Raw genomic sequence first — 72,089 nt, 5'->3', positions numbered from 1 at the left:
AGTTTTCCAAATTACATTTGATGATTGGATAAGAATAGATAAATCATTACTACATGAAAAATATCTGGAACTTAATTTTTTATGATCCTTTCTTTATAAAAACTTCTTTCCTTGATACATGCATTATCTTCATTACTTCATTTTTCATTTGCTCTCTTAAAAGGTCCAGATCTCAAGATCTGTCTAATATACATCACTTCCCCTTTGTCAAATTCTACTCAGGTAAGGCACAATGCATGCAGCACCCAGAAAATTCTCCTTTGTCTAAGAACTTTCCTTAAATATGGCTAAATTAGAATTCTTTAATTGCAAGTTACAGATACTCAATTTGAACTCACTCATACGAAATGGCTGGTTTCAGTGTTTCCAATGCTGTCGGGTCTTCCCTCAGTCTCTGTTTCATGTTGGCTGCCTCTTTCTATGCATCAGTTTCATGATCATTTATATTAGCTTTGTCTGAGTTTATATTCTAACAGCCCTGGGCCAGAATAGAAAAAGAATTTTCTTCTCTACTTTCCATTTGGAAAAACAAAAACAAAAACAAAAACAAAAACCTCCCAGAGAAGGACTCTGATTGGGCATTCATGGGTCTTTTCTTCTCCTTTGACCAATCTCCAAACCTATGTCAAGGGGGTGGGACCCATTAGCAAAAGAGAATCTTGGATGCTAAGCAAACAAAATCTGTGATCCGAAATCAAAGTAAAGCTTGGCTATTCTCCCAGTGACTTCATTTTCCTTTATTAAGAATTCTTTAGTAATCTGATGGTAGCAGAGCAGGGTTTCTCAACATCAGCTCTACTGACATCATGAGACAGATCGTTCTTTGTTGTAGGGGCTGCCCTATGCACTCTAGGATGTTGAGCGGCAATCCCAGTTCTCTCTACCCTCTGGATGCCAGTAGTAGTATTCCATCTCCAAGTTGTAACTATCAAAAATACCTACAGACATTGCCAAGTGTCTCCTGGGACGTAAAATTGCTTCCAATTGAAAGCCACTGAAATAGAGGAAGATGAGATGGGAAAACAGAGGGCATGTTCCCAGAATTTATTATCAATGTGGACATCTTGGGGGATGGAGGAGAGGATAAGGGAAAGACATGGAGTAACAGAGTGAAGGAAGGAGGGAAGAACTGAGATTGTAATGCTTCCAGCACCTCCTATATCATTTTCCCATTAGCCCCTTGCCACCAATTAATATATCATATTATCTGGCTGTCACCTTGGAAGAAGAGCTAGGGTCCCAGAGCATATGAAATAGAATGAGGTATGTAAATACTTCAGCCTGGGAGTGAGAGGGGAGGAGGGACTAAGGATTCATCTCCTTAATGGAGGAGTAGATAGTGGTAATTCAGCATCAGTGACTCTAACCTGGGGTTGCTGGATCATGTTTCTTGTGTCTACTCCAGTTGTTATCCATATTCACAAGAGTAATCTCTTGCAATTTAGAATTTTCATTAGGTTTTTTCAGACTCAATCTTATTTGATTGTCCCCCAGAAACCTTGTGAAATGGGCAAGGAAAGATCTTGTAATGCCTATTTACAGATGAGGAAGCTGATATCCATCATGTAGGAAGCTGAGGCACTATCATATGGGCATTAAAAATGTGAGGTCTTTTATACAGATAAAGCAGGCTTTGATTCTTAGCGACATAACTTACTAGTTGTTTTATCTTGTCAAGTTACTTAACCTCTCATCAGTAAAATGGAATCAATGCCTAGGGAATATAGGTTGTCATGAAAATTAAATTGGCTAATGTAGGTCAAGTATCTATTATGGTACCTAGCACTTAGCAAGCATATAATAAAGGGTAGCAAATACTATTATCCTAATTATCAATAGTATTACTGAAATTCTAATAAAAATTTAAAGTAAGTGATTTAACCAGTCTCACCACCCATAAATGATGGTTTAGATCCTTAAATTCAACTTTTGATGATTCAGTATCATTTTACTATTCTGTAATGACTAATATAGAGTAAGGGGATGAAGACTGAGTATCCACAAGGTGACTGGTACTTTACATAATCTTACTGAATATCCTTGTAATATTGAGAATCATCAATGGTCAAATTTCACAGATGAAAAAAAATCTGAGACAGAGAAGTAACTTGCCCAATGTCACTTTGGTTGAGGGTGGGGGTAGATTATCAGTTTTGTATTATGAAGCCCTCTCACTCATTATTTTGCAATTCTAATGACTGGTTGAGGGTAGGGTGGCAACACAACTGTCCATGAAGGTCTAAGGGAGTAGAACTTATAAGAAAGTTTTTCCTCACTGAAAACAAAAATAAAGATTCCCAGGAGGAGAAATGACCCTACTTTTGTGCAATATGCACAGAATAGCTGCCACCATCTTGTGAGTACAGAAAAAAGCAAACTGGAGAGGAAAACAGAAACATCAAAGATAACAGAGCATAAGAAGACAGAAAAAATCTGAGCCCTTGATCATATGACTCAACCAATCACTGATTTAACAGTCCTGAGTGCATCTCTCAGGACTTGTTTCCATGTGAGAAAATAAATTTTCTTTTTGTTTCATCCTTTTGAATCAGGTTTTCTGTTACTTGCAGCCAAATGCATCCTGAGAGAATCAATCATAATTCCTTTACTACTGCTATTACAATTCATTGTACATTTACAACATTGCAAATACTGTACTAAGCTTCTTGGATTTGAAATTTCATTTGATATTTCATGCAACAAATTATAAAGTAGATACTATTATTAACTCTATTTTACAGGTATGTAATAGAGTGGAATAAAGAAAACTAACATTTGTAGGTTGACAATACATAACCTCTTGGGACATTGGGGAGATGGCTCAGAGTGCAGATTCTTGAGTCAGACTATCTTTGTTGAAATACAACTTTATCACTTATTGGTCATGTGATCTTGAACAATTACTTTCCAAGTATTCTCTTTGAGCTTGTTTCTTCATCCTTAAAATGGACAAGATAACTACATTTATCTCAAAATGATATTAGGATGAAATAAGGTTCATTCAGTCAACAAATATTGTGTGCATGATTTAATGTTTAAAAAAATATATATGTTTGGTCTTTGCCCCATTCCCAGCACATAGCTCCTAAAACCCTTGGAATCTCCTAAGTATTGAGAGTGAATGAGGTGTCTTTGTTATGTTAATGAGGTGGCTTTTGGATCTAGCCTAATGGTGGAGGCAGGTTTGCCCACCAGAACCAACCATGTGATTCAGGATTGGAATTTTCAGTCCTCCCCCTCCCACACTCCCACCAACATCTTTGGGGAAGAGAGACAGGCTGGAGATTGAGTTCAGTCAACAATGGCCAATGATTTAATCAATCATATCCATGTATATTACTCAGCCATTAGAAACGACAAATACCCACCATTTGCTTCGACGTGGATGGAACTGGAGAGTATTATGCTGAGTGAAATAAGTCAATCGGAGAAGGACAAACATTATATGGTCTCATTCATTTGGGGAATATAAAAAATAGTGAAAGGGAATAAAGGGGAAAGGAGAAAAAATGAGTGGGAAATATCAGAAAGGGAGACAGAACATGAAAGACTCCTAACTCTGGAAACGAACAAGGGGTGGTGGAAAGGGAGGTGGGCGGGGGGTTGGGGTGACTGGGTGATGGGCACTGAGGGGGGGCACTTGATGGGATGAGCACTGGGTATTATGCTATATGTTGGCAAATTGAACTCCAATAAAAAAAATTTATCCATGTAATAAAGCCTCCATAAAAACCCAACTGATGAAGGGATTCAGAGAACTTCTGGATTAGCAAGCATGCAGAAGTACTGAGCTCAAAGGGGACAGGAAAACTCCATGCAACTTTCTTCATACCTCACCCTAGGTATCCTTTCCATCTGGCTGTTCCTGAGTCATACCTCTTTATAATAAACCAGTAATCTAATAAGTGAAATGTTTCTCTGAGTTTTGTAGCCACTCTAACAAATTAATGGAACCTGAGGAAAGGTTTTTGGGAACCTCTGATTTATAGCCAGTCAGCAAGAAGCACACATAGCAATCTGGGTTTGTGACTGGCATCTGAAGTGATTGGGAAGGCAGTCCTATAATCTGGGAATCTGATGCTATCTCCAGGTACCTGGTGTCAGAATTGAATTGAAGGACACCCAGCTGGTATTGGACACTTGCTTGGTGTAGGAAAACACACACACACACACACACACACACTGAAATTCACATCTGAGTAGTAATACACTCTTGTCACCAAAAATCTATGTTGCTGATGGTTGCAGTTCAGTCATCTCTCCATTAATTGAAATGGGCATAAACTGACCTCAAGCATTTGGGCAATCAAGGCTCTGAAGTTCCAAACTCTCTAATTCCAAAACATAACATGAACTAGTAGCTACAGTAGGAAATTTGGGGTCAGACAGAGCTGGCCTGGAATCCTTTGTATCTAGGTGATTTTAAGCATAATACCTAACTCTTAGGACCTCAGTATAATGGTTCTAGAGTCAGACTACCTGGATTCAAATCTTGGGTCTTCCACCTACTGGCTTTGTAGATAATATTTTTTAACAATAGATAATTTTTTTAAACTCTCTGAAGCTGTTTCTTCATCTGTAAAATGTGAAAGATAGCCTTACTTACTTGTTAAAATGGTGGAGATTAAATCATAAAGGTCATATATTCAGTGATTAGTCATTGAGAACTTTCTATATGCCTATCAGTTCTGGTGGTGACAAGACAGACAAGATCCCTGCTCTCATGGAACCTGCATTGGAATGAGAGGGAAGAGGTGATACACAGATAATTTTAAAAAATAACATGAAGCAGTGGTCAAACTACCGCTGCTTTGGACACAGAAGGGAAGGTTTGAGCAGAAAGTTGAATGAATGCTGAGTGGGAGGAATAGCAAATGCAAGAGCCCCAAGGCAAAACAGAGTTTGGCATGATTGTGAAAGAAAATAAAAGGCCAGTGTGTCAGGACATACAAAGCAAATTGCACAGGTAGTCGAGGGCTAGATCCTGGAATGCTTCTTTACACTTATTGGTATTTTGGATCTTACTCAATTTGAGAAGAAAAGACATTTGTGGAGGTTTTTAAACAGAACAGTTTACCAGAGTGCCATCTATTCTAAAATTCATACCTGGGATTTGTTTTAACCAGGTATGGTAAGATACACAGACATGGACATGACTATCATAAAGGAAGAAGTTTATACTCCCAGAGCCCTAGAAACAGAAGGTGTGTCTGTCATGCAGGGACATGTGAGGAAACACCAGAATAAGTCAGGAGACAGAGGTAGGAGAGAACAGAGCATGACCCAGAGCCTGTATGGGAATTCACAGGAAGGAATATAAGTGAGGCAAGGTGGCTACAGTGAATAACTTTGGATTGGATAGTTTGCATAATTTCAACAGATTCTGGGCTTTAAGGGTAGTCCCTAGTCGTTTAGTGTCTGGCCCTGGAGTGACATAGGGGGAACATTGGCTCAGTATGTGAAGAGTCTGATAGAGGAGATGTTTAGGGGTGTGGGCTCGGGATTAGTTGGTTTGCCTATCAACGGGGTGCCTGAAGGGACTTGTTTGTCATCTCTAGGAATTAACTAGCCCTGAGAGGGATAGTCACTTTAGAATCAAAGCCCCAAATGTCAGAATATCAAGAATACACAAAATAAGAAAATACAGCCAATATGCTATCACATAACAAGCCTCCCATAATTGATATCAGCATTACCTCTAAGACGAAAATTTCTGATAAATAATTATAAAATCTATGCAAAGAACTAAAAATGTAGGAAGTCATCAAAAGTTTAATTTCTAATAAAAATGGTGAGAGTGGACATCCTCGTCTTATTCCTAACATGAGGGGGAAAGCTCAGGAACAAGATGAGGATGTGCACCCTTATCACATTTATCCAACATAGTAGTGGAAGTCCTAAGCACAGCAATCAGACAACAAAAAGAAATAAAAGGAATCTGAATTGGTAAAAAAAAAAAAGAAGAAGAAGAAGAAGTAAAACTTTCACTATTTGCAGATGATGTGATTCTATTAATAAATAACCTGAAAGACTCCACCAAAAAACTGATAGAACTGATAAATGGGGGTACCTGGATGGTTCAGTCAGATAAGTGTCTGCCTTTGGCTCAGGTTATGAACCCAGGGTCTTGGGATTAAGCCCCATGTTGGGCTCTCTGCTCAGCAGGGAGTCTGCTTCTCCTTCTCCCTCTGCTTGTCGCTCCCCCTGCGTGTGCACTCTCTCTCTCTCTCTTTCTCTCTCTCTCTGTCAAATAAAAATCTTTAAAAAAAAAAAAGAACTGATAAACAAGAGTAGTAAAGTCACCAGATATAAAACCAAAGTACAGAAATCTGTTGCATTTCTATATACCAATAACGAAGTAGCAGAAAGAGAAATTAAGGAATTCATCCCATTTACAATTGCACTAAAACCCATGAAACCTAGGAATAAATCAACCAAAGAAATGAAAGACCTGTACTCTGAAAACTATAGAACACTGATGAAAGAAATTGAAGATGACACAGAGAAATGGAAAGACATTCCATGCTCATGGACTGGAAAGAACAAGTATTGTTAAAACGTCTATGCTCCTCAAAGTGATCTACAAGTTAATAAATAAATACCAAAAGCATTTTTTTATGGAACTAGAATAAGCAATCCTAAAATTTGTATGGAGCCACAAAAGACACTGAATAGCCAAAGCAATCTTGAAAAAGCAAAACAAAGCTGGAGGCATCACAATTCTGGACTTTAAGTTATATTACAAAACTGTAGTAATCAAAACAGTATGGTACTGGCACAAAAATAGACACATAGATCAATAGAACAGAAAATCCAGAAATAAACCCATAATTATATGATAAGTTAATCTTCAACAAACCAGGAAAGAATATCCAAGGGGAAAAGACAGTCTCATCAACAAATTCTGTTCGGAAAAGTGGACAACATGCAAAAGAATGAAACCAGGCCACTTTCTTACACTACACAGAAAAGTAAGCTCAAAATGGATTAAAGACCTAAATGTGACACCTGAAACCATAAAAATCCTAGAAGAGAACACAGGCAGTAACTTCTTTGATATCAGCTGTAGCAATAGTTCTCTAGATATGTCTCCTGAGGCAAGGGAAACAAAAGCAAAAATAAACTATTGGGATTATATCAAAATAACATGCCTCTGCACAGCAAAGGAAATAATCAACAAAACTAAAAGGCAACCTACAGAATGGGAGAAGATATTTGCAAATGACATATCCAATAAAAGGCTAGTATCCGAAATACATAAAGAACTTAATAAAACTCATATACCTAAAGAACAAATAATCCAATTTCAAAATGGGCAAAAAACATAAATAGACATTTCTCCAAAGAAGATATACAGATGACTAACACATGAAAAGATGCTCCACATCACCCATTATCAGGGGAATGCAAATCAAAACCACAATGAGATATCACCTCAAACCTGTCAGAATGGCTAAACTCAACAACATAAGAAACAACAGGTGTTGGCAAGGATGTAGAGAAAAGGGAACCCTTTTTCACTATTGGTGGGAAAGCAAACTGGTTCAGCCACTGGGGAAAACAGTATAGAGGTTCTTCAAAAGTTAAAAATAGAACTATCTTATGATTCAGCAATTGTACTATGGGGTATCTACCCAAACAATAAAAGAATACTAATTTAAAAAAAAACAATAATTGAAAGAGATATGTGCACCCCTATGTTTATTGTAGCCTTATTTACAATAGCCAAGATATGGCAGCAGCCTAAGTGTCCATCACTTGATGAATGGATAAAGAAGATGTGGTATAAAAATACAGTGGAATATTATACGGCCATAAAAAAGAATGATATCCTGCCATTTGCAATGATGTAGATGAAGCTATAACTGTAAGCAAAATAATTCAGTCAAAGAAAGACAAATATCGTATGATTTAACTCATATGTGGAATTTAAGAAAACAAACAAGCAAAAAGAAAAAAATAAGAGAGAGAGAGAGAGGGAGACAAATCAAGAAAGAGGCTCTTAATTATAGAGAACAAACTGATAGTTACCAGAGGGGAGGTAGGGGGAATAGGTGAAATAGGTGATGGGGATTAAGGAATGTACTTGCTGGGCACCTGGGTGGCTCAGTTGGTTGAAAATCTGACTCTTGATTTTGGCTCAAGTCATGATCTCACAGTGGAAGGGGGACCCCAACATGGGACTCCATGCTCTTTGGGGAGTCTGCTTGAGATTCTCCCCCTCCTTACCTCTGCCCCTTTCCCCAGTGCTCCTCTCTCAAACAAAGAATTTTTTTTTTTTTTAAGGAGTACCCTTATCATGATGAGCTCAGGGTGATGAATGGAACTGTTGAATCATTATATTGTACACCTGACACTAATACAACACTGTAGGTTAACCAACTGGAATTAAAATTAAAACTTAGAATAAGAAAATAATATGGAGCACCTCGGTGGTTCAGTCAGTTAAGCATCCAACTCCTGATTCTGGCTCAGGTCATGATCTCAGGGTCCTGGGATCCAGCCCCACATCAGGCTAAGTGCTCAGGGCAGAGTCTGTTTGTCCCTCTTCCTCTGTTCCGCAGGCACCTCCCCATCATTCTCTCTCTCTCTCTCTCTCTCTCATTAACTAATTAATTAATTAATTATATTTTAAAATAATAAAGTAATAAAAAGAAATAGAGCAAACTATTTTTTTAAGTTTTATTTCTTTTCCCTTCCTGCTGTAACATATTATGACCTCTAATGCTACATTTAGACCAGAAAATATCCTATCCTACATGGGTTCTGACCTACCTTTTAAACTGAGAACAAACTTCCCCTCCACCCTCCAAAAACCAAACCAGCCCTGATAAGTGATTTAAAAAACAAACAAACAAAAAAAGGCCTATTCATCACTGGAAATGTTGCCCACCAAGCTCCCAGCAGTCACTTAAAAAGCAGCAATGACAAAAAAAAAAAAAAAAAAAAGGCAGCAATGACAAAGGATGAGGGGAAAAGGGTAAACATGTTACAGGTATCCTATGGGCCAAGCACTGTATAAGGCACATACATCATTGCAGTGTTTCTCTGAATATAGTCACAGAGATGCTATGTCTGAATGTTGTGCACCCCCTCATACACCAGATTCATATGTTGAAATCCTAACCCCCAAAGATAATGCTGTTAAGAGGAGGGGCCTTTGGGATGTAGTGAGGTCATGAGGGTGGAGCCTCATGAATGAGTTTAGTGCCCTGATAAGAAGGGCCCCACGTAGCTCCCTAACCACTTCCACCAGATGAGGATTCAGTGAGAAGGCTCTGGCCATGAATGAGGAAGTAACCTTCTATCAGCTACACGCTGAATCTGCTGCCCCCCCCCCCAATCTTGAACTTGCCAGCCTCCAGAATTATGAGAAATAAATTTATGTGGTTTATAAGCTCTGACGTATTCTGTTAGAGCAGCCTGAACAGACTAAGACAAGAGACCATGAAGAATATAATTTTAAGGGTTCCTAGACCCAGTATTAAATAACATTGAATCACATGGTGAGCAGTTTGTCCCTTTCTCATCTTTCTAATTACATCAAGGGAAAGTCTCAAGTGGGTGCTAGCATGCCTTTAACACCTCTCTACCACTTGCTAATCTCTCCTTTCAACAAAGAATGAACAACCTTAGACTCAGAGCCTTGGCAGGCTACAGTACTAGCTAGAATTTTAATGACATTCATTTTTTTCTTTTTTACCCCATGATTCTTTAAATGGTTTCCTTTTTTTATAGAACAGGAGAAACTAGTCTGCTTCTACATGATAAAAATTAATTTTAAAATAAATTTTAAATATCTAATTAAAGAGCAATATCATGTTAATAATAGTACAAGTGGCAAAAATCAAGCACATGGTATTCAAATGGTGAGGTTTCAGGAAGTACTGCATTATTTCTTTTATCCTAATAGCAACCTTATGAGGTAGATGCTATTTTTATCCCTAGTTTACATGTTGGAACCTAGGATGCAGACGGGAAAAGTGACCCAAACAAAGTCACATAGGCCTCTTCAACCCAGCTCTACAAAATTTGAAATCTCAGGATACCTGGGTGGCTCAGTGGTTGAGCGTCTGCCTAGGCTCAGGGCGTGATCCTAGAGACCTGGGATCGAGTCCCACATCAGGCTCCCTTCATGGAGCCTGCTTCTCCCTCTGCCTGTGTCTCTGCCTCTCTCTCTCTCTCTCTCATGAATAAATAAATAAAATCTTTCTAAAAAATTGAAATCTCACCATGCTGACTGATCATGATTTTTTTTTTCCAGAATCAGAAGTTGTCAACCCGGGAAAGCTTCCTATGCATCTCTTAAGGCTCCAGTGACTGCCGGCTTTAGAAATTGGCTTCCAGTTATAGGGCTGACCTCACGTGCAAGCTTTGGGCAAGCACTAAATTCTCTCTCCAAGCCCTCCCACAGCATCAGTTCTAGAGAGGCAGAGTGGTACCAGAACCTGATGTTGCATTGTAAATTAGTGTCTTAGATCAGAAATGTGGAATCCCCAGATGACAGTGCTGTTCCAGAGAAGACAGCCTTTGGTGCAGGTACTCAGGACATTCTGAAACTTTCCTGAGCAGCACAGTTCATCTCTCTGCCCCCACCTAGTCTGGCCCAGCCACTTAGATTGCCTACCTGCTGGCCTTTCTAGCAGTTCTGCTTCTGTCTTAGTTGCTGCTTGGCAGAACTGGCCTTATCTGTACATTGATGAGTCATGCTTTCTGTACATTTCAATGTTTTATCCCTGCGGGGAAGATTCTGGTAAGTACCTTCACTCTCGCTGCTCTTAATACCCCATGCCTCCCTCCTAGGACTATTTCTGAGGCTCTTAAAGAAAATTGAACTTTTCAGCAGTTGGAATGCAGTGATGAAAAAAAGAAAAGAAAAAGAAAAGAAAGGCTCCAGAATGAGGGGAATGTTCTCGTGTTAACCTAGCATGAAAGAATATTCAAACATTCTCTCATCTTCCAGTTTGACAACTTGAGTTATCAGTTCTAGGTGTTATAGAGTATGAGAATTCTTGGCCTCTGAAATTATACAAATCAGTGGAAAATGATATTTGGTAACTTTTGACTCACACAACACATAGAGATGATGTCAACAAGTTACTTTTAATGTCTCTTCTGGAGCCAGTTTTCAATTATGCAGGGAGTGGCAGGAGACTACAAGTTACCAAAGTTGCCTTTGTGCTCCAGCTGTGATACAGTGTGTGACCATGGGCACCTCACTTAACTTCCCTGGACCTCAATTCTCTCATCCGTAAAACGCAAGAATTGGATAGAATCATCTCTGTGGGTATCACAATTCTCAAACACTAGGTAATCGTGTGGGCACTTTGCTCTCTCCAGGCCATGGATTTCCCATGTGTAAAATGAGCTCATTAAGCTCTGACCACTTCACACAGGTAATGATGAGGACTAAAATAAACTGGTGTGCACAGCTATATTTGTTAAAAGTAAAGTTCTATCAATTTTGAAGTGTTACTGTAATGACAACAAAGATCACTGGCTGATCAATGCACATGCTTGAGTTGCTAGCAACAGAATCTTCTCCAATTTAAACAAAAGATTTTTTTAAAGATTTTGTTTATTTATTTTTGAGAGAAAGATATTCAGAGACACAGGCAGAGGGAGAAGCAGGCTCCATGCTGGGAGCCCAACGTGGGACTCGATCCCGGGTCCCCAGGATCACACCCCGGGCCGAAGGCCGGCACCAAACCACTGAGCCACCCGGGCTTCCCGATTTTTTTTTTTTTTTTTTTTTTGAGACGTACTCCTCACCTCTCTACGCAGCCTTAATCTAGACTATCTTAATGGTCTTTTTTTATTTTTTAAAAATTGTAACATTTAACTTGACATCTCCCCTTTTAACAAAATTTCAAGTGTGTAATACAATCCTGTTAACTATAGACATGATGTTAAAGGTAAAGATTTCAAGAACTTATTCATCTTGCATAACTGAATCTTTATTTCCCTTAAGCAGTACTTTCCAATCCTCCTCCCCTAGCCCCCTGGCAATTGCCATTCTACTCTCTGCTTCCATGAGTTTGGCTAATTTAGATATTTCATGTTAAGTGGAATCACATAGTATTTCTTGTTCTGTGGCTGTCTTATCTCAGTATATATGTCCTCATGGTTTATCCACATTGTCACATATGGCAGGATTCCCTTCTTTTCTAAGGCTAAATAATATTCCACCGTATGTATATACTATATTTTTTTTATCCATTCACTCATCAATAGACATTTAGGCTGTGACCACATCTTGGTGATTATGAATAATGCTACTGTGAGCATGGGAGTGAGGAGATACTCGAGGGCTCACTGGGAAACAGGATGCTGTAGATCTGAGGCCTGGCAGGAAACAAGAACCACAGCAATGGCCCCAGAGCAACTGAGTCCTGATGGGCCTGCCTTGAGGAGACAAATGAAATCTTGCCCCAGTTTCACTCATTCAAGATTCTGAGCCCCAGAAAACAGAATCTACTGGTCAAGCTCGGAATGCCCACCCTCTTATCCCTGACAGTCCTTAGTCCTGAGTCAGAGGATCTGGCCCCTTCTGCTTCTTCTGCTTCTTTTTCTTCTTCTTTTTTTTTTTTTAGAGTAGAAATTCATTCTTTTTTTATTTTATTTTTTATTTTTATAAATTTATTTTTTATTGGTGTTCAATTTGCCAACATATAGCATAACACCCAGTGCTCATCCCATCAAGTGCCCCGCTCAGTGCCCGTCACCCAGTCACCCCCACTCCCCCACACCTCCCTTTCTATCACCCCTAGTTCGTTTCCCAGAGTTAGGAGTCTCTCATGTTCGGTCTCCCTTTCTGATATTTCTCACTCATTTTTCTCCTTTCCCCTTTACCTTCTGCTTCTGTAAATGAGCGGCAAGCACCTGAATTTACCCTCTTTCTGAGACCACACCAGGCAGAGAGGATCACTCTCCAAAAGGAAATCAGAACCTGCTGGGAAGGAGAACATTCTGTACAGCTCCTGAATATGAAATAACTATCGCCCAGAGTTTACTTAAGTGCTTATCACAACATGTCACCCACTGATACAACTGTTTTTGTTCTTGTTTTTTTTTTTTTTTTTTTTTTTTTTTTACTTTTTGCCATTACATATTTCTCTACCTGATAGGAGACAGGTAGTTTGGTGAAAGGAGTTTTCTTTCCTCCATCTCCTGTCTCTCTTTTCTTCTCCCCTCTGCCACTCCACCCACTTTTTCTCTCCCTCTCCTCCTCTTTTCTCTCTCTCCACCAACTCACTCCTGTCAGGTAAGGTGACAGAAGCAAAGTGAGTCTGAAAGGATACTCATGAGTCTTCTAGGTCTCTCTGAACCAGAGGGAAAAGACTGCTTTCCTCATGCTTCAACCTCACGGTCAATTACTCCTCTTTCAAACTGCCATACAGGTGCACCTGAGAAAGACACATATACAACACGCACATGTGTGTGCATGCATGTGTGCACAGATACAAACACACCAATGCATATACACATGTACACACATGTATACACACACACACATGCATGCACACACTGCTCTCACCCTCACCTCTGTCTTGCTCTCAGGCAAAGGCTCTGTTTCCTTCACCTCATCCTCAGTCATTCTTTGCCTCTTGATGAAATTTGCCCACATACAACTTGGACCCTATCTTCCCCCACTGGACTGCAGAGGAGAGAGAAGCATGCAACTATGAAAATAGTCCCTTCCTGATCTGTGCAATCCGTGACCACCTCAACAGGTCAGTGGCAAGCAACAAAAGACTTTATACCAATTCTGCAACAACTGACATGCCTCTCAAAAAACTGTCATGAATGGTTGTTACAAGGAGCGCTGGTGTGGATGGATTCTCAGCAGCTCAACAAGATGTCCTCAACCACAAGCCACGCATGTGGAGTAAAACAAACACAGCAGAGAAACGCAATGCTACAGTTCTTATTGGAAAGCAAACAAGAGCCTGCAGACAAAGACAAACTGGTCAAATCTCTAGCAAAGCTGGCCAAGGTCAGTGGAGAACCAGGAGCATCAGGGGAAATGTCAGGTACTATTTTGACAGCCTAATAGCAGAGAAGGAATTGTCTTCTGCAACAACTTCCAAGACTGAATTTGTAAAGCACTGCACCATCACCAGAAGGGGTTGGTTTTGACAACAGCTTGTAATAACCTACGTGCCCAAGACACAGTACACAAGATAATTTTTCCTATATTTTACTGCGAGAATTTTCAAGGATACATTGAAAACTGAAAAAATTTTACTCATTTACCCATGACCTAGATTCTACTATTAACATCTCTTTGGGTTAACATATAACTATTCATTCTTCTATCTACCCATCAATCCATTTGATTTTTGATACACTTCACAGTTAGTGGCATGCAATAGTACACTTCACCCCAGAGCTTTAGCACACATGTCACAAGTAAGAGTTCAGTATTTTTTTATGGTGCGTATAAAAGATATTTTTGACATAAAAAATAGAACATAGAGGTTAAGGAGAGGGAGGGATGAATGGATGAGGCACAGAGGATTTTTAGGGCAGTGAAAATACTCTTTATGTTCCTGTAAGGGTGGATACATGTTCTTACGCATTTGTCCAAACCCACAGAATGTACAACTCCAAAAGTGAACCCTCATGTAAACTAGGGACTGGGTGATAATGATCCATCAGTACAGGTTCATCCATTATGACAACAGTACCACTCTGCTGGGTGATAGTGATGATGAGGGGGGTCTAAACAGTCTATACATGTGTGGGAGCAGAGGTTATATGAGAAATCTCTATACCTTCTACTCAATTTTGCTCTGAACCTAAAAATGCTCTAAAAAATAAAGTATATTTTTTCTTTCTTTTTTTTATAAATAAAGTCTTTTAACTGGATAACTGAAAATGAAATAAAATATATGACCTGTCTCTAACAGAGGATTAGCAAACTGGCATCCCACAGGCTGAACTCAGCTTGCAGACATGTGTTGGCTTTGCCTGCCCAGCATCTATTCTCATTCCTCCTGTTACAGGGTCTCACATTTCCTTTGAATAAATGGCCCACTTCCTCTCATAGTCCATGTGGTTTGGGAAGAACTGACCCTATGACTGGGACCATGAGCCCCACCTGACTGATCTATGCAGTTCTGGTTGCTACAGAAATCCAATTCAAATGGTGAGTTGAGATGGGCACATGGGTCCAGTTGGTGCATCGAAAGCCTTTTCCAGGACTCATGCTGAAATTCCCTCTCAACTCAGATTACTAATCCAATAGGATAAATACAGGGATGCTGGTGTCCATCTTTTTTATATTTTAAGAAGCTGCTTAAGAATGCAGCTAATCCAAAGCAAAGTGAGCCCATAGGTAGAAAGCAGCAAATAATTTTTGCTCCTGGATCCAGCCAGGCCTAAAGTCCAGCAAACTTCTGTATTTTTCAGTTATAAGGTTAACATATTCCTTTTTAAAAACTAAATGTTTGAGCCCTTTGCTGTCAAATTTCAATAAAAAGAGTCCTGGTGAATATAGTTACTATGGATTCACACCCAAGTCTGGGTTCAAAGCCTCGACTGTTAACAGGTACACTACATACACTGCACTTAAGTTCTGAACTGAAGACTCAAAGAGGAGGGAAACTTACCATCCCCAGGAGGTGATCTAAATCCAGGAAGTACAGGTGACAATTAATGCTTGAGTAGGGGACACAATTTGGTAAGTGATTGCAAAGATGGGTGTCAGTGTCAGGGAGCTAGAGGGGACTTGGTAAAGCTTGGAGGAGGAGGTGACCCTTAAGAGGGACCTTGTAGGGGCACCTGGTGGCTTAGTGGTTGAGTGTCTGTCTTCAGCTCAGGTTATGATGCTGGGGTCCTGGTATCGAGTCCTGCATTGGGCTTCCCTCAGGGAGTCTGCTTCTCCCTCTGCCTATATTTCTGCCTCTCTGTGTGTGTCTTTCATGAATAAATAAAATCTTTAAGAAAAAAAAATAGAGATTGAGGCCTTGTAGTGTGAGGAGAAACCAGAGGACAAGTTACACTTTTATGGGAAGTAGGGGCACAGAGTGGATCATCAGAGTGGTCCTAGGGAGCTCCAAGCCCCTTTAACCAACCTTCCCATCCAAACCAACCTCAGTCACAATCCCTGTGTGTGTCTGTCTCTCTATCAATCTGACTATTCATCCATCCTCTCTGTGACTCTCTCCATATCTCTGTCTCTCTTTTTCTTTTCCTGTCTCTGTGTATCTGTCTGTGTCGCTCTTTCCCTCTCCTTCTTTGTCCTCCCTCCCATCATGCACTCACTCTCCTAGCTTCTGGGATGCAGTCCACTCAATCATCAATACCACTCTAGTCCAAGCCACCATCATTTCTCACATGTCCAACTTGACAGCCTCATAACTTGTCTTCCCACCATCATTCTTGCTTCTCCATCAATCCTCCACCTCCTTGACAAAGCAAATGTTTTAAAATGCCAATCTAATCATGGCATTCCCCTGCTTAAAACCAGGGATAAAGATCAAGCTCCTTGACACAGCCTACAAGGCTCTTCCCATTCTCTAGCCACATCCAGCTCCATGTACCACCATCACCCTCACTCACTGCACCACAGCCTCCCTGGTCTCCTAGTTCTTCAAAGAATCCTTCTCTATTCAACCCCAGGGTCTTTGCATTTGCTCTTTCCTCTGACCTGGGATGCTCCCCTCACCCTCAGCCCCACATCCCTTTACCTAATTAACCCTTACTCATCCTTCTCTTCTCATCTCATATTCAAATATCTCTTCCTCAGAGAAGCCTTCCCTGATTGCCAGACCACATAAGATCCCACTCAGATTCTCTCATTCCTTTGACTTTTTCTTGACAGCACTCATCCCAGTTTAGAATTGTGCATGTGTGTGTGTGTGTGTGTATCAGATGGATTGATTTGTGCCTATGTCTTGCACTTAAGATTCAGAAAATCAGAGACCATGTCAATTTCTTTAAAAAACTATATATGCAGAACTCAGTACAGTGGCTAGAAAACACTTCCAGTTTGTTACAGTCTCCACCACTCCCTTTTGCATTTTCAACTCTAAGTTGCATTAGTTACAATTTATGTTTGTACTGTCATTTTTCCTAGAGAAAAGAATTGTTCCTTTAGACCACTGCCTCCATCAAAGGGTAGAGAAATGGAAGCTAGACCAAGAGGGCCAAGTGTCTCTAGGAAAATGGGAGATAGCATATTTCTTTATGGAAGTAAAGAATATACAATAAATAATTTTATCTCACTCATGTTTATTACTTGTCCAGGCTTATAGGCATCTGAATTTCCCTTCCCTTAACATTCTTCATATATTTCTATTATAAAATTCATTTATTCATTTAAGATTTATTTCTGTTCACCCACCTGGCACTAGGTATGTCCTTGGCACTGGGTAAGCAGTGGAAAAGACAGATGAAGTCCCTGCCCTCGAGTCACCTAGAGCCTGCAGTACAGTGTGCATTACAGTGTGACAGTTTCCTGTTGTATGCCTGTCCTTCCACTCAGTGGAAGTGATTCCAGCACAGGCTCTGGAGCCAGACTGCTTTGGACCTAATCTCGGCTGGGTGACCTTGAGCAATTTACTAAGCTTCTCTGTGCCTTGGTTTCCTCACCTGTAAAATTGGGCTAATAATTGTACCTTCCCTCTAGTGTTACTGTGAGGATATAATGAATTAAGACACAGTTGTCTTATCATAAACCCCCAGTAAATGTTAACTCTTATTTCCCACCTCTGTATCTTAAGTAGGGCCAGCTTCATGGGTATGTGACCTGTGGAGGCACACAGGGCCCCATACCTAAAAGGGCTCCAAGTTTGGTTTAATGCTCTGCTGTTGCTGCCCTGTAATTCTTGATTTTTGAACAAGGGGCCCATGTTTCCATTTTTGCATTAGGCCCTGCAATGATACAGCAAGTTCTGATCAACACACATTAAATGTTTACTAAAAGTCTGTTGAGAGGGATCCCTGGGTGGCTCAGCAGTTTAGCGCCTGCCTTCCGCACAGGGTGTGATCCTGGAGTCCTGGGGATTGAGTCCCATGTCGGGCTTCTGTATGGGGTCTGTTTCTCCCTCTGCCTGTGTCTCTGCCTCTGTGTGTGTGTCTGTCTCTTATGAATAAACAAAAAATAAAATCTTTAAAAATAAATAAATAAAAATAAATAAAAGTCTGTTGAAAGAATGAATAAGTGAATAAATGTAGCTAACCACAGTTGATGCTCATCGTACAGAGCCAGTCAAGTGGCTCAGCCCTTGAGCAAAATTAAACAGACTTTGTTGTTGAATCAACCTGCCCCTTCCCCAGGACTAAAAAGCCTGACTTAGGACCTCAAAGTTCTTCTCATCTAACACATCCATTTCCCAGGAAACTTTGAGCTTGACCTCGAACCTTGGCTGCCAAGGTTCTCCATGGAGCTAGCAGAGGACCCTATCCAAATCCACATGACAGTCTGCACTGTTTCCATCTCTCTATGTCCACGCTTCCCTTTCAGTATCTCCAGAACAATGCATACCTGGTTTCTTTCACCCCCATTTTACAGATGGGGACTTAGAGCTCAGAAAAAAATACAGTTCATCAAGATTCCCTATGTAGCCCTGTTCTGCCCAGCCAAGTTTCTAGTTTTATAAAGAGTTTCTTTTTTTTTTAAGTCTTTTTTTTATTTTTTTTTTCATTTATTTATGATAGTCACACAGAGAGAGAGAGAGAGAGGCAGAGACATAGGCAGAGGGAGAAGCAGGCTCCATGCACCGGGAGCCTGACATGGGATTCGATCCCGGGTCTCCAGGATCGCGCCCTGGGCCAAAGGCAGGCACTAAACCGCTGCGCCACCCAGGGATCCCTATAAAGAGTTTCTAATTAGCTCCCCAGAATCCAAACCACACAAATAATTTTAGAGTGGCTAGTCAGACATGATAATTACATGCTAAACCTGAGACTATGCCCCCCAACCCTCACAGCATCCCACATTCTGACACTCTGGCCTGCAAAAACTAGCAAAAATAAACTCCTCTCCCTATGCCCTGCATGCCCTGTCAATGGGTGCTGGGGCCTTTCATTCTTTCAATGTTTATTGAGAGTCTGCAACATATAGCCACAGTGCAGAAGCTGGTGATGCAACTGTGAACAGAACAGACAAAAGGCCCTGCCTTTCTAAGAGGGGCAACATAAGAAACAAACTAATTAAACATGGTATGATCATGGAGCTGAGTACCATGGAGAAAAGTTAAGCAGGGGAGGGGCAGAGGAAGTGAGTATTTTGGAGGATAGGCATGGAGATTTCAATTTTAAATAGGATTGTTTGGGAAAGACTCGAAGAAGGTGAAGAGGCAGGTTAATACAGCTTTCTGGAAAAAAAGAGCACTCCAGACAGAGGGAACAGTCAGTGCAAAAGCCCTGAGGCATTATCCTTGATTCACAATGTTGAGAGATCCCTGAATAGATTGGGAACTTTGTCAAACCATATACACTCCCCCTCTTAGCCCCAGCTTCTCATCTAAGTTCCGTGGCCTGCAGACACATCTAATCTATAGGGTTTTGAACCATTATTTATTGAACTTCTGCAATGATACTGCTTTATTTATCAACACAGTGTAGTTTTTGTTTTGTTTTTGTTTAGGGTAGTCACATTTAAATGAGAGAGTTCACAACAAAATTTCAATATTGGGCTATCCCTTGGCTTGGGATATCAGGCCTGTGCTCCCTGGGTCCACATGACTTTTTGTAATAATCTGTCCATTTAGGGGGGCACAAGCTTCCCTGTTCACCACAGACCCAGCCAGACCCAGCAGATCCCTTATGCAGAGTGCCTGGCCCTGGCTGCTTTGGAGTTGCCCCCACCCCCAATGCTTGTGGTGGGGAGCTACAACAATGATGGGGAATGGACACATGCCCCTTGCTGGGAGTGAAAAGCAAGGATCTCCTCCAACTTGGGAGACCAGCAAGAGTCTGGGGAAAGCCCAGCCAGTTTCTTCTCCCCAGAAACGGATGTAGAGGGGTAGGGGGAGGCAGAACAGAAATGGGTCTTCGGCTCCTCTGAGCTCATCACATGCTCTTGCATTGACTGGCAGCAGCTACAGCCCACCCCTGGAAATGAATCTAATTCTCACACATGCTGTCTTGAGCCCCAGATTTTTCTCCTTCCCCAAATCTGTTGTGGCCTCTAGAAGAGCTGCACCAGGAACTGCCCACCCTCCTACACTGAGGGAAAAAAACGGGGTGCTCATTCATTCACTCCAACTCTCCAAGATTGCCTAGGTGCCACCTGCTACCTCTCCTGTACTTCACACAACTTTCAAACACTAGACCACCCCCAGATGATGCCCACGTGACATCCGGGATGTCATTGTGTGTGTCTGGGATGTGATGTGAGTGTGGTCTTTGTGCATATTGATAAGGGTACTCCTGTGTTTTCACGTGTCTGGGTGAGGGATGAGAAAGGGCCTCCTCATGTGAGTGTGTGAGTGCGCCCACATGACTGGGTATTGTGTGTTTTTGTGTAAGTGTGGGGCAGTGTGTGTGTGTGAATGGTTGCAACATCCTGATTCCTGACAGAAGGTACCCGTGTAGGGGGCTTCTCTTAGCCAGCCCGCAACCCCCTCGAAGGCGCTGCACTCAGGGACAGGCCACCTCTCCTCTTGCCCAGAGTCAACACACGCCCTGAGACGCGCGCACCCTCCCTTTCAAGTGCAGATGCTCTGGCCCCGGAGAACCCACAACCCCTGAGCATCCCCGCTCCCCGCTCCCCGCTCCCCGCTCCCACAGCTCCCCCAGCCATGCCCTACGTGGAGAGCCCTCCACGCGGAGAGGGACGGGAGGGACTCGGAGCACTGGCCAGCCAGGGGGACCAGAAGAGGCTGGGGGCAGAGTCAAGAAAGGCAAAGTGAGGACACGCTGGAGGAGTAGAGCCGCTGCGGGAGAAGCAGGTCCCACCCACACCACACCCCTCCCACCGCGGGTGGGGAAGGGGTGGCGGGTTCCCACCCGGTCTCCCTCGGGGGTTCCCGAGTGCCACTCCTCCTCGGAAACCGGAGCTGGGAGAAGCAAGCTGGGACCCCTCCTCCCGTCCAGCCGCCCTCCGCCCCCCCACCCCTCCGCCCCAGCCTCCGCCGCGTCCAGGCTGCCGCTGATTGGCTGCGGGAAGCAGCGTCCCAGCTCCGGGTCTCCGAGGCGGGAGCCGAGCGGGTCCGAGGTGGGAGGCGCACCCGCCGGCGCTGGGAGCCCCTCCCGAGTCCCCGCGCCCCGCGCCCCGCGCCCCGCGCCAGGGCCGTGCGAGGACTCCCGGCGGGCAGGTGCGGAGCGCGCAGAGCGGAGCCCGGAGCCCGGCCGAGGGTGGAAGCAAGTCCTGCGGGGAGAAGGCGCCGCTGCTCCAGCTGCTGCTCCGCCGCCGCCGCCGCCGAGCCGGCGTCCAGAGCGGGGCGGCCAGGCCGGGCGCGGAGACGGGGGCAGCGAGGGGCGAGCTCATGGAGCACACGCACGCCCACCTCGCCGCCAACAGCTCGCTGTCCTGGTCCCCCGGCTCGGTCTGCGGCTTGGGCTTCGTGCCCGTGGTCTACTACAGCCTCCTGCTGTGCCTCGGTTTACCAGGTGAGGAGCGTGCGGGAGCCCCGAGCGCCGAACAGCCCTGCCCAGACCCCCGGGCCTGGTTATCCTCGCCCTGCGATCCCTGGCGCCCCCTCGGAAAAAGTTTAAGGCTTAAGGGCAACTGCGGACATTTAGAGACCTGGAGGGTGGAAAGGAAGTTGTTGTGGCCTGGAGGAGACTGTCGTCTGTCCCTGTGTGTGTGTGTGTGTGTGAGACGAGCGTGCGTGGCAGCTGATGGGCATGGTGTGAGTATGGGTGGCTGTGAGTGTGCCTGTGGATTGGAGTATTTGCATGCGCATCTGAAGGGTTCCACGTCCCTGAGGGTGTCCAGTGGGGGGCTGTGTGTGTGACTTGACTGCACGTCCCGACAGATGGCTTAGTGGGAGCTTCACTTCGCCTGTCGCCCCCCTCCCCAACGTCCACCCCAGCGGGAGGAAACCTCCGCCCCTCTGCCCCACCGTGTGTCCCCTGCCTGATTCGAGGTGAAGCTAGAGGATCTGATGCCCAGCACTCTTTCTCTGGCGCCTGTGGGATGGAGCAAGGGATGAGCCCTTGCTGTGACCCTCTAAGCGAGGAACGGGTCTCTAAGCAGGCTAAAAAGAGTCAGCGTGGTTCTGGGACCAGGCCTGGCCAGGCCAAGGGTCTAGAGACACACTTGAGGCCGCCACTTCAGGGGGTCACAGTCTCCTTGAGGACATGCCTTGCCCCCTGTCTTGGCTTCCCTGTGCATCCACCCTGGGCAGCCCGTGACTGCTGCGGATGTCTAGCTGGTCCCACATCTTAACGTCCTCTCTAAAGTGTGGCTGAGACTTGTGTTGAATTCCTGAAGAGAGCTGAGCTGCTGGGGGCTGGGGGGGAGGGGTGCTTGCTGTTTGGGGGAGAGGAGGAGGGGCTTCCTGGGGTTCTAGCTGGAGATAAACCCTTCTTCCGAATCATCCCTGAGACAGTCTGGGTGGCAGAAAGATTCCTAAAGATCACTTGCAGACAGATGAGAGAGGGACAAAAGGAAGCAGAAAGAAAAGAAAAAAAATCCAACATACAGCCTAGAATCACAGCATCATCTACCCTGTCATTCCGCATCCTAGGATCCTGGGAACCTGGGAGCTGGATTTCTGAGAGGTTTGCTGAGATTTCCTCTTCAACACATTCAACTTGGTGGTCAGGCCCCCCTGATAAGGTTGTTTAAATAAATCCCCCCTCCCAAATTTTGGCAGGCACAGAAAGCATAAGTTTACAATCACTGAACCTCTCCCCCAGCGAGTGATGAGGTTTTTATTACTAACTAATCGTTCTGGCTGCCCTGGGAGAGATGCTCAGCCTCTGATTCACCCTGCTGGGGCAGCAGCACGTGTCCTATAATTACCTTGAGTAGGAATTGATTCCAGTCCAGCCCCCTACCTCCCCCTGACAGCCCTCCTGAGCCTCTCCCAAAGCTCTCTTATGGTGAGTGAGTTTTTGAGAAGGTTGGTTATTGGTGACACTTGCTGAACCAGAGAAGTGACAGGCACCCTTTTCTTTTCAGCTCTCACATCAGAATTAGCCTGACCCCCTCCACCTTCACCGCCCACTTCCTCTGCCCACTAAAGTAGCTAACCTCTCAGGTTTTTCTGCTGAAAACCCTTTAAGGGCCAGAGACCTAAAGACACGGGGAGGTTCTAAGGGTCCAGAGCAGGAACATGAGGATGAGCAGAACACAGCAAAGCTCAGAACTTCAAACACCTCAAGGTGGAGGTACCTCACATCCCCACAGCATAACTCCGATGCCAGCTAGGGCCTTCTTGACCTATAGCATTGGTACCTATTGTGTGCCGGGCAGTGGTAGGCACAGGCTCATCAAGGCTGAGCCCGGAATTTGGAGACTTATAAGAGGGAGGGATCGGGATGAGAACTGGGAAGGCTTTGATGGGTTCTTATGCTCAACTAAGGGTTGTGACCACCTACTGTGTGCCCAGTGCTAAAGAGGTGCCGAAAGGACACAGGGACCCCTAAAGTACAGGCCCTGCATTCAAGGAGCTCACAAGTAGAGCTTGTGGTAGATGCAGAAGGACCAAGGATTCTGGAAAAGGATGACTGAAGAGGCCAGGCTTGCAGGAAGACCATGGGTGGATAATGGTTTTGTTAATGGCTTGCCAGGTGGTTCAAAGGTAAAATCCTTAAGTCATTCTCTTACAACCATCAGGGCAGGCAAGTATGTCCTTGTAAATAAGGATGCGGCTTGTAGAATGAAGCAGAGCTGAGTGTTAACATGTGGACCTTCTATGTCTCTGTGCCTCAGTTTCCACATCTGTAAACTAGGCATTAGGACAGCAGCTACCTCCTGGAATGATGGTGAGAAATAAGAATATTTATGGAGATGATGGTGCAAGTTAAGCACTCAGCTCAGTGCCTGACACACACGGATTGCTGCTGTGGTGCTGTAGTTGTGGTCTTCGCAAAGCTGATTTGGTTGTAAGGAGTGAAGGGGTACTACTTGGCATGCGAGCCAGAGAAGGGTCTGGGAGCCACAAGAAAAGCACTTAGCTCAGCGCCTTCCTTACTCCTGCTGAGCTCACTACAGTATTCCCCTCCCCACCCCCAGCCACCAGCAATTAGCAAACCCTCATTACCCTGCTACTGACCGGGATGCACAGCTATGTTGGGTGTGAAGTAATAGACCACAGGGCTTGGTAATATTGTTGAAAACTGAGATTTTAATTGAATCACTTTTCCTGGCAGTGGACTCACTCCATTTCCAAATTCTCACAGGGGTGGTTGAAAACATGGGTGGGAACCAGGGGGTGGATAGGGAGTGGCTGAGTGTTTGACAATAGGGGAGCCAGTAACTAGGATAAAGCACAGATGTTTCTTACTACCTTCAGTCTCTAGACTGAAAAGAAGAGCTTAGGAAAAGTCATGTGGTCCAATACCCAACTTCTAGGAATGGCCCCAGACAGTCTACCTTAACTGGTCTGGAGTGGGTCCCAGGGCGTCCTAATGTGAAGTAGAGAGAGCTCTGCCACTTAAGAATTCTTAATCTTTCTGTACCACAATTGTCCCCATCTATAAAAAGGGGGGTAAAGAAATAGTGTATATTAAATAAGACTGTCTATATAAAATGGCCTAGCACAGTGCCTGGACTGAGGAAAGCCCTTATTAGTGCCTTCTCCACACTAGATCTTTTTCTATATTAAATGCTTAGATCATTGCACTTAATCCCCACCACATCCCTATGACCTGTACTTGTCCCTGAACCCATTTTACAGATGGGCAAACTGAGATTCAGAGAAGTAGAGCATCTTGTCTGTAGTCACACAGTCAAGCCAGCACGTAAACACTTTCGATTGCACCACAGCACCTTAATTATTGCCAGAAAGTTCTTTTAACTAACTTCAGTTCTTTGTGCTGTGTACTCAGTGGAAAAAATTGGTGTCCCAGCTGTCCCTAAAACTCTCTTTTCTCCTCCTTTTAAGTAAGCAAGATGTTTCTAACTTTTCAGAAATGCATACAATAAGCCAGCCAAGCTAACAAGGTAGAGTTGGGGACACTGATGGGGCCAACTGGGACAAAACAGTGCAAAGCAGAAGGCAGTGCAGGAGGAAGAGATGAGCCTGATGCCTGGGGGAAGAGAACGGCAGGGAGGACGGGTGAGCCTGGCTGATAAGGAAGAAGCAGAGTGAAATTAAACTGAGATTTGAAAGATAGTTTTAAAATTTTACCTTCTAAAAGGCACCAGAGATGTTAAAGGAGACAAGGTAAGGAAGATGATAGCCTGAAACCACATGCCGCCCAGCAGATAGGAGCATTTCTGCAACTGCCAGTAGGGGAGCCAGTAACGAGGAGAAAGCACAGGTAATATCTGCCTGTGAGGATCGGTGCAGGATGGAGGTGATAAGTCTTGTCACCTGGCAGATAGTCAGTGCTGTGATACACAGGAGTCACAATTGTTGTTAACCAGGGATGGGAAGATGGTGACCTGTCAGCTGGACTGAGCCCTCCAGATGTGTTCTCATTCACCGGTAAACCTCTTTCAATAAAATCTAGTAAACAGGTTAAGAGTATAAGGTCTGGCGATAGATCTCGGGAGTCTGAGTCCTGGAGTTGCTACTTATAAGCTATGTGACTTTAGGCAAGTGGCTTTAACTATTCTGTGCCTCAGTTTCCCCATCTGTAAAATGGGATGATGGCAATAATGGCACATACCTCACAGCGTTGCTGTGAGGATTCAGTGGGTTATTCATTTAACACACTGCCTACCACATAGTAAGCTCTCTACAAGTAATTTTTTTTTCATAAAAATTAGGAAAAGAGACCCCTGGGTGGCTCAGTGGTTGAGCATCTGCCTTCAACTCAGGGCATGATCCTGGGATCCTGGGATCAAGTCCCACATTGGGCTCCCTGCAGGAAGCCTGCTTCTTCCTCTGCCTAGGTCTCTGCCTCTCTCTGTCTCTCATGAATAAATGAATAAAATCTTTAAATAAATAAAAATTAGAAAAATATTTCAACTTGTTTTATGACACCAGCTTTACCCTAATACCAAACCAGACATTTCAAGAAAACTACTGATTAATTTTCCCCATATTGCTTCTCAGCCTTTTGGCCAAGATTAAGTGATTAATATTCCCCATGAACACACACACACACAATCCTCAACAAAATATGACCAAATCTAACTCAGGAATATATAAGAATAATAATAAACCAAGACAAAGTTGGATTTATTCCAGGAATGCAAGGCTAGTTCAACATTTGAAAATTGTTCAGTGTCATCCACCATATTAAAAAACCCAAAAAAGGAAATCCATATGATCTTTTCAATAGATGCAAAAAAAAAAAGTATTTGACAAAATTCAACATCCATTTGTGATAAAAATTTACCAAACTAGGAATAGAGAGAGAACTTCTTTAACCTGATAAAGAGCATCAATTAGTAACGTGTAGCTGATAGCACATTAAATGGTGAAAGATGGAATATTTTCCCTCTAAGATCTGGAGAAAGGCAAGAATATCTGCTCTTGCTACTCTGATTCAACAGCTTACTGGAAGTTCCTAGCCAGGCAAGAAAAAGAAATGAAAGGTATACTGGAAGGAAGAAATTAAACTGTTTCTATTCACAGATGATGTAATTGCCTTCAGAGAAAATCACAAAGACTCCACAAAAAAAAAAAAAAACCTCCTAAGAACTAATAAGTGAGTTCAGCATGTTTGCAGGACACATTATTAATACAATACCCTATTGTATCTCTATATATTAGCAATGAACAATTTGAAACTAAAATTTAGATTTAAAAATAGTAGATTTCTATGTTCCCTTGAAAAAAATAGAAGAACTAACATTTGGCTTATATTCCGAGAATACTGGCTGTGGCTGAGGAATAAGGCTGCTTTCCTACACAGTTGCTTTTGTGTGGTGCGTGTGTGTGTGTGTGTGTGTGCACGCGCACGCACATTAAATAGGTAATGACATTCATATTATTCAAAAACCTAAAAATATAAAAAGGCACACATTGCAAAATCTCCCTACCATTCCTTTCCCCTGCTCGCCAATTCCCAAATCTACTCATCATCACCACCACACAGGTAACTAGCTCATCAGTATCTTGGTTCCTTATTTGTTCTTTCAGAGTATTTTAGTATATACACAAGCCAAGTATGAATAGAGGATTTTGACTCTTCTTTCTTTTTACTCTCCTCAAAATGAGCAGATTGTACACATTGTCCTCTGTCTTGCTCTTTTTCCCTTAGTATATTAATCAACCGTAATGGTATATTGAAAACTTTTCATTCTTTTATGAAACTGCATAGTATTTCATTGTGTGTTTGTACCATAATTTATTTAATGGCTGCTCCTTTCAAAAGCACATGGGCACTCTAATGTGAAAGTCCCTACATGCTGTACTGAACTGTCCTCTGTAACTTGTATGGCCCCTCTTTATGCACATTTGGCCTTAGGATCCCTTTTAAAACATAGAGAAAGAGCACTGCATGAAGAGTCCTAGATTCCAGGCTTAGCTCTGGCAGTAATTTGCCGGTGGGTCTGTCGAAGACCTGGGAGAGCTGGGCTCTGCTTATATAACTCAGTTGGAGACAGGGCCCTTAGTTGGGACATAAGCACAGACCAATGAAGTAGCTATGGGGGAGGCTGGCTGGGCTGGGCCTTGGGCTGGGGTCCAGACCAGTAGCTTTGTTGTCCTTGCCTCTGCATGATTCTTGTAGTGATCCCATGTGTCATTTCTGCTTTTGAGGCTGAGTATAAAATGCATTGCATTGGAACTGAATGGACATGGATTTGGATCCTGTATCTTACCCGAGTTTGCGATGTGATCTCAGATATGATACTTCACCTCTCTGAGCCTCAGTTTTCATTTGTAAGAAAGCAGTCAACCAAGGTCAGCAGTTTTAAGCAAGAGGTCTCTAATGTCAAGCTGCCTAGGTTTGAATCCTAGCTCCCCTACCCACTCGTCTGTGACCTTGGGCAAATTTCTCACCCTCTCTGCGTCTCAGCTTCATCAATGAGATGGGATCATAATAATACCTATCGCATGGTATAGTTGTGAGGATCAAATGAAATTGTAAAAATGCTTAGCACCATTCCTGGCACGTTTGCTCTCATATAGAGTAAGATTCGGTAAATGTTATTAACCTTCTGTACTCTGCATTGTTGTGGTGGTAATCCAAAATAAAATATGCAAAGGCTTCTCACAATCCCTCAAACATTGTGGGAGTTCAATAAATAGTAGGTCGCATTGTTTTTATTGCCTGACAGGTCAACATGCCTTGTAAATCTCCCTAAGCCACACATTACTTTATATATGGGTCTTTTCCAAAAATGCACAATTCCACTCAAAGTGCACCCACCAGGAATGAAACTTTTTACCCTGGAAAACTAGGAAAGAATTATCCAAAGGATTAAGTGATCTATTCTAACATAAGCCTAAGGAATTTGTACCTCTCAGTTGTCTGTGGTTTAGTGAAACTTCCAGAAATACTGTTAGTCCAGAACATGAAACCTTCTTCAACTAAAGTTGATAAAAGGTCTGACAAACACCCAGCAAGCACCCTACAGCCAAGCTCATGAACAGAAGTGGGGAAGTGAATACAGACCCTGCCACTGAACCTCCATGTGATCTGAACTATGAGGGCAATGCTGATAGGAGATGCCAGCCCTGCAGAGGGTACCATGAAATGCTGGGGGCAGAAGAGCACAGGCGTCTCGAATTCAAATACCTGCTAGGGGCAGTCAAATAGTATAAATGCACACAGTGGCCCGGTTTTAAGAAATGTTTCAATTACCTAAAGAATCTTGCTTCCCTGCTGTTTTCTGAAAGTACATGGCTCTTTTGGTCTAATTTTCCCTCAGTGATAGAGATATCATATGTACCAAAACCACTGCACTTTCCTCTGAACAACTGCTAACACATATGTTGTAATTTCTATGTGCTAGGGATTCTTCAAAGCATTTTAAAAGCACTAACTCATTTAACTCTTCCAATTACCCTTTGAGGCATATGTAGTTATCATGCCCATTTTTCAGATGAGAATGTTGAGGTACCCACAGTCACATAGCTAGAAATTGACAGTGATACTTGGTACTTCTGTCCCCTTATTATAAGAAAATGGCAGCCCAAACACAATGGCAGCTGACAATTGACACTTGGGCTAGGTCATGAGGGATGGGAGTGACACACAATAGGGAGGTTAGAAAGGGGGAGGTTACAAAGTGCCACCATCACTCAGCTCTCCAGCCACTCTAGTATTGCCAAATTCTTCCAAAAATCTAGGAATCCAGATTTTTATGTGAAATATCCCAATGTTTCAGTGTTGGCAACTAATTCAAAAATTTTAAAAAACACTCTGTGAGCCAGCACTGCATGTGCCAAACCAAACATATCTGCAGGCTTGATACAGCCCACCAGGCTGCCAATTCACAAACTCCAGAGTGGGTAAAGCTTCAAGAAGCACCAAGAAATGCCAAGGGGGTCACAGTGGGTAGAGAATAAAAGCAAGATGTGAGGGGGGAAGAGCAAGAAATAAAGGAGATGGAGACCCAAATAGATACGTGGCTAAATTTTTTTAAAAGCATGCCAATTCAAGAAACCAGGGATTTGGCATAACTGAAAGACAGAGCTCCAAGTAGTAACCACAAATTGCATGTTGACAATGTCCTGGAACACAGATCCACCATATTTTTGTAAATGGAAGACCCCTTAAAACTGACGGCATGGTGTATTAGGATGTGGGCTCATGGTCCCCACTGACCTGGATCCAAATCCCGGGCTCATGACTTCCTATAGGTGGGGTTCTGACAAGTTGCTTGAACCTCTCTGGGCCTCAGTATTCCTCTCTGCAGAATGGGTATAACAGTACTGTTTTCACAGGGTGTATGGTATGGAGAAAATGAAGCAATGCATGGCCAGCAGGGCCCCAGTGTCTGCCACTCTGTGGCTGCTGTTTTATGATGTGTGCAAGCACCATCATTTTATAACAGGAGGAAAACTTGAGACTTGACCCAAAGTTGCAATGCTAGGAATGGCAGAGTTGAAACCAGAACTCACTTTCCCAACCCTTACCTGGTTCCTTTCTTTACAAAATCACACTGCTAGTGGTCTCCCGAGGAATCAAAGTGATAGGAGTAAAGGAAAAACAGGCTGTGGAATCTTAGAGCTCAGAGTAATCATCTAGATTTGGGGAAGGGACTTGTTGTTATTGTTGTTTTATGTGGGATTATTTTAGGTGGTACAAGGCTGTATCATCATTAAATCCCTTTTCAGTTTTCTCAGGCCTTCTGATTCTGTCAAACAGAAAGTCTCATCTTGGTACTAGTGTCTTTAACACCTTTTCATGTGTACTAAATCTGCCTTTTTAACAGAGCAGGCGTAGGGCTCGGTATCTTACTAAAATTTAATGTTGCCCTTGTATTTTTTTAAAGATTTTATTTATTTATTCATGAGAGACACAGAGAGTGAGAGAGAGAGGCAGAGACACAGGCAGAGGGAGAAGCAGGCTCCATGCAGGGAGCCCGACATGGGACTCGATCCCAGGTCTCCAGGATCACGCCCCAGGCTGAAGGCGGCACTAAACTGCTGAGCTGCCCAGGCTGCCCCTGTTGCCCTTGTATTGTCATTGTATTTATTTTTAAGAATATCTTCTGCTTACAACAGAGACGGGTGGGTTTGTTATTCAGGGTTGCTATATGTCCATGCTGTCCAATATAGAGACCCCCAGCTTCATGTGTCTATTGAGCACTTGATATGAGCACAACTTAGGAACTGATTTTTTTTATCTGATTGCACTTCAGTTAATTTACAATTAAGCCTTGATACTCAATTCAGTTATTGAAAAATAACTGTATACTTGGAACAACTTGGGTATATGAATCTAGTCTTTTCAACTGTGTATTTTATGACATCTAAACAGAGATCAAAGATTTCCACTGAAAAATTTAGCATCCAAAGAGAAATGTGCCCAGAATGTAAAATACATGCCAGACTTTGGACATTTAATATGAAAAAAATTAAACATCTCACTAATAATTTATATTGATTACATTTGAGATGAATACAGTTAAATAAAATATATTCTTAAAATTAATTTCACTTGTTTATTCTTATTTTGTTAATGTGGCTGCTAGAAAAATTGAGATTGTATATGTGGCTCACATTGCATTTATATTGGACAGCAGTATTATATAAGGTATAAATTCAGGGGAGAAAAGGGCAAATCACTTTTTTTAAAAAAGTATTTATTTATTCATGAGAGACACAGAGAAAGACAGGCAGAGACATAGGCAGAGGGAGAAGCAGGCTCCATTCAGGGACCCCGATGTGGGACTTGATCCTGGGACCCCAGGATCACGCCCTGGGCCAAAGGCAGGCGCTAAACCACTGAGCCACCCAGGCGTCCTGGCAAATCACTTTAAAACAAAATGTTAAGTAAATGAAAGTACAGGGAACACAAGAAAATGGCAAAAATCATAACATTGGTTGGCCAATCACTACCATCTGGGAAGCCCTAAGCTAGTACAATGCTCTTAATATAGAAACTGAGGCCCTACAGAGGACAAGGAATTTCCCCCAAGGTTACATGGTTAACCAGGTGTGTCCCTGACCCCATATCTTTTAGATTCTGAAACCAGTGTACTTTGACTATTGTAAGAGGGATAACCCTTCCATCTCTACCCTCACTAAGGGAAATGTAAAGAAGGGATGGTCAGGGTGTGGGAAGGATGTGATTACCTTGGATCCTGGTGGGATTCAAAGTGAGGGAACATCTCTGTGTGGATAAGCCAGGATCTTTGCTTTTCCAGCAAGTGAAAGCTGAATGACTTGGTCTTCTCTTGAGTAAAGGTCGTGACCAGCTGAGCTACACTGAGAGTTGGGACTTTTAACTGAAATATGTTTTCATTTTGCTCCATAGCAAAAAAAAGAGAGAGAGAGAGAGACAAGAAACCAGAAAGTACAATGAGACAGCTGCATCTGCATTTATTTTTTTAATAATAAATTTATTTTTTATTGGTGTTCAATTTGCCAACATACAGAATAACACCCAGTGCTCATCCCATCAAGTGCCCACCCATCCATCCATCTGCCCTTCCAGCCAGTATCCATCCATCCATCCATCCTTCCAACCATCCAGCTGTCCATCCATCCATCCATCCATCCATCCATCCATCTATCCATGTGCCTGGCACTATCAAATACTAGGCTGTGTTAGGCTCATGGCAAACCTGAAAAGACCCACCCCTGTTTGCATGTGCATGAGGAAGACCAGCATGATCACAAACCTGAATAAATGTAAATAGTCATGTGTAAAATGAACATTAAGGAGAGGCACATGGTGATAGGGGAGCTTTTCAGGGGGAACTTGCCCATGGGGAAGCCAGGGAAAGCTCCCTCAAGAGAAACAACTGGAACCAGAAGGCTGAGGAAGGAAAGAATGGAAGAAGCGAGGGGGACAGGCTTTGCAATGACTCTTAGGCAAGAGGGGACTGGTGCCACATAGCAGAACAGACAGAGGATGAGTCTAGAGCTCCAAAAGGCAGTCTGAGGACAGGAGGAAAACAGGGCGTGAGATGCAAGCAGAGGAAACAGGAAGCCAGAGCTTTGTAGAAACCACACCAAGTGACCCTGAATTGGGACAACATTCTACAGTGTTGACTCCTTTTAACTGCTGGTAATCACCAGCAACTTATTTTCTTTAGCTCTCATTTGCCAGATTTTTGGCAGCTGAAGACCTGGGGCAATTGCTTTTCTACCAAAGACGTTCTTACCGTTTTCAGCTAAGTGCAGTGAAAACTATCAGCCACATCACTTCACAGGAAGGACTCTCCACAGACCCACACACAGAGGCACACACACACACACACACACACACACACACACACACCAACATACAGAGGTGTATGCACACACATGCACACACAGACGTATCCACACACAGACATACACAGACATAGACACAAACAGACATGCACAGACAGACAGACCCCCACAGGGAGACATACACAGACACATGCATGTGCTCGCTCTCTCTCTCTCTCTCTCTCTCTCTCTCTCCTCCCACAGTCAAAGGTATAGAATGGCCTGGTGATTCTGTTCTGGCTACTGCCCTCTGCTTTTAGCATTCCTGGCCTCACCACCACAGTTCAGCTCCACAGAGCTGCTGACAAGAACCATCATCTGCCTCTTGAACAAAAAGCAGTGGCTTCCCTGGAAGGTGGCAAAATGGAGCAGTGATTGGAGAAAGACCTCAAGAGAGGCCAGTGCCATGAAGAGGGTAGGGATAGGCATTCCTTAAAGGAATCGCAGGCCCACACTCTCGACCTTCACAGAGCCTGGTCCCCACATCATGTCCACCTTCCACATCCAGGACCCTTCCAGAACACCACCTGTCCTCGCCAGAAGGCATCAGGAAAGTAACACTTGGCTTAGGAATTAGGCATATCTGAGAGTTCGAGTCCCAGCATTGCAACTTTGCTAGTCATGAGGTTGTGAGCTCATATTTACCTTTTCTGGAGCCTCAGTTCCCTCATCTGACAATGGGGGTGATAACATCAAGTTTATTCATTTAGCATATATATGTGGCACCCCTTTTAGGAAGGCATTGGAGGAAAAACAAAGATTGCCTGCACAGGCATACACTCTACTGCAGAGACAAGCAGTAAACAAGTAAACAGGTGCATAAACAACACTATTTGAGATACTGATAATGCTATCAGGAAAACAGCATGATAAGGCGATAAGGAACTACATCAGATAGGGTGGCAGGATGGAGCTCTCCAAAGAGCAGATGTTTGCACTGAGAATGGAATGATGGGAAGGAGCTGGCCACAGGAGGCACAGGGGAAGGGCATCCCAGGCAGAGGGACCCACCAGGGTAATAGCTCAGGGGTGATGAGCTGGAGTGAAGGCAGACTTGTGTGGCTGGAATATGATGAGCAAGAGGCAAAGTGGCAAGAGATGAGGGGAAGAGGTGGACACGGCTGGACTATGGGGGCCTTTTGGTCTACAGTGTGGAATCTGGATTTCATTCTAAGAAGAGATGGGAGGCTTTTAAGCAGCTGACATGACCTAATCTGAGTTTTACAAAGGTCTTTCTGGCTAACGTGAGAAAAAAAAAAAAAAAACACACAGATGGAAGGTGGGTTAGGAGGAAAGCTGCAAGAAGTGGAAGCTGTTGTAGCATGAATGATCCCTGGGCTCCAGTAGGAGAGAGTGAGCAATACCTGTGAAGTGCCCAATGCAGTGACTGGCACACAGCAGGAGTGTAGGTCAAGGGTCATGTTCACAGCTTCTGCAGTCCTACTCCTACCCCATCCACCATCACCTCAGTCTCCAAATAAAACAGCATCAGACAAGTGAAATGAGCAAACTAACAATGTCCTCAGATATCAAGGACGTCTGTGCCTGGCTCTCCGGGCACTGTGGCAGAGCGCCCACAGCACAACAGAGAGCTATCATCTTGGTTGTGGCAGTGGGCAAGTCCTGCTAATGATCCAGCTGTCAGTTGCAAGAGTCCTGAACAGAGAGAAAGCAAGTGTCTGGACAAGAGGAAAAGGGTCACCTTCAGTGCTGTCATTTGACAAATGAACAGAATTGAGTTCTGGCCAGCATGGTAGAGGGACATTGTCACCGTGACTGCATTCAAGTCTAATGACCCAGGGTACAGCAGGAGGATGAGAATAATGCCCCCAAGATTGAGGTGGAGACTCCAAGGACATCCTGAAAATGGGCAGAGAGAACTTATGGAAGGGAGGAAGAAAATGGTGGTTTGCCTCTTGGACCTTCTCAAAGTTAGACCTTCTGGCCAGAAGTAATAAGAGGACTTTTTCCCCCCCTTAATCACTGTAAGCACTGAATGCTTTCCTCAAAATGTTAGTCTGATACATGCTGGTTAACATCCTTCTCAACCACCCTCAGATAACCTTCTGAAGAGGCCTGGACTGGGTGTCATAGCCAGCCAACAGCTGATAACCAACCAGAAACTCAGACCTCTCAGAATGTGAAAGAAGCCTGTTGTAGGTTTTCTTAAAAAGCAGCACCTTGCCTATTAACATTCAGAGACAATCTCATAAAAGTTCAGATTTCTCATGAGTCTTGGAAAATTTTAAAGGCTGGAAAAACTGAGCTCTCTCTGACTGTTGCCAAGTGCCTAGAACCAAGTAGCCAGAACCTCCTTTATATGGCACTTGTGCTATCCAGCTCACTGCGGTCTCCACCTTTCCCTATTGTACCCCTAGAACAGACTTTTATATAAGTATGTACCTGGCCTACTTCTCTCACTTATGTTCCCTGCCTTGCTCTTATAGGATTTTATTTTTTAAGATTTTATTTATTTATTTGACAGAGAGAGAGAGACAGAGAACACAAGCAGGGGGAGCAGTGGAGGTAGAGGGAGAAGCAGACTCCCCACTGAACAAGGAGCCTGATGCAGGGCTCGATCCAGGACCCCAGGATCATAACCTGAGCCAAAGGCAGATGCCTAACCAACTAAGCCACCCAGGTACCTCACTCCTGTAAGATTTTAAATTTACTGTGTAATTGCCTTCCTCAAATTTGACTATGTATATCACATACACACATACACACACATCCATATCCTTTTACACTATTACACTTTTAGCTTCATCTACTCTTTCCAATCATAGTAAATGCTCTCCTGCAAGAAGGGGAGTTTGATGAAAATCTGGATTTAAGATCCACTGGACTTTCCAGCTGTGTGCAGTTAATTTCTCTGTCAATTTCCATATCTTTAAAATGAAGCTAAAAGCATCCTCCTTGTTGAGGGAAATACATGAGACTACATACCTACCACATGACAGGTGCTTAATAAATAGAAGAGATTTTTTAGGGACACCTGAGTGGCTCAGCAGTTGAGCATCTGCATTTGGCTCAGGGCGTGATCCCAGTTTGGGCTCCCTATGAGGGGCCTGCTTCTCCCTCTGTCTATGTCTCTGCCTCTCTCTGTGTGTGTCTCTCATGAATAAATAAATAAAATCTTAAAAAAAAAAAAAGAGTTGTGGTTTTGTTTGTTTGTTTGTTTGTTTGTTTGTTTGTTTTAAGACTGACAAGAATTTCCTATCAGATCCCCACCTGGACTCCTTAGGCTATGTGAAGGATCGAGCTCCACTTCATGAGGCCTTACTTTGTGCCAGGGATTCTAGGGGATAAAGATGAGAGAAAGACAAACATGAACATGACATGGCCCTGCCCTTAAAGAACCCACACTCTAGTTAGGTAGAAAGGCAAGTCAAAAATCATAATGCAATGTGACAAGTTCTATAACAGAGGTGAGGTGAGGGTAAGGCATTTAACTTCCTGTGGACCTTCAAACTTATCTTTGCCGGGGGGGCATCAAAAAAATGCTGAGTTGGGGTACCTGAGTGGCTCAGTTGGTTAAGCATCTGACTCGTGATTTCGGCTCAGGTCATGATCTCAGGGTTGTGAAATTGAGTCCCACATCGGTATCCGTGCTGGCCATGGAGCCTGATTGAGATTTTCTCTCTCCCTCTCCCTCTGCCCCAGCCCCCACCTGCTCTCTCTCTCTCTCTCTCTCTCTCTCTCTCTCTCTCTCTCTCTCGGAGTTAGGCTTTGAGCCCCTGACACTACACACTCATCTCCATAATGCCAGGACCCTTTAGGGGGCCTTTGCAAATACTGAATGCATAGGTGGGTGAGTAGATGGATGGGTGGATGGATGCATCAGATGAATAGGTGACTGCCTTCTTAATCCCATAACTGCGGAACACCTGGGAGGGTCAGTGGTTGAGCATCTGCCTTTGGCTCAGGACATGATTCCTGGGGTTCTAGGATCAAGTCCCTCCCTGCAGGGAGCCTGCTTCTCCCTCTGCCTATGTCTCTGCCTCTCTCTGTGTGTCTCTCAGAATAAATAAATAAAATCTTAAAAATAAATAAATACCTCATAAATGTAATGTCCATACTAGCCTTGAAGAGACTGAAGAATACATCTTGATGATCATCATTATCACCACCATCACTACCATTTATTGAGCACTTACTCTGAGCCAACAACTGATCAGACACATTATTCCACATTGCCTATTTAATCCTCACAGCAATGCTCAAGAGGTGGTACTTCTATTATCCCCATTTGGCAGTGGGGGAACTGAGGCTCTGAGAAGTAAAATAACCTGCCCAAGGCAATTCAGTTACTGAGCAGCAGAGCTGAGATATAGCAGGCTTATGTAGCACTGTTTATACTCCGTACTTACCACTGGGCCTGCTGCAGACATTGGTATTCAGGGCATGGGAAAAGACAAATGCTGTGTCTACAGACCTCTGTCTTGGTTCACCCTCTCAGCCTGGTCTTTGCAGGCATTTTGAGGGACTATGTCTTCCTTCCTGATTAAAGACTCTCCTAGTGTCCCCATTGCCCTCTCCCCAAGCAGATGGTTTAATTACTTGAAATTATTTTTAAGCAAGGACAGGCAGGTGAATTCCCTCTCCATCCCACACCTAACCTACAAAATGGAAATTGAGTTGCCTTTTTTTTTAAGTAGCATATTGTAATGAAACAATTTCCATGAAAACTCTGTGGTCTTCCAAATCCTTCCAAGGTTTCTGTTACCAAGCCCTAAGTGAGCTTAATTTCAGTCAAGTGCTCAGAATTCCAAATCTAGTTCATGTGGTGAATGTTTACTGATCACCTATTATGTGCCAGGCTCTACTCCTCAAGCTCAAAAAGAGACATCAGCAATAGCCATTAATGTTAATATAGTGCTGGCCAATATGCAAAATGAATTAAAATTTACAAAGGGCTTTCTCATCCATTATGAAACAGAAGCTCAGGGGAGTTAAATAGCTTTCTCAAGTTACTACTGGTAGGGCAAGCTGAAAAGCAAAGCTACATCCTTGAATCTCAAATCCAGGGCTCATCATTCCACTACATATGCAAAGCTGCCAGAGGTAGGAATGATCCCCAAAATGGAGCCACCCCTCTGAATCCTGCCAGGACTTTCCATTATTCATTCATTCATTTGCAAATTATGTGCTATTTGATGGCACAAAAACAAATAAATCTGGGTTCCTGCCCTCAGGGAGGACACAGTCTAGTTGGAGAAATGAAGCAGTAACCCACATTAGGATGAAGATTGGTAAGAGATGTGCTAGAAGGAAGCCCATGTACCAGGGGACAAAGAGGCAGAAATGAACCCCAGTCTTGGGTTGAGGGGCAGTGCTGGGATACAATAGGAGTTATCAGAGCAGACTTTTTTCCCCTACTGTCTGTAACTCTTCCTCCTATCTAGGACCCAATATGCAATGTGAGTTCTGACCACAAGTCTTTTTCTCCATCAGACACATGTACCGAGCATCTCCTTCACATGAGAACCTTTGCTAAGGACTGAGAATGAGAGAGACAAATGAATTTTGCCCATGCTTTTGAGATATGTATTGTCCAGTGAGCAAAACAAGTAAATTGAAAATTATAAGATTATTTACTATGTGAAATTATCAATATTTGACCAATTTTTACATTCTAAAATGTTTAACCTACTACCTGTTATAGTGTAATAATTTGCTGTTCAAAAAAAATGCTCAGGATGACGTGGAAGCAACAAACCAGTGGTCTAATACTGTAGTCATGCCTCAACCACCACATTCCCCCATGTAGTAATATCCATGGCTGAAGCTTGGGTTGTACAATTACTGAAGCCTTGATGCCAGAAACTAAACTAATAGCCATTTACATAATTATAATTAACATTAATGGAATGCCTACTACCTGTTGGGCACTGTTCCAAGCACTTCCCATGGATTAACTAATTTAATCCTTCTAACCTCATGAAGTAGGTACTATTATTACCCGATTCTATAGATGAGGAAAATGAGGCACCTGGTAAGCTGTTAAGTGCGGTCACACAGTCAGTGCTATGGCAAAGCCAGGCTTTTGCTCCAGACATCAGGAGCAGGAGCCTGTGTAGCCATCTGCTCAGCTGAAGAACTAGTAGTGCTTTTGGTCAGGCCAGTTCTTTGGTTCCAAGATCATCCAGTGGGTGCCTTCATTAAAGCTACAATCTTGGGTCCATGGGTGGCTCAGTTGGCTAAGTATATGGCTCTTGATTTCAGCTCAGGTTGTAATCTCAGGATGGGGAGATCGAGCCCCACCTCGGGCTCTACACTCAGTGGGGAGTCTACTTAAGAGTCTCTCTCTCTCGCTCTCCGTCTGCCCTTCCTCCTACTCACACTCAGTCTCTAATAAATAAATAAATCTTAAAAAAAAAAAAAAACGCAAGCCATGATCTATTCCACTGAAATGGAGATGGGGGATTGAGGCACTGATCTTCAAGGTATTGAATTGTAAAGGCTGCCCATGTTGGAGGTAGAATCAGGTAGGAATCAGGAATCGGGTAGAAAATCTTCCTTGAGAGCAGTATGAGCATGATAATGGGGGTGGCATCTAATTCTCCCATCAGGTTGACTGGGCTTGAGCTGTATTTTTTGCACTGGTAAGAACCAGAGCTAACAGAACAGTTTTGTGAGAGATTTTGGAAGACTTTGGACTGAAGCCGGACTGGCTGGGGATCCAGGAGACAAAGTGCAGCCCAAGGTTGAAAAAGACGCCATTCCTTTCACCTCTGCTGGAAGGGTAGCCTCTGAGGGTGTTGACACTTAGAGTCTCAGGAATATAATCTCCTTCCCATTCCATTGTGTAGTCAACTATTGCTATTACATTTGGGCTTTGGTCCCCTTGAGGACTCTTGGGGTTCTAACAACATTTCAACTAATTCTCTTGAGTTCTATAAGCATACTATTATATAATCAGCAAATAATAATGATGATGCCTTCTCGAATAGTTATACGTTTTATTTTAGTTTCCTATTTTATCATTTTGGCTAAATTATAGATCTGGATTCCTTGTTAGCAGCTTTAATATTTAATATTGGTTAAATCAGTATTAGAATGAGGAAAATGGATTGAGTTTTAGAGCAAATGCAGACAGATTGCTTCAGAAACAGAGGGGCAGGGGCCAAAGCAGAGCTAAGTTCCTGCAGTTAACTCGGGTGTAATATAATGATACCTAGGCTCAATGCTGCATGAAGCAAATATTTGTCAAGTACCTACCATGTGTTAGGTACTCTACTAGTGACTAAAAATGTAGCCCAAAATGAGACAGATACAGACCTACCTTCTGAGAGCCCCCAGCATCAGGATGACCAAGGAAAGAGAAAAGACGAGGTGATTCCAAGATATTTGGATCAAGAATTAGCTGATGTAGTTTTACAGTGGGCAACAATAAATTACTGCAAGTCTCAAAACCTGGCAGTATAATTGATAATGACCAGGAAATTGACTGAATTTTTATTAGCTTCTGAAATCTTTTACAATCTATTCATCCAAAAAAAAAGATGAGAGCAATGAAATTAGAATTTTTCATTTATGAATGCTTTTTGAAAACGTGGATTCAAGAGAAATTACCAGATATTTTAATTTTCTGCTATATTGCTCCTGATACCAATCAGGCTACCTGTGAAATAATTTGTGATAATTAACATTTGTCTAACGCTTTTTCCAGTTTGTGAAGCTGCTTCCCAAGCGTTGTCTCCTTCAGTCCCCACAACAACCTTGGGAGTTTACAGAGCAATTTCACTGAGGTTATCACACTGGATTCATGATTTCTCATCCTTCATTTCCCTCTGGTCTGCACGCCAGCCAAGCCTGTCATTTTACGGTTCTGCAAACAAAGCATGCTTTCACACTTCCATGATTTTGCACTTGTGGTTCCCTCTGCCAAGAAAGCAGCCCATCCCTTCCTTGGTCAACCAAGGAGTGTCCTAATTATTCTGGGAAACCCTAGGCAGGCAGGGAAAGGCCTTTTTCCCTAGGGCAGTAAAGAAGATCCAGCATCCTGGAGCAGGAAGCATGCAGTGATGGTGACCATGTCAGGGTAGACTAGCAGGCAATTAGGCACAAGTCCTGTCCTGCAGCTGACTTAGGTGTCATTGGAAGCAATGGCCCCAAGCCTTTCTGCCTTCTTAAAGAGTCTAACAGTTAACATTTTGTAGATAGACACACCTGAGTTTAAATTCTGGTTGTGTGACTTACCAGCTATGTACACTTAGGCAAGTCTCTAAACTAAATTCCTTCCTCTATAGAAAGGATCTAATAATAATTTAAAAATGAGAGGAGTAGCAGAACTAAGTGCAAACCATGTATCAGTTTCTGGCATATAATAATTGCTAAATGGAAGCTATTATTTTCATTATTAAGACCACTTCCCTTATGGCAGAAGAAGGTACACATTTCTCGTCATCATTACTGCTATTATTGCTATTATTATTTACATATTCTCTTATTTTTGAAGGAAAAAAATCACTTGCTTTTCCTACTGACACTCCCCATTCTCTTTTAGAAATAATATTTCTGCTCAGAGGAGAAAGAAAAACAGTTTGTTTTGTATAAGCAAAGGGTACAGCATGGGGCCTGGACATGCTAGCTCATGGAGAGTCAAGAGCAAGAGCTGTCCAGATAAAGTGGATGGGGGGAGAGTTATAGAAAGAGGGGCTGCATAGTTGAAGGATCAAAGGCTGCAGAGAATATGGCTTGTTTGGGAAGCTTCAGGTACAGTGATTCCTCTCAGCTGGGACATAGGGTAGGCAGGAGTGCTGAGTGAAATGGGATGGATAGGGAGGCAGCTCCAGTGCTGTCTACTGGGAAGCCTACACTCTTCTAAGCACTTTCTATGCATTAACTTAGTCCTCACAATCAGCTCCATTTTACAGATGAGCAAATGGAGGCACAGAGAAGTTAAGTAACTTGCCCAAGGTCACACAGCAAGAACATGTCAGATCTAGATCCGGTGGCCATGCTCATCACCAGCATGCCAAGAGGGCATTGCTTCTTTTTCTCTATGACATTCAGGCATGCATCCCAAAGCCAGAAAAGAAACAGAGTCCTCCAAAGTCACGAGGAATCAAGCCATCCTCCACTGCTGACCCCCACTTGGGCAGGGTGGAAGCTACTCTCTCTGCCACCTCCCAGTGTGCAGAGGTAGATTTTTAGAAGTTCCCAAACACAAAACCATTTCCATATAATTATGCCTCCTTGACCTACATGTCGTTCAGCTGTGTGCATGGGCTGGAGGCACAAAAACCAATTTCTCCAACGAGAGAAAATTGCTTCCCGAGGCCCCCAGGTAATTAGACATTGTCTTCTGGGCATGGCCTGTTCCCCGTCTGTCCCCATCCCCTGACATAGGTGTTGCCACTTCAACCCTGCATCCGCTGGGCAAATGCAGGCCCCATGGTGGAACAGAACATCATCAGGACAGTGGCCTTGGAGAGCATGTAGCAGGATGGTGTGCATCAGGGGATTCTCCAGTGTTCTTAAACAGCCAGATCCCATAGAACCTTCTCCGACCAGCCCAAGAAGGGAAAGGGGGACATATTATGCAGGAAGATATTACCTCTCAAGCATTTCTGATGGCTCCTGTCAAATTTTATACATGAGGAAGCTACAATACAGCCCATGCTTAAAAGTTTCAGTGAGGTTTATAAAGGACCTTCTGTTCTTTACCTCCCCCTACCCCTGCTCTCCCGGATGTCTGTGGTTTGATATAGAAATAACAAACATCTTACTTAGTAAAACCCCTAATGCTTAAAGTCCTTCAAAGACTCTCCATTCCCTCAGGACAATTTCAATTCAAACTAGGCTGCAAAGCTGTTTGAATCATTCAAATTGGATGCTGCTACTTCTGTACCTCTTTCCCAGCCAGGCCTTCCTCCACCCCAGCTCTTTCTCCAGACAGGGGCAGGCAGAGGACATAAATGAATGAGGTCCGGTGAGGACTGGTTAAGCTGCATGACACCCCCACATGGAAATGTCACCCAGGTGGCCTCTCCTGATTTTTAAAAGAAGCTCAAATCTTCAACTAGACATGAAAAACTCCAATTTGTATATATGACAACTAAATCAGAAAATCCTAAAGACATATCTGCAGCCTGGAATCTACCCCATAAGCCTCCAGCCTATGATCTGCATTCCATGCTGAACTTCTAGATGCTCTAACAACCATTCTGTCTCTCTTATCCCTTGGCACATTCTGTTCCCTCTTGTTGTCATACTTTGCTCCCCAATTACTTGACTAGTTCCTATTCCTCTGTCACTGCACACATACCACTTCCTTCAAGAAGCCTTCCATGATCCTCTAGGTTAGATTGTTACCCCTTCTTAAGTGCTCCCATTGCATGCTGTCTTCTGCTGTTGAGGAGCTTCTGTCTGGGTATTTATCTGGCTTCTGCCAGGCTAGAAGCTCCAAGAAGGAAGAAACCATTTTTTTCTCATTTACCATGATATCCACAGCTGCAGCAAGGTGCCTGAACACAGCAGGAAGTCAGTATCTGTGATAGAAGGAAGGGGAGGGAGGCTGGCCTGAGTAGTCTGTGTTAATGCAAAAGAGAGAGAGAGAGAGAGAGACTCACTCCAGAGTCTCTTGGGTTGGACTGATGAGCAACAAATATTACATTTATTGAGCACTCACTATGTACCAGGTATCCTTCCAAGCATTTGCTTTAGTTCCTACAAGAACCCCATGAAACAGGTATTATCCCCATTTTACAGATAAGGAACATTAAGGCACAGAGTATTTAAGAAACTTAGTCAAGATCACAAAGCAAGAAATTGAGAAATGGAGTTCAAGCCCACAGAGCCTGGTTTCAGAATCAGTGCTCTTAACCTCTCCACTATTCAAAAAAGGAAAGGGTCAATGCTCTATGGAAGAAACAGACTATCACACTCAGTGGATAAACAAATAATATTTTGAGTACTACATGCAAGGCATGGTATAAATGCTCAGTCTTCCTAACAAGCCCTTGGGGGAAATGTTCTTGTCCTCATTACACAGATAAGGAAACTGATTAAGTATCATGTTCAGGCAAGTAAATGGGGGCTGTGAACTCAGATCCATCCGCCACCATAGGAGGTAAAAGGGAAAAGGGAAAAGAAGTTAGTTACCTAGAGAGATTGGGTCTGGAGAGAAGAAAGCAGAGAGATGGGATAAGATCAAGTTATCATGCGTATAATGTAATACCACAGAAGTGACAGCAAGCAGATAGATGTTCCACAGAGAATGCCATGGGGGAAATCCATACACCCATCCATCCATCCATCCATCCATCCATCCATCCATCCATCCGTCACTCTTATTCCACAAACGTTGATGGAATACATACTCTTTGACTACCCTGCAAATCTTCAAGGTTCAGAGAAAAGAGATACAACCCCTGCCTTCCAAGGGCTCCCAGTGAATGGGTGATAAAGATTTTGAAGAAGATCATTATAAAAACGTGTTAAATACTCTAGCCAATGAGGTGCTTGACTCAGAGCACTGCAATCAGGGAAGGCTTTAAAAATAAAAATTCTACCAGCCTAAGAGCTGTAGGCAGGGAAGGCATCCCAGGCAAAAGAAATAGCCCATGCAATGCTATGAAGGAAAGAAAGAGTGCTGTGCATTCAGGCAATAGCTCGTAAAGTGAAGAGCAAGGTGCATTTGCATGCAGAGGGAGCTGATGGTGTTAGAGGTATCAGGTTGGTCATGCAAAGATTTTGGATATAGAGCAGAGGTTTCAAACCAGCTACCCTCAGGCCACACTGTGCGTGTGTCTGTGTGTGTGTGTGTGTGTGTGTGTGTGTGTGTGTGTTTATGTGTTTGCAAGCCTCTTCTGAAACACTGGAAGACCTGGCCACAGATGGTCATTCCCTCATGGGAAACCACCAGAAAGAAGTAAATAGTGGCTAGCCTCTTAAAGGGGGCACAAACTATCCAGTTCATTAAAGGCCCCTGCATGCCCACCTCACACATTGATATTACCTGCCTGGCCTATTGCCATTTGAGTTTTCAAACCCTGGCATAGAGCCCTATGCCCTATGGCATTGATGGGAGAGCAGCAAGTTTAAAATGACTTCCCATGCTGCCTTGGTATGATTTATTCAGTAAGTTCTGAGCACCTTGAGCCCAAGGAATGGGTCTTATACTCTCAAGAGCCTATTCCAGGCTTGGCACATAGTTGGGCATCACTAAATTTATTGGATTCACATGGAAGATTTTGGCACAAAATCTCTTCAGAGGAGAATGATAGTCTCTAAAAGATCTCTCTCACAATGAACACTAAATTAATTTCCAGTTGCCCTTGATCACATCACCTGACTCATTTTCTGCAGTAAACCCTTAGTAATCTTCCAGTCTATTTAAAACTGTTAACCAGCGCTTCTGCATGTCTATGATGTTGTGTTAATCTATATTTGTAGTTAGTCATTCAATTCAACAGAAATTTATTGAGCAGCTACTGCATGCCAGAAACTGTGTAAGAGATTGGAAATATATTAGTAATGATAAGCAAAGCAGACACACTCCCTGCCCTTTGAGATTTCTACCTGGCTAATAGTAATGATGATAAAATATATATAGCATGTATGGTATCAAGGACTATGCCAGGCATTTTCCCTATATTTATTCTTTTAACGCTCACAGAAGCCTGTGATGGGTACCATACCATCATCTGTTTTATAGATGAGCAAACTGAGGCACAGAGAGGTTAAATAAATTGCCCAGGATGGCACAGCTAAAAAGTGGCAGAGGCAGGTTTGAACTCTAGCAATCTGGCTCTGGAATCTGTTCTCTTTGTCCTTGTCCTTCTGGAATGACTTTGGGAGTCCCAGAAATACCTCTCTAATCCTCAGAATGGAAGGCATTACAGTTGTGGTCAGCTTCAGTGGTGTTTATAGCAATGGAACCACAGGTAGGTAGATTAATTATAGCAACATGCTCTAGATCCTATATATTAGTGATATTTGGGCTTTTTCCTAATATGATGTTACTGCCTTTCCTTTCTTTAGGTTAGAGACCCTTGATGCAGACCTAATACTGGAAAGCAGCTGGAGGTACAAAGTCGCCAGCTAATTGCTGCCATTTATACACATCCTTAGCTTTAGGGCAACCAGCTGTCCCTAGGAAGTGGCCCCTAAGAAGAGAAGCCTTCAGGCTAGAATGACAGCATGGATCATTGGCTGAAGAATTATTCGTTTAATTTATCTGTTATACCTATTATGTTCCTAGCTCTTGACTGTGTCGCCCACAATCCTGCCTCCTCAGCTCATGCCATTCCTGGATGTTGGAGTGCCCGTCTCCCTGGCCCCCTCCTGTGGTGGGTCTTGTTGACACTCTCTGTGAGCCTAAGAAAATGCCTGGGTCAGCCTCGTTCACACTTGCTGCTTGGTCATACAAACTCTTTGTCTTTCTCACTGTCTTGCTAGCAGGAAGACATCTGCCTCCCCTCATCAACCGCCTCAGCACTATGAATGGCACATAGCACACACTTAGCGTATGCTTTTTGAATGCTAGAAGGCCCAGAGAAATGTGTGACTTATCCCAAGGCCACAGAGCTAGTAGATAGCAGAACAGAATTCTACTTGGTCAACATAGATTGCAAGCTCCTTGTGGACTTGATCCATTTGTGTATTTCCGCATAGCTGCACCACCCGTGTCTGGCATAGTGCCTAGCTCATGGTGGGCAACTTGGAAAACGTTTGTTGAACGAATAAGTGAGTGCCAACTTCATTTAATTCTTCCTTTATCCTTGCCTTCATGGAAGAAGACAGGCAACAGAAAATGAAGGCTTTGTGTTGACTGCGTTTTGTATGCACAATTGATAAGCTATTTGCCCGAAGCTAAAAATACCTACCCCTGGCAGCCATTGGGAGGCAGATGGATGGTGCTTAGCACAAGATATTTAATCAAACAGCGACAACTCCGAACAGAGCCACAATTAGCCTCTGACACCCCAGTGAACTCCAGATGAAGAGTCCAGAAGCCTCTGACTTCCTGTTGGTCCCCTGGAACCCAATGCCCATCACCCTGGGTCCACTAAACAGCACAAACAAATGAGCATCCTTTGTGCAAGGCAGTCACCAGCTGGAAGTCAGGGTTTGGGCATTGTGGGCCGAAACTGAGCACCTGGGACAAATACAAGGGAGAATTAGCCAGTGGGGAGCATCATTCAATATTAGAAGGGGCAATGGAGAGTGCCAGCTGATACACATTATTAAAAAAAAGAAGAAAGGAAGAAAGAGATAGAACAAACTGACCTATTTCTATATAATGGTCAGTTCACTAGAGCTAATTACAGAAGCATCTGGACAAGCACGTGTGTCAAATGGGCTCTAAAGTCTAATAAATTGTTTTTGAATCCTGAGTCCAGCACACACTTGATGTCTGATTGGACCAGTTTCTTAATTCACTGAGCGTCAGTGTTCTCATCCCTATAATGGGGATATTAATAGTATACATCTCTTAATGTCATGTGAGGATTCAATTTAAAGCAAGTAAAACGTCTAACAAGTGAGCTACACATGGTAAATAGTTGATAGAGGGGACCAGCTATTACTAAATATGCTTGGCTCTAACATAACCTATATAATATACGAGCATCTATGAACAAGAGAACTAGAAGAGGCATTTGATTCCTTAGCAACCAACCTCTCAAATCTTGTCTTTCTTATTCTAAAATAAAGGGATAAAAAGAGTATCTAATTTATTAGTAAATATTAAATACTGGATGTTTAATTTTAGATATTTATTAGATGATATTTGATATTACAGATCTGAGAAGTGCTTCATGAAGATGAAGGAAGGGGTTCAGGACCTGACACACAGTGGGCACTCATGTCTGTCAAGGGCCCTGAGAAAATGGTGGTGGGTCTTCCTGTCTGGTTCTTCTTTGCCTTTGCACAGGCAGTTCACTCTCCCTGAAGAGCCCTTCCTTGTCTTCCGTGCCTGTCAAACTACCACTCTGCACTAGATGTGAGCTATGATACTATATTTTTTTTATTAGTAATAGGTTCATTTTGCAGATCTGGAAACTGAGGTCCTGAAAAGGGAAGTGGCTTTTCCACAGACACTTAGAAGACTATGTCAGAACCCAATTGAAACCTGAGGCATATCCTAACAGAATTGGGATGCCAAGGCACACATTTTCCCCTGTCTTACCGAGATATAATTGACCTACATGGCTATGTAAATTTAAAGTGTGGAGCCTAATGGTTTGGCTTACATATATTATGAAATCATAGCCATAATAAGCTTACTTATCATCCTTCACCTCAAACAGCTACAGTAAGAAAAGAAAGAAAAAGATTTTTTTTTCCTTGTTATGAGAACATTTAGGGTCTACTCTACATTAACAATTTTTGCATGTGTATCAGACAGCAGTGTTAGGGACACTTTCATTGACAGAGCACAAATGAGTCAGAGGTCTTTTCTGAGACCAGTTCTCCCATCCTCAAGAAATTCACCAGGAGAATCCCCTGCCTAGACTTGCCAGTGCTTTTTCCTCCATGTCAGGCCTTTGCATAGTTCAGTTCACCACTGGTCATCACACTCACACATGTTAACCATGGCCACTTACTCTGCTTGTGCCAGGCTCTGTGCTAAGAGCTTTATGCATGTGACTTCTTCTGATCCCCAACAACCCTCCAAACCAGACATGACTTTTATCCATACTTTACTGAGGAGGAAGCTAAAGCTCCTGGTGTTACTTGCTCAAGAATGCCAGCTAGAATGGAGCAGATGTGGGTGCCAAACCAGCTCTTCCAAACTCCATATTACATGCATGTGATTTTAAGGAGCCTGTAAGTCTTTCTGGTAAGTCTTGTGCTCTGCATCTGCTAGAGAGATGGCTCAAGCCCCATCCCTGTCTGTCTTTGTGACAAACCCTAGAGCTGAGAAAACACAGCTGCTTCCATTACTTATTATGGGACCTGACCCAGTATGGTACCACTGAGGGCTTTCAGAATACTTCTTTGACTTATCAGCTGTGCCATCTTGAGCAAGTGGCTAACCATCTCTTTATCAGTTTCCTCATCTGTAAAATAGAGACCAGAGCCTACATTTTCCTTACAATTTTCTTTATTTTTTTTAACAATTCTATTTTATTTATTCATGAGACACACAGAGAGAGCCAAAGACACAGGCAGAGGGAGAAGCAGGCTCCCTGTGGGAGCCCGATGCGGGACTCGATCACAGATCCCAGGATCACAACCTGAGCTGAAAGCAGACGTTCAACCACTGAGCCACCCAGATGCCCCCCTTACCATTTTCTTTAAATCAATTCATTTTTTAATATACTTAACTTATTTTATAAGCAGGTTTTTATCACTACCCTAAATAACATTTCTCTAATATCCTTTAAACTAAACACATAACTTTTAAAGTAAAACTATTCATCAGTGAATGACCCCCCCAAAAATCACCTCATCTCTACAGAGCCACCAGACTCATAGTAGGTGTTCAATGCATGGTAGTCATAAGAAAATGAATTTTGGCATGGAAAAGTATGGTTTGAAAACTTTTGAGTCTATTGGCTAACTTGAGACCTAGAAGTTGTCATGGTTACCCAAAGACACTGCTCCTAGTCAAAAAGTCAAAACCAATTTTTCAGTCAAGAGAATGCCAACCGATCAGCTCAGATGAATGTGATGACCAGCCAGTTACTAACTCACTTTTCCCCATTGCCTTGAGTCAGACTGCCCTGGCAATCATCTTAGCTCTTGCTTGACTATCCATCTGCAATGGGCAGGCTTACTAGGTCTCAACTCGTTCTAGTATATAATGGAAACTGCTGCTTTGTTAGGTTCTGGGAAAAGCCAGTAAGACTGGACCACTTTCCCACAGCCCAGGTCCCTCCGGCAAATCCACAGCCTTCATTCCACCATGACAGATACCACTAATCCATCCCAGCACTGCTAAACCCAGGTCCAGCTTTAGAATATTTTTCAACAGGGCATGCAATAGCCACTACCAATCGATTGAAGATGAACCATGTTTTGCCATTCCAACCTCCGGGCTATGCAATCACCCTTCACAAGGGACCCTAGAAAGAAAGGAAATACTGCCCCTACCTTTGAAAAGAATCCACTCCAGTGCTAAAGGTAGTGACAAATAGGGGTCTCCATGAGAAAAATATAAAGCTACAAAGAAAATGAAAGAGCTATCAAAATAAAAACAAAATTTTAAAAGAACAAAGTCTATTTCAGAGAAAGCAAAAGACAATTGAATCATCCTGTAATAATGGCTCTTAGGGCTACAGATAACCGCCAACCTTCTCCACTGAGCAGAGAAACAAAGGTGGGGGGGGGGCGGTGGGTAAGGGGTGGAATAGAGCTGCAGCTAGAGGGATCAGGTTAGAGGCAATGAAGCATTTCAGATAGGGTGACAGGGTTGTTAGTGCCTGGAATGATCCATGGAGGGAAACTAGAATCTTCTCTGGGATTCCTAGAGAGCTCAGACTCTCTCTGACTCATCTCTACTTCCAGCACAGGGTCTGAACTCTAGATCAGTAATCCTCTGCTGAACTGCACTGGCCAGATGTAATAAGTAACAATAGGTAACATTTACTGAGTGCTCACTATGTACCAAAAACTATGCTAAGCATTTCACACATTATTTCATATATCTTTATAACAACCCGTGAAGATATATTTATTATGATGCCCATTTCACAGATATAGGAACTAAGGCTCAGAGAGATTAACCACTACACAACTTCTTCCAACTAAGATAGGTTCTTATATACCTGGATATTTTGGGTGACGTTCAGCCTGCAAAGAACAAAAAAAAAAAAAAAGAAGAAGAAGAACAAACAACAACAACAAAAACCAAGTGACTTTTCAGAGCCCTCCCAGGATCTGGAAGGGGTGGGGAAATACTACCTGACCTCCGCCTCACTAGTCCGCAGTTTCATGCCCGATAACCAGATGTTGGAAAGACATTCACATTCCCAAGCTTCTGCACCAAGGCAAGTGGAACAATGAGGAAACAAGGGGGCCCCTGGCCAGCTAGCAGTGCCTGAGGTTGGAAACATAAGGTAGGAAAGCTGCCCTCAGGGAAATCCTTCCCTGCTCCTCTCCTAGGAGCCCTTGGGGCAGAGCCTCCTGAAGATTTTCTGGTACCTTCCACAAAGGCCAAAAAAGACTGAACATTAAATCTTGTCAGCATCACACTTTATTTCCTCTTCCTCTGCCCCCAAGATCCAGAGTGGAACAGGTAACTGTGAGGAAGATTCTAACTTCCAAGAGGCAATGCCCATCACACAATTCACTCCCCAGCTGATCTAAACAAGGGCAGTGTTGACTTCTTGCCTGGGAGGCTTAAACATTGCTTCTCCTAGAAATCTGTCCTTGGAGCACCTCCCAGGAACCGCTAAAATAACATCACTGGAATTGCTTATAATGTCAGGGATCCTTGTGCTTCTGTAGGACACTGAGGGCTGACTCTTCTTTTTTTTTTTTTTTTTTTTTTTTTTTGAGGGCTGACTCTTCTAGTGCAAAAGACAGACAACTGTAAGGAGGAGAGATGCCTTTAAGTCACCAGGGATGGTGGCTGAATGGGGTGAAATGCACAAGAACATAATTTAGGATGTAGAGAAAGAGGATTTGCAGAAGGAAACCTCAGGAATTTAATCAGCCCTGATAAGAAATTTTCTATTCTTTTCTGAAGACCTTCATGAACTGAGCAACTGTAGTGTCAGGGGCCTGTTCCTGTTCACATAACTGCCGTTATTACAATCAAAAAGTTCTTGATGTCTAACCTAAATCTTTTTGCAGCTTCAACTTGAGTTCTTTTTCTTTTTGCCTATTTTCTTAGCTGCCTTTTAGGAAGAAAGAGATAGAGGGGAAGAGAGAGAGAGGGAGGAAGATGGAAAAAATGTGTTTTCCTTGAAACTAGCATTTCTACTTTTGAGAATTTATTCTACAGGAATATAAAAAGATGCTTAGTGGCTAAAAAATAAGATAAATAATGGCCAGCCATAGGTGAATATTTCATGAATAATATTGACATAGGAGAGAAAAAAATCCATGATTTATTTCTAATTGAAAAAAATCAACTTGCACAACTGTTTTATTGTATGATCTCATTGTGTGGCAGTAATCATTATTACTAATTATATTTATAATTTATAGTAACTGCAGTCACTTGGGGGTTCCACTGAGATGGACATCAAAGATGGCTTACTCACATGGCTGACAATTGATGTTGGATTCAGCTATGAGATCACCTAGGGCTTTCAACCAGGGTCTTACACATGGCCTTTCCATGTGACTTGGGCTTCTCATAGCTGAGTTCCAAGATGGAACATCTCAAGAACAAGTATTCAGAAGGCCTACTTATGACCTGGTCATACAGGGTCACTCCTGCCATAGTCTATTGTTCAAAAGTAAATCACAGGACCAGCTCCAATTCAAGAAGAGGAGACCACCCAAAGGCATGAATACCCAGAGGTATGGTTCATTAAGGACCATCTGTGAGACTAGCTATCACAGTATCTTTGGAAAATGGGATTTGGGCAGACTTTTACTTTCCAATATCTAATGTAGTGGTTAAATATACAAATCCAGGAGGCCAAAGCTTAGTTTAATGTCCTGGCTCATCACCTGCTTGCTTTGTGACCTGAAACAAGTTATTTAACTTCTCTGAGCCTCGATACTCTCAAATCATAGTTCCAACCTCGATAGGTAGTTATGAAGATTAAATGCGGTATTATGTATGAGATAGAAGTAAATGCTCAATAAAAGTGAGCTAATAATAATATAATTACATGCTGATATAATTAATTTTTTACATGTGTTTTGTTATTAAAAAACTATTTTTCAAAGTAAAAAAAGGAAATACAGCAGAACTAAGAGAGAAAGAATATTCTCAGTCAGTGCTCTGTTCTGGCTACTTCTTCTAAGGAACTTGCAGGGATCTTATAGTCCTCACAAACATAGAAAATAACTCTAGAAAATTTTGACCCTTTCCCTCTGCACCAGTAAGTGGTTCAGTGGTGGGGTCTGACAGTCAAACCTGTGTTGTTCTTTCAGCCACTCCCCAAATCCTCTGAAGCTTGAGCACAGTAAGCTACAAATTACGGGAAATGAATTCCCCCAAGAATACAACCAAGAAGCTTTGCAATCACAGAACATGGGCTTTCTATTTATTACCCAGGAGCTTAAACCTGTCCAGTGACACCATTGACAGAAAAGATTTGCTTTTTAGAAGCACTGACATTTTGATTGTGAAGTTCACTGGGGCTTGCTTGGGTTTCCACAACAACAGTCTTGGGCAGGTCAGTTTGAGAGAAAAGCTGAGAAATAGAATTTCAGGCAGTGATGACTTGGGTTTCTTTGTTTTTTCGCCCATTATAAATGCACACAGACCCTGTCAACATTCCTTTTCTTTGGGGAAAAACGTGCCATTGTGGAAATGAAGGGATTTTTTGAGGTGGGTAATTATAGCAAATGTCAAACTTTAAGAGTTGAAAACTCTACCTTCTCATTTCTTTTTTCAGAAAATCAATACACAGGCATTGTTCCATTCCCCTCTAGGTCTATGTGGCTTACACATGTTCTCTCATCCCAAGGATCTCCTAAGTATGCTTGATATTGCCTTGGGGACAAATCTAACTGTACAAAAGAAATGGGAAACTCAATGTCTGCAAGTTAGTTTCTCAAGAGAGGCAATTACTAGAAACTTAAGAAAATGTCAAATATGAATACCTGGCAATTTCGTTTGGAGATGATGACTTGCCTGACTTTAAGCATTAATTAGATGGGGCTGAAATATTTTTAAAGAGTTTGGATATGGAGAATTTTTTTAGCACCCCACTTCAAATAGCATTCAATAGGAAAGTAAGAGACAGTGGTGAAGAGTCACTCCATGCAGAATATATCCAGTATTTGTCCTTCCTGCCTCCTTATAGGCTGGTAGGTGCGGCAGGGACACAAGAGAGAAATGACAGTACTTTTCTAAGTCAGGGGCAACCCAGGAAACAGGAATCACTTTCCTACAGCTGAGAAGCCTTTCCTATAACCAAAAATAACACAGAACTTGATATCCCATAACATCAGACAGAGGGTGTTATTCTGTATGTTGGGTGTTATTCTGTATGTTGGTAAATTGAAACCAATAAAAAATAAATTTATTGAAAAAAAAACATCAGACAGAACTAGAGTCACCTCTGGCTCCCCACGTTACTCAGTATGTGGCTTTGGGCAAATTATCTAAAACTCTAATCCTCAGTTTCCTCATCTCTAAAATGGGGATGATAATAGGACTGATAAGCCTTCTTTCAGTTCCATGAATACCATGCTTACACTCACCTCAGGGCCTTTGCACTTGTCATTCCAACTGCCTAGAATCCTTTTCCCACAGATCTTTTTATGGCAGATACCTTCTCCTCACCCTTAATTGAACTCAAATCATTTTCCAATCTGAAAAATAATCTCCCATCAACCTATCTCATCCCTGGGTTTTATTCTGGATAGTATCGCTATCTGAAATTCTCATACATTTTTATATTTGTTCATTGTCTGTCTCCCTCACTACAATAAGCACCATGATAAAAGGGAACTTGTGCATTTTGCTAATCCTTGCATCTCCAACACCTCCTACAGTGCCTGGCACATAGTAAGTGCTCTGTTAACATTTGCTGAACAAGTGGACTCTCAGTCAATAGCTAACATTCATTGAGAACTCATCACATGCCAGGCACTGTTCTAACCGCTTTATAAAAATTATCTCACTTAATTCTCAAAACCCTCTGAGGCAGATAGTTGTACTAATCCTATTTTATAAAGAAAGAAACTGAAGTGTAGAGAGATCAAATCAATCTTCCCAAAGCCAAAGAGCCAATAAGTAGTAGAGCCAAGACTAAACCCCAGCAGCCCAGCCCCAGACTCCACATACTTAATCCCAAGTCCTGATACTTTTAGCTTTGATAGGTAAGCATCAGACCTGATTTCACAGCTTGTGTTTATGAAACTCTGGCTGTATACAATTAGATCAAAGCAGCCAAACTTTTGACACACACCCTCCTGCAAATCCTTCACCCTTCATTCTATATCTGTTTACTAGCCCTCTTGTATCATTATATGTGTTCTTATTTATCTCTTTAATACTTAGCTACTTGTGTGTTTTCCTATACTTTGGAGATTCTAAATGTGTGCAATACCAACTTGTTTCTACCATGGGCCCAGGCACACAGAAGGTAGATGCTAAATACTTTTTTGGGACACAAGGCTGGTTCAACACCCGTAAAACTTTTTAAAAAGATTTCTAAATGAATAAAACATTTTGGAACACTTTTCAACAGAACATAGCAAGACTGTTTAATAAAAGAGAGCTCTAAATGCAAAAATGTATACAAAGTGAGTAAAAATCAATATAAGCTTTCCTTATAAACCCAACTCTTCATGCTTTCCTCACCTTAGGGTCTTTGCACATGCTGTTTCCCTGAAACACACTTTCTACTACCACTCTTTTTGCCTATTTACTTTCTACTGGTTCTCCAAATTTTACTTTGTTTTTTTTTTTAATTTTTATTTATTTATGATAGTCACACACACAGAGAGAGAGAGGGAGAGAGAGAGGCAGAGACATAGGCAGAGGGAGAAGCAGGCTCCATGCACCGGGAGCCCGACGTGGGATTCGATCCCGGGTCTCCAGAATCGCGCCCTGGGCCAAAGGCAGGCGCTAAACCGCTGCACCACCCAGGGATCCCCAAATTTTACTTTGAACATTATTTCCTCAGCAAAACTTTTATTGATCACTAATAGCACTTGCAACTTTCAATTATACATTTTCTCCTATGGCTCTAAAGTTGACATTTTTCTTGCCTAAAAGATTCTAAGCTCCATGAAGATAAGACCATTCATGTCTATTTTGTTCAACATCTCCTCTCAGGACATAACTCATAGTCAATGCACAGAAACACTGCTAAATGCATGAATAAACTTTTGAAATTTCAAGTTTATAAACATAAAGAACTTTGCTTTAATGGGACATCTTTTCACAAGAGTGACTTAAAGTAGAATTTACTCATTATTTTTCTCTTTTGCATACACTGTAATATGCCTGCATGGTACCCTCACCCTTACTTGAATTACCAATATTGCAGAGTGGTTTAGTGCATGGGTGTTAGTTCTTTGGCTTGCATCTTGGCTAATTAATATAATCAGACCTTAACTCTTCACCACTTCAAAATGTTATTTCAAAGTGCCTTGAACAAGAGCAAGAATAGCACAGACTTAAAAATAAAAACAAACAAAAAACTGACAGCAGCAAATACCAAGAAGATATGGAGCAGCTGAACTCTCATACTCTGTTTTTAGGAGTGTAAATTACCAAAACCACTTTATAGAGCAATTCAGCTGAATCTGGAAAAGATACAGGTGCATATACTCTAGAACATAATAAATATATTTCTATATATGTACTACCCAAGAGAAACTCTCACATATAACTATTTCAAGTTGTTAACTACAGCAGTTTTTAATAGCAAAACCTTGAAACCAATTTAAATGTACATTGTTATATATATACACACATATGTCTACATAATATGTGTATATAGGCATATATATTTGTACATGTGTGTCTCTATAATAGGCATGTATATAGAAATATATAGAGACGTGTGTATATGTGTATAGATATATCTCTATGTATGTATATGTGAATAGATAAATCACGGTAAATTTATACAATGGAATGCTATATAGCTGTTAAAATGAGTGAATGAGAGCTACATGTATTAACAAAATAGGTCTCAAAAACATAAGGTTGAGTAGAAAAAGCAGCCTGTTGAATGAACAGTTCACTATAAATTAAGGGTGTGCAAATGCAGCCCTGAAGATTACTGCATGGTGGTTGCCTCCAAGGAGAGAACAAAAGGGGAGGGGAAAGAATAGGCCTGGGGCAATTTCAAGGAAACTGTTAATTGTATCTATAGTGTAAGCTGTTTTGAGTCTGGGTGGCTCAATTAAGCATCGGCCTTCAACTCAGGTCAGAGTCCTGGAGTCCTGGGATGGAGCCCCAAGTTGGGCTCCCTGCTCAGCAGGGGGTCTGCTTGTCTCTCCTCTTGCTTGTGCCCTCTTTTTCAAATGAATAAATAAAATCTTTTTTAAAAAAATAAAAATAAGGGGATCCCTGGATGGTTCAGCAGTTTAGTGCCTGCCTTCAGCCCAGGGTATGGTCCTGGAGTCCTGAGATCGAGTCCCACATCGGGCTCCCTGCATGGAGCCTGCTTTTCTCTCTGCCTGTGTCTCTGCCTCTCTCTATGTGTGTCTCTCATGAATAAATAAATTAAATATTTTTTAAAATTAAAAATAAATAATAATAGGTAGGTAGGTAGATAGATAATAGATGATAGATAGATGATAGATGATAAATAGATGATAGATAGATAGATAGATAGATAGATAGATAGATAGATAGATAGATAGATGATAGAATGTTCCTCATCATATTTTAAAAATTTTACAACAAAGGACACTATCAGGAGAATGAAAAGATGGGGCATCTGGGTGGACCAGTTGGTTAAGCATCTGACTCTTGTTTTAGGCTCAGGTCATGATCTAAGGCTCTTGAATTCGAGCCCTGCATCCAGCTCCACACTGAAGCCTACCTAAGATTCTCTCTCCATCTCCCTCTGCCTTCCTTCCACCCCCTACTCGCACTCTCTCAAAAAATTAAATTAATTGCGGCATCTAGGTGGTTCAGTTGGTTATGTCTGCCTTTGGCTCAGGTCAAAATCCCAAAGTCCTGGAATCAAGCCCCACATCACGCTCCCTGCTCCCTCTCAGCAAGAAGTTTGCTTCTCTCCCTCTCTCTGCCTCTCCCCCTGCTAATACTTTCTCACTTGCTTTCTCTCAGATAAATAAAGCCTTTTTAGAAAATTAAATTAAGGGGATCCCTGGGTGGCTCAGCGGTTTAGCGCCTGCCTTTGGCCCAGGGCGCGATCCTGGAGTCCCGGGATTGAGTCCCACGTTGGGCTCCCGGCATGGAGCCTGCTTCTCCCTCCTCCTGTGTCTCTGCCGTTCTCTCTCTCTCTCTCTCTTTCTGTCTATCTCTATCATAAATAAATAAATCTTTAAAAATTAAATTTAATTTTAAAATAAAATAACTGAAGCAAATATGGCAAAATGTTAAAATTTGTTTAATCTGAGTGAGTGCACCAGCATGTATATATTACAAGACAATTTTATAAGTGAACTATTGTATAATATTTTAAAAGGTAAGATTGAGAAAGGGAGATCCAGATGCCAGCTTTGCCACTGGACTTCGGAAAAGGGACATAAATTCTCTGACAATTTTGCTAAATAGAATTAATAGTGTTGACTGTGAAAATTAATGAGCTTAAATGTGCAGAATGACTTCTAGATATTACCCATTGGAATATCACTTTAAAGTCCCTAACAACCGTGTCTTATTCAGAAAGATATTTGTTTTTAAAAATGATCAGAAATCATATGCATGCATTTTCAGGGGTGCCTGGCTGGCTCAGTCAGAAGAGTGTGTGACTCTTTTTTTTCTTTTTTTATAAATTTTTATTTATTTATGATAGTCACACACAGATAGAGAGAGAGAGGCAGAGACACAGGCAGAGGGAGAAGCAGGCTTCATGCACCGGGAGCCTGACGTGGGATTCGATCCCGGGTCTCCAGGATCGCGCCCTGGGCCAAAGGCAGGCGCCAAACCACTGCGCCACCCAGGGATCCCAGAGTGTGTGACTCTTGAACTTGGAGTTATGAGTTCAAGCTCCACATTGGGTGTACAGATTACTTAAATAAATAAAGACTTTTTTAAAAAGAAAGGAATTATATGCATAGATTGCCAAAAAATTGTAATACCAAAAAATAATTGCTACTCTTTGTTCAAAAACTATATATGTGCATTACATAGACATATATAAGGACAGACTATTTATTACTGTGATTGCCCTAAGGGAGGGGTACTTGGGTAGTTGGAGAACAAGAAGGAAAATTTACTTCTCTCTGTTATTATTTTTAATAATGTACTCTATTGTGGATTACAGCTGTTCCTCGATTTATGATGGAGTTACATCTTGGTAAACCTATCATAAACTAAAAATGCCTTTAATTCACCTAACCTACTGAACATTATAGTTTAGCCTAGTCTACCTTTTTTTTTTTTTTTTTTTTTTTTATCTTAACTTTGCATTTATTAAAAATCCAAAGCTTTTTTTCATAGTCAAAAATAAATGGGAGAAAACAAAAGAAAGTACCCATTCTAGTCTACCTTAACTATGCTCAGAACACTTATATTAGTCTATGGTTGGGAAAAATCATCTAACACAAAGCCTGTCTTATAATAAAGTGTTGAATATCTCATGTAACTTATTGAATACATACTGAAAGTGGAAGCAGAATGGTTGTACAGGTACAGATGGTTGTAAGTGTGTCACTTTTAAGTGCTCATGATCACGTGAATAACTGGGAGCTCTGGCTTGCTGCTGTTGCCCAGCATAACAAGAGAGTATCATAACGCATATCGCCAGCCCGGGAAAAGATCCAAATTCAAAATCCCAAATACATTTTCCACTGAATGCCTATAGCTTTTGCGCCATAGTAAAGTTGGAAAATCATAAGTCGAACCATCATAAAATGGGGACCATCTGCACCTACTCTAAAAATAAATAAAATTTATCTTTAAACTAATCTGAAGGTCATGATCTTCTCTGCTCCTTCAATACTAAATCTATATATTAAAAAAAAAAGAAAGGTCCTAAAATCCAAGTTCCAAAAAGGTTCTTAAGAGTAACCTCTTGCATGATTTAAGACCTCTCCCACCTGAACATGTGAAGTAGGGAAAACCATCCCACCCCATATTTTCCTACATACACTCAGACAAAAGAGAGAGCATGGGATTTGGGATTAGGAGATCTAAATTTGGTTCCTGTCCCCAGCACTTACTGTGTGACTCTAAGTGAATTCCTAAAGCCCTCTGACCCCCAGTTTCATTTCTGAAATGAAGACAATGGTAGCACCACCTCCAATGACTATGCGAGGAATAAATAAATTATAATACGAGTATATAACTTTGTCTGTAGGAGATATAATTTGTCATGTGGAGATTGTCCCTCAAAAGCATTTGTTTGGTCCCTTTGGCTTCCATGGGAGTACCCATAAGCTTATGTCTGCAACCCCGTAGTAGCCAATGAAGTCATCCTACTTCAGAGATAAACCAGATTCTCTTCTCTCCACAGCAAATATCCTGACAGTGATCATCCTGTCTCAGCTGGTAGCTAGAAGACAGAAATCCTCCTACAACTATCTCTTGGCACTTGCTGCTGCTGACATCTTGGTCCTCTTTTTCATTGTGTTTGTGGATTTCCTCTTGGAAGATTTCATCTTGAATATGCAGTTGCCTCAAGTGGCCAATAAGATCATAGAAGTGCTGGAATTCTCATCCATCCACACCTCCATTTGGATTACTGTTCCATTAACCATTGACCGGTATATTGCCGTCTGCCACCCGCTCAAGTACCACACAGTCTCCTACCCAGCCCGCACCAGAAAAGTCATTGTAAGTGTTTACATCACCTGCTTCCTGACCAGCATCCCCTACTACTGGTGGCCCAATATCTGGACTGAAGACTACATAAGTACCTCTGTGCATCATGTCCTTATCTGGATTCACTGTTTCACTGTGTACTTGGTGCCCTGCTCTATCTTCTTCATCTTGAACTCAATCATTGTGTACAAACTCAGGAGGAAAAGCAATTTTCGCCTTCGTGGCTACTCCACAGGGAAAACTACTGCCATCTTGTTCACCATTACCTCCATCTTTGCCACACTCTGGGCCCCCCGCATCATCATGATTCTCTACCACCTCTATGGTGCGCCCATCCAAAACCGCTGGCTGGTGCACATCATGTCCGACATTGCCAACATGCTGGCCCTTCTGAACACAGCCATCAACTTCTTCCTCTACTGCTTCATCAGCAAGAGGTTCCGCACGATGGCAGCTGCCACACTCAAGGCCTTCTTCAAGTGCCAGAAGCAACCTGTACAGTTTTACACCAACCATAACTTTTCCATAACAAGTAGCCCCTGGATCTCGCCGGCCAACTCACATTGTATCAAGATGTTGGTGTACCAGTACGACAAAAATGGAAAACCTATAAAAGTATCCCCGTGACCCCCTAGGCTTGGCACCTAGTGCCTCTGTCTAATCTATTTCCAGATGGGAGGGTAGCCCACTTAAGAGTGCTAACCTGATTTCCTGTCTCCATGGACTGAGCAACTCTCAGACTGGTAGATGAGAAAAGATGAAAGAGAAGAAAGAAAAGCATCAATCTTGTTTTCATTTACACATTTATTTTCACAATGTCACTTGACAGAAAAAGTTCCTACCAGTTTGAAGATGCTTTGGAGGTTGTGTCATCATCCTGTGGTCAGTAAGGACACACGGTAAAGAAATAGTCTATGACTTTGCCTTGGCACCATCCACAGCCATTGGGAACCACTCATTTATGTGACACACCAAGCAGCCAGTAGCTGAGTCCACACTCTTCTTCCAAGAGCTGAGGTCAACCATCGCTTTCCTGTGCCATCCCCAGCAGCTAACAATGCTGACCAATTTGGGATTTTTCCAAGGTGCCCTTTGTCCTAGAGAAGGTTGTGGTCTTAAAGTGACCCTGGAACTCTAAGCTACAGAATGACACTGTGGGGACAAGGGAGTATTAATCCCATCCAAACTCTGACCAGAGCTTCTTTGGAAAGGCTCCAAACCAACATAACTATGACCCTCAAACCTGGGTCTGCAATGCAGTCTTTCTATTCGCCATTATGTATAGATTTTATCCACGTCCTCCAAAATAAAGACCCCGCCTGGTGTGGGGGGGAAAAGGAGGATCTCTTGAGCCCAGAAAAACAAAAAAAAAATAAGCCCACTCTTGCCATTGTTTTGATCCATCCCTGCGTCAGCTATGTATGATCCCTTTACTGAAAATAGCTTCTTATTGTGGTGCCACTCAAGCTTCCTGGAGAAGCCTCTTATGTGTAGAGTTACCAGCCCTGCCTTCTTGCTTGCTAAAGCCCTCACCAAATTGTTTTATTTGAAGTGACTTCCAAACTGGATTTAATTTTCAAGGGTCAGGAACTGTAGCTCTCCAGATGTGAAGGGAGGCATTCTCTGCTCTGCCCCACAGTCCAGCTGGCATTGCTATTCAGCCACAAACACAGACACAATTGACATGGAAAGGTGCCCATGTTGTTTGCTTGTCTGCCCTTTGATGTATATGGCTCAAAAGGGTGGTGCCAGTTTTCAGTAAAGCTATTTAATCCAGATCCTTTGCAAAATGATAAAATATAAGTATGCTTATTTGTTCTCTCTTTGCCTGTCCAAGGCAAGAACAGTTCTACAATGTAATTAATAGGGGCTTCCCTGGGATTTACCACTCATGTGTGCACACATACATGCACGTTTATGCTTGATTATATTAGGCTTCTATGTATACTGTGATGTGTTTTAAAAGGGAAACCTATGCTGGAGTTCCTCTTATTTAACCTTTTTAAAAACTTCTCTTCCAGATTCCCAGTATTTTCCCTGTTTTGGAAGAAATCTTCCCAAAATTATTTTGGAATTGTATGATATCTTTGGTGACCAAACAAAAAGCAAACAGTCCTCCTGGAACACTTGGTTCTTCAGGTTGGATTCTTACTACATTTTTAGTCCTAAATTGGAAGGGATGTCTACTCTTTTGAAGGAAATTTGCAATAAATGAGTGTGGTAGAAAAGGCCCCAGTGCAACACAAGCCCTAAACTTTAGTCACTGCCCTCGATACTAATTCAATATAATTTTAGGTCATGGTAGTCCTGGTGATCCTAATTCCTACTCCTTTTAAATGATTGCAGTAGAGTCTCATCTTACCCAAATATTAGATTCTAAAGTCAGTGTAAAAGAAAGATATCTGGCAGAGCCAAAGTTACCTCTGCAAAGTCACCAGGAAGGAGCCTTGTTGGAGACCATATTCTATCCCGTATAAAATCTAACTAAGCTAAGTTTTTCTTCAGCAGTAGAACAGGTTTCCTAGATCAAGGACAAGACAAAGTTGACGTGCACTTAGGGACCATATTGTATGACTCTAATGTATCTTAATGAGAACATTAAGATCACACTGGCACAGCAAGATGCTCCCATTAGAAGAGGTTCATGGAGGTTGTTTGAGAGACAAGAAGGTTAGTTTGTCCCATGTCATACTCTCCCCAGGGCATATGTGCATCCAGTGGAATAGTGGGCAGATGCCTCCACATCCTTTAAATTGCATTTTTTCTGTTTCTTTTTTGCCAAGCACGTGTAGTCTGAATATGTCGTGTTCATTAAATGTGTGTATGATGCAAGTCCACCACATCCCCTTATGAATGAACATTGACCAAAGGCTACCTACACTGAATATATATATATATATATATTTACTTATTTATTTATTTATTTTATTTATTTTTAAACACATAGCTCAAAAAATGCTAGTTTGAGCTATATGTGGATGAGTCACAGTGCAATAGCTATAAAGATTAAGCAATTCCTCTTTAAGAATGTATGCAAGATGGAAAATACATGTGGATCTCAGTGCTCTCTGCTCCACTTTTTTTATTGTATGTAAAAATTGTTGATGTTTAAAAAGTAAAAAACTGGGTGTGCATTTGGAATATTTTCCTCATACACTCATTTATTACTTCTTACCAATAGAGGCTGTACCAAGTAGTATTGTGATCTTTTTTCCTTCTGACTATATTTTATATTTTGATAAATAATATTTAAAAGAACTCTGATTCTTGAAGGCATTCCAATGAATTGTTGTCTTCTGGTTAAACTGTGTAAGAGTGCCCATTGGGTTAGGTTGATACATATGTCCTAAACTTTATTTCAGATAATATATGGACTTTTAATTTATTATTATTTATAGTAATAGTTGTGGAAAATAATGACAAGGTTTTAAAAAATAATTTAAGCCTTTTCTTTCAGGCCAATTTCGGAAATGGAGCCTTGAATTTTGAAGCCTGTCTTGTAAACAGCTGCTGTTGATGGCATTTAAGCAATTGCCTTATATCAGGTTTTTGTGAAAGACTGTTAACTAGCATCTCTCTTGTGTGATTTGTGTCCTTGGTTGGACATGCAGTGATGCTATACACGTACATGGTGGGTCTTTTTATTGGACAGCTCAAGCACTGAACTGTCTCATGGGGAAAGAAATGAGGAGCATGATAGACAAACCATAAAAGACAGACCATGAGCAGGTATGAACTTCCATTTTGCAAACATTCCACAATTGGAAGATTACTTTGCACAGTTGGTGCCTACTGGTCCAACATGAGAGGCCTATCTGAAGTGAATAAAAGACTATAATGTTGACTATTCCAGCTCAAATAATGGAATAGAATGTTAACATAGAGAATAGTAAATGTTCATATTTTCTTAATTAGATAATATATTGTGTTTGGACTTGTTTGTATTATAATAAATTCTAACATGGTGCACTCATGGTGTTTGTAATTTGCATATGTGTTCAAGCTACAGCAGAATTCTGACTGAAATTTTTTAGATGAGTATTTTCCTTATACTATGTGCTGGTACTGGAATGAGACCTGAGTCCCACCTGTCCCTTGGTTAGCCAGATACATTTCAAAATTTAAGACCACTGAACTCTGCTTCCTATAATCCTAATTAGGTAGTATACTGGGTATAAATCTAAATTCTCTTCTGACTTCATCAAATACATGTATTTGAGACAGTGATGGCTATAATCATAAGCAGAAATCTAGCATAATGGCTAAGACCTTGGACTTTTTTTTCCTCATGATTTATTTGTAACTGAAAGTTTGTACCTTCTGATCCTTTCACCCATTTTTACCACCCACATCTCCCACCTCTGGCAAACACCAATCTGTTTCCTGTATCAGAGTTTTGGGTTTTTTGTTTTGGTTTGGTTTTTTTAATTCTACATATAAATGAGATCATACAGTATTTGTCTTTTCTCTGTCCGACTTATTTCGCTTAGTGTAAAGCACTCAAGGTCCATCCGTGTTGTTGCAAATGGCAAGATTTCATTCTTTTTATGGCTGAATAGTATTCTATTGTGTATATACACCACATCTTATTTACCCATTCATCTATTAATGGACACTTAAGTTGTTTCTGTATCTTGTAATAGCTTGGATGTTGAAGTCAGACAGTCATGGGCATGTCCCACCTCCACCATTTACTAGATGGGCGACCTTTAACAATTCCTTGAAGATCTCTGAAAGACTGTCCCCAGATAGAAAATGGTACAAAATTTAATTTTTTCCAGTTGTCTGCAAGATAAACAGAATCTTTCAAAGTCAGGAAATCAAGGTTTGGAGTCAGGTATGGCAGGCTGTAACTTTGCAGGCTATACCACTTCCTAGCTGTGTGGCCTTGGGCAATGTTCTCAATCTCTCTGAGTCTCAATTTCTTCTCCATAAAATAGGGCTAACAGTAATTCTAGTACATACCTCATGGGGTGATTATTAATGGTAGAGCTAAAAAGAGCCTCCAGTTGCACATCATTTTACAGGTAAGACTACTGGCCAAAAGAAGTTAATGATTTTGTCCAGAGTAGTTACCAAACACTTCATGATTTCCACTTTACCTCACTGCCTTCTATGCAAGATTCTGACTCATCTCCCCACTCAAAGATCACCTTATTTTGTGCCCTTTTTTAGACTTGAGTATATTCCATAGCTTTCCAACCTTTCAAAGCCAGGTCATCCAAACATGAGATATATTATAACAGCATCATAATTAAAACACTTGGCTTGACCTTTCCCTGTGAGGTTGAATTTTTTTAAGTTGACTCTCTGGAATTCTAACCACAGCTCTTAAACTAGCTATGCATTTCCCACACAAACCACCATCAATTCTGACAGCCACCCACAAACTATTGTCACAACCTATCTTTGCATCAACTTGGAGAATGAAAATAACTTACAAGTTGAGAGGGAATATATAGAAAAGCAAGGAATTTGCTGAGAAGGTGGCCAGCAGAAGCTACTAGGCAAGGCCACCTTGCCTAAGCATCCTCATTAATTTTTTTCACCAGTTCAAGAAGTGAGTTGATGAAGGTCAAACTGTTAAATAATAATCCTTTTATTAGTGCACTCAGCTAAATGTGATGGCTCAGCCTCTATGGAGGGTGTGCAATTAATCCATGTACTTGCCAGACACAACAAGGGGGATAAGAGGCTCATGTCTACTGGGATAAATAAATACTGTGAATTTCCTGGGTTCATTGGGAGGATGTGTCACTGTCATGCTAGAAAAAGAATACTTTTTTTATTAAAAAGGAGGAAAACAGGGCCACAGTAAAGAAATTCCTTCTCATCAATTCTCCACATGAGTTTACTATGTCCACAGAGCTTTGTTACCTACTACATGGCAATAACACAATATCTCTCTCTAATGGAGATGGAACCAAAACATGTGAAACTTAAACTCTGGTATGAGAGATCCAGATCAATCCCAAAAGGAAGTTTTCACAGTGATGTCTATTCATTCCACAAATGGAGTTCTTAGAATCTACTTCTCTGGGTATATTTCCAAATGGACTATATATCAGAATCTTGGAAGGAAGCAAATCTCACTCAGATGGTTTCAATGAAAAGCCTTTAACCAAGAGATTTTTTTAAAGTATCAGCAAGATTAAGGGAACCAATAAAAGCAATTGAGATACCTAGGAACTAGAAATAATAGGAAGCTTTACCTCTCTAGGCCTGATGAAATAATGGGAGAAAATACTGTTATCACAGCTCAGTGTGGGCCAAGCTTTGGAGGAGAGGCCTTCCAGCAAACAGGTGACACACCATTGCCAGAGATGTGAAGCCAGAGGGGAAGTGTAGGATCCCTAAGCTCTCTTTTCCTTCCCTCTGATATCACTGATGCCCCCACTTGGCTCAAATAGAAGTTAGCCAGGAAGGGAGTGTGGGTGATGTGGTCAGTCCTCGAGGCACAAAACAGTTAAAAATAGATTAAGAGTAAAGGAGTAAAGTGAGACAGGCAGCAATTACAGAATAACCAGCAAAGCTTGGATTCTTATTTTACTATCATTGAATACTGGAGAAGATCTTAGAGGTTATTCGAAGGAAGGAAGGAAGGAAGGAAGGAAGGAAGGAAGGAAGGAAGGAAGGAAGGAGAAGAAGAAGAAGAAGAAGAAGAAGAAGAAGAAGAAGAAGAAGAAGAAGAAGAAGAAGAAAGAAGAAGAAGAAGAAGAAGAAGAAGAAGAAGAAGAAAAAGAAAAAAAGAAAGAAAGAAAGAAAGAAGAAGAAGAAAGAAGAAAGAAAGAAAGAAAGAAAGAAAGAAAGAAAGAAAGAAAGAAGAAAGAAAGAAAGAAAGAAAGAAAGAAAGAAAGAAAGAAAGAAAGAAGAAAGAAAAAACTAACGTCCAAGAGATTGTCTTGCCCAAGGTCATATAACTAAGATGTTGGTAGGTCCTCCTTCTAATGATTTTCTAGCACATTCCCAGAAACATATACTGTAGATCTTCACAAGTTTGCTTTCCAACTAAAAGCAAAATCATGTAGAGTTCTGTGGGGTCTGGTAAGGAACTTAGTGGAAAGCCACTGAAGAATGTTAAGTAAGAAATTGATGTGATCTTCTTACCTCACTTAACCATCATAACAACTCTTGAAGAAGAGTGATATCGCCTCCATTCTTCAGATAAGAAAACGAAGTCTCATGGGGATTAAATTAAGCTTACTCAAGGTCACAGTGAGTAATTTATGAGTTGGTATTTAAGCGTAGTCGTGTTCCAAGAACCACAACTTCAGGCCACCTTGACATATATTCCTTCACATCCCACACTCTCTCTTCTGAATTAGCAGCTTGCTCCCATTACCCTTTTCATCATCCAAAGTTGATATTTAGATTAAAGCCATACTCTAGTTCCAGTAATGAAGAGTTAGAAATTATCAAGTTGTGATAGCATATGGTTCTATTTCATGACCCAATTCATGTGTCTGATGAAATCTGACTATCAGTTGTACAAGATTGTAAATGAAAAAATATAGACTCTGCTGGCAGGTAAGGCTATATATATATATACTTTTAAAAACTTTTCGAAGTATATACTTTTAAAAACAATATTCAAAAAGATACTCAATAGTATTTTCAATGACACTGTTTTACAAATGCTCGTATACAGATTTCAACTCTTGATCCTTCAGCTTAGCAGCTGGCCCTTCAGAGCAAGCGCCTGTGCTTCTGTCCAAGGTTCTGAAATCATTTGGCCATAGCTTAGATTTGAGCAAGAAAGGCAATTTGTTAAGAAAAAATATTTTTGTTTGTTTGGTTTGGTTTGTTTTGAGGGAGAGAGGCAGGGAAGAGGCAGAGGGAGAGAAAGAGAGAGAGAGAGACTCTTAAGCAGGCTGCATACCTAGCATGGAGCCTGACGCAGGGCTCAATCTCATGACCCTGAGATCATGATTTGAACTGAAATCAAGAGTCGGATGCTTAACCAGCTGAGCCACCCAAGCACCCCATGTTATCTTTATGTATAAAGATACATTTCACTCCCTCTATTTAAAAAAAGGAATTGGTATAGCATTGTTTACTTTACAAAACTATTTAAGATAGGATTTCTTACAAAGCAAGTTCCACTGGGGCCTTGTTCCTCAAACCATGGTCCACTTAATGGCAACGTCACATCAGCATCACCTGGGAGTTTGTAAGAGCTGTGGAATCACAGGCCCCATCCCATCCTGCTGAACCAGCATCTGAATTTTAACAAGATCCCAGGTGATTCATACACACATTAAAATGTGAGAAGTAACGCACTGCTATACTTTAAAACAGTGGTTTTACACCCTTGGGAAGCTTTTTGAAAACCCCAGTACTCAAGATGAAACCCAGACAATGGTATTTTTTAAGTTCCTTGGATAATTCTAATGTACAGCCAAAATGGATAACCACTGATTTTTTTAAAGAAAACTTTAATCACTACTATAAATGGAAAACCAGTATCACCTGTCATCAATAGATGGAAACCATCTTTAAAAGGCCAAAGTGCTTTCAGCAACTCCCTAATTTTAGTGATTCCCACCCTTAACTTAAACCTATGTCTAGACTCTACACCCAGATGAATTAAATCAGAACCTAGGGGAATGGGCCCAAGGTATCAAAATGTTCTAAAATCTTCTCAGGTGATTCTGACACACAGGATTGAAGACCACTTGCCTGCTTGGTAACACTTGGTTGGCTAAAAATTTTGACCGGGAAATTACAGTACAGCTTTCCCAAATAATCTATCATGTGTCCATATCCCTGACTCAGACTTTCCACAAATGGTTGAAGTTTCCCAATATGTGTACTTCTCACTGTTGAAGATTAAGGAGGCTGACAAATCATACCCTTCTACCCCTTTACTCTGAGTGTGGAACCTGTTGAGAATAGACTAGTGGATATCAATTATCCATTCTATTACTGGAAGGGTGGAATGGAGAACCTCAGGGGAACTGAGAGCCAATGAACTTCCTATCCAACCAGTCTATATTTTGGCTCAAACACTCATGAAAGAGTCTGAAACTGCATAAAAGAGAGTTGCAAGCAGAATTTCCGTCCCTCAAGTAGTGTCCTATCAGTGAGGACAATTAGATATGGGCCTCTAGACCTTCCTCTGGAAGCCACACCTGAACCACAACCCAGTTATGATTCCTATCCATATGGAAAATGGGAGCATGGAAAGAATTCCTCCTCCTTGAAGGCCTGAGTAGAAAATTAATGTGGCTTTCTCACATATATGATGTTCCTTCTTCCTCTCCTACAAATTAGTCAAAGCCTTCCCTCTCCATTGTGGATAGAGTGAAAAAGAAGGGTTGAGAGAAGTTACCTTCCAAATACTTCTGAAAATAAGGTCAAGATTTCCTAAATTACGAGTTAAGATAGAACTATTAAAAAGAAATAATGATTCCCCCTCCCCATGCCCACCTCCTCATGACCCAGGGAATTTTACAAATGTGGCTCAGGAAATTTCACAACCCACAAGCAAAGAGACAGTCCGGTGTGCTGCACTGTTAAAATATTTAGAGGAAAGGCAAGAAAAGATCCATCTGATCATCCAGAGCCTCACATCATCAAATTAGGGCTATTGGGTACCTACAAAGGCATAATTCTATCTTCAAGGTCAGAGATTCTCAGCTTTGGCCCACCTATCACTCACTGTTGGCACATAGTTCTCTAAAACCCCTGAAATAAAAAAATAATTTTAATTGACTCTGATTAAAATAAGAATGCCACATAGGACTTTTAGGAGTGAACAAAAGTAGTGCCTACTTCATAGCATTGCAATTCCCAAAGTTAAGGTCTTGGTGTACAAGGGTGTATGTCATGCAGATCTAGGTTCAAATCCTGACTTCACCACTTGCCAAACTGTGTGACACTGGACAAGTTACTTCCAGTCCCTGAGCTACTATTGCATCATATGGAAAGTAGAAATAATGATAGTACTGACTTCAAAAAGGGGTTGTGGAAGTTCCTTATATTTTTTAAGTGTTTGGAACATATTTATATTATTAACAAGTTGTGTTATTGTTATTTAGTTCCCCATGATACAGACAAAAGGAACATTGTATATTCCCAGAATTTCTCTGGGAAACTAGGTCACCTTTGTAATGATGAGGCCACTCCTGGGAAGAAAGGGTTATGCCATGTTCCAGCTTTCTCTCTTTTACAAAGTGGAGAAAGCATATCATTCATTGCAGCCGTCCAGTGACAGTCCCTGAAAAAAGATAGAGCATCAAAGATTTGGAAGACTAGGGGCAGGCCATCAGTCACTCCATAGTCAATTTCAATACCATGAAACATGACATCCAGCTATACCCTAACTCTTTCCCTCAAACAATTTGCATCCACCGCTAATCTCTGGATTGAAACATCAGCCTTCGGAATGATGTTGATGGTGGCTGCATAAAGGCCACTTGACCATCTCATTAGGGTTGCCATCACTTGGCTCCAGTGATGAGAAAAATGGAAATAGTCCTGTGGGTGGGTAAGGGTTGATACAGGTGACCTGTCCCCAAGATGTCAAGTATGTCTCCAGGGCTCTGAGAGAGGACACAAATATCTCCTCAGCTGGAGACAAGGGCTTCTTGTTATTGCAAATTAATTTTGTAAATATCTGATTTCTAAGAGGCTATAAGGAAATGACTCCCTGTTGTTATATGTGTGTGCCTCTTAGTGTATCTGATTTCTGGGGCATGGTGATGTGTTCTGACATTGCTTGTCCCTGTGAGGTCTGTCAGGGAAAGGCCACAGCCATGAGAAGAAAGGACAGGGTCTTCCCCAAGAATGAGGTCATCACAGCATCTGTCATCTGGGGAAGAAGCAGGCCATTGGACAGAGCAAAACAAAATAGGCCTGAATAAGTAGGAGAAAGGGTAAAGTTTCTTTGTCTTGACTGGGACAATCTAGATGTCTACAATAGGTTTCCTAAAGGTGGGGCTTGAAGCCAGAAGAGGACCATGATGGTTCAACTTTCCTGAGATTTCTATTAATGAGATAAGTCTACCTAGAAGCAGTTCTTTAACTTCAGTTAAGAACTTCAGTTCTGGGCAGCCCAGGTGGCGCAGCAGTTTAGTGCTGCCTGCAGCTCAGGGTGTGATCCTGGAGACCTGGGATTGAGTCCCACATCAGGCTCCTTGCATGGATCCTGCTTCTACCTCTGTCTGTGTGTCTCATGAATAAATAAATAAAATCTTAAAAAAAAAAAAAAGAACTCCAGTTCTTTAACCCTGGGAGAGGGTTCCCTGCTCAACAGGGAGTCTGCTTCCCCCCCCCCTCTAAATTGTGCTTGCTCTCTTGCTTTCTAAACTAAATAAATAAAATATTTTAAAATTCTCTTTTAATAATAATGTCCCTAAATTTTTCTGTCTTGCCTCTGTGTGTTCCCTCAGGTCCCCCTTCAATATTTCTGGAGTCTCTCTGGTCATTTCACATGTTCTCAATCTGTTAACTATTGTGTCCACATGGAGTCCTCCTTCTTCTTCCTCTGTTCTTGATCCTCCCTGTTGATGTCTCCCAAACATGAAGAACCCAGAGGACCTCACTGTTGCCATTACTGACAGAGGACACCATGAAAAGGCCAACAAAAGCTAGAGTAGGGCCACATTCTAAGCAGAAGTGGGAAATGGTCTTTCTTACAGGTCAAGGCACCTTGGCACACATTTGGAAAAAAATCATGAGGGCTCTAA

General features: G+C 42.0%; 1 protein-coding gene across 1 annotated transcript; it reads left to right on the top strand.

The window, feature by feature from the left end:
- The first annotated feature begins 21,404 nt into the window (after positions 1 to 21,404).
- On the top strand, positions 21,405 to 64,372 carry GPR139 (G protein-coupled receptor 139). Its single transcript, XM_077904935.1, has 2 exons — positions 21,405 to 21,564; positions 60,092 to 64,372. The coding sequence occupies exons 1-2, from the start codon at positions 21,441 to 21,443 to the stop codon at positions 61,024 to 61,026; spliced, it is 1,059 nt and encodes a 352-aa protein (XP_077761061.1). The 5' UTR covers positions 21,405 to 21,440; the 3' UTR covers positions 61,027 to 64,372.
- Positions 64,373 to 72,089: the final 7,717 nt, after the last annotated feature.

This window comes from Canis aureus, chromosome 8 (genome assembly GCF_053574225.1).
Source record: "Canis aureus isolate CA01 chromosome 8, VMU_Caureus_v.1.0, whole genome shotgun sequence".
NCBI lineage: Eukaryota > Metazoa > Chordata > Mammalia > Carnivora > Canidae > Canis > Canis aureus.
The sequence above is the reverse complement of the archived record's forward strand: the minus strand, read 5'-3'. Positions and strand labels throughout refer to the sequence as shown.

Excerpts from the sequence above, each read along its gene's own strand:
- GPR139 (XM_077904935.1), top strand. The coding sequence starts at position 21,441 with ATGGAGCACACGCACGCCCACCTCGCCGCCAACAGCTCGCTGTCCTGG. Across the intron at positions 21,565-60,091 it reads GCTGTGCCTCGGTTTACCAG|CAAATATCCTGACAGTGATC; the intron begins GTGAGGAGCGTG and ends TTCTCTCCACAG.